This window comes from Parasteatoda tepidariorum, chromosome 9 (assembly GCF_043381705.1).
Source record: "Parasteatoda tepidariorum isolate YZ-2023 chromosome 9, CAS_Ptep_4.0, whole genome shotgun sequence".
Classification (NCBI taxonomy): Eukaryota; Metazoa; Arthropoda; class Arachnida; order Araneae; family Theridiidae; genus Parasteatoda; species Parasteatoda tepidariorum.
The window spans coordinates 82,116,709-82,188,797 of NC_092212.1; the positions used below are offsets into that span (position 1 = coordinate 82,116,709).

A 72,089-nucleotide genomic window follows, 5' to 3' on the forward strand; every position below is an offset into this window, starting at 1 on the left:
CATATTTCATACCTTGCCTAGGAATTCTATAGAATGCCGGCGTTGCATGCTTTGCCGGCATTTACATGCTTTACACATCATTTACATAATAACCTCATCAGAGCGTTTTTTTTTATTCATACTTTGCCTCAATAGCATTTGCCATTCTATAGAATGCCTAGAAAAACAATGTAATGCTGTTCAAACCTTGCCTAAAAACATCCGGCATTATATTTTTTTTATTTTATCCGCCCTTGAACAGTCGATCCAATTTTTGGTTTACAACTACTAATGTTCAACTCCGTCGTCTTGTAATTGTGAACCATTCCAGAAGACAAGGAAACTCCTGGATCAGTACCCCCAAAGGTATTGATTTATTATGGGAACATAGAAGACTTAGCGACTCGACAGATATAACGTGAATCAGTCACCATTTACTACAAGGGGAGTCTTCGACCGGCGAGGATCGAACTCTTGGACATGGGCCAGTTGCCCAACCAACCAGGCTATCCCGGCATTATATACAATGCCTAGCCATTCTAAAGAATGCCGGTATTTCATAAATTGTCGGTAACATTTATAACTCCAAAAAAAAAAGAAGTAAAGTTGCACATTTTTTCCGCTTGTTAAAATAACTCCATAAAATGCATTTCACTGTTCGTTTGGAAAGTTTCTTTTCATTCAGCTTGAGTTCCATTTTGTGTACTCTGAGAGAGATATCCTCATTCATTGAGATTGTTTGGACCGTTATATAGTTTGTCTACGGTAAGAACTCCCCCCCCCCACCACAAAGTCTGATGTCATCTGCTGCTATGGAAACAAGAATAGCGTATTTCAAGGAGGGTGGCTTCTCTTCACTCCAGGGCTAACACCTAATAAAACCATTTCTACAATCATCGCCACAGGTCCAGACGAATGGCTAGGGGAGTTCTTACTTAAGACAAACTATGCTTAGGTTGAGATTTTAAATTGCTCTTTTGTTGTGCATGTTTTGAAGGTTCTGAATCGGCTTGTTTCCCACTTCTTCAAATGTACAGTGCCCAAAGAAAAAAGGACCACACTGAATAAATTTTGATTTTTTTATGATCGGATATTCCCGTTTCAGAAATCATTCTTAATGGTTCGAGGGGATGACCTTTAGTATGCCGATTAATGTGTGCAGACGATATTTTAAGTTACGAAATTCGACACAAGAATGTAATTTCGCTGAATAAACATGCATTCTATTTCGACAGCCGCAATCTGGGAAATATGGTCTCAACAGTTTGGTCAGAAGAGCACTCCAAAATTTGTACCCTGAATTATACTTAATTATTCTGCCTAATAATACTGCTAATTTTACTTTTTGTGCATGCCTCTTTATCTTGAGCATTTCTTAAGCAAATTTTTAAAAAAAAATTGCACGCAATTATCAAATTCGCTTAGCCAAAAATATTCCAGGCAAAAAATAATTTTAGGAACTGTATATTATTTAATTTAATAATGGCAGTAAAAAATTTGAATTGTGAAGTATGCAATTTTTCGCATCATTTTAAAGAATATAATTTTACACGGCAAAATAAAAAATTGTGCAAAAGTGGTCGAGTAGTTCCTGAGAAATTCAATTTCAAACAGTCATATGTACTTAAAATTCGATTTCTCAGGAGCTATACGACCGATGAGGCTTAAATTTAGTATTTTGCTATATAAAATTACATACAAAAAATAGTGTGCCTTACTGTTCGAAAACTTTTTTGACCATTCTTAAATAAAATAATTATAAATATTCACTAAAATTTATTTTTTGCGTGATTTTGTCTTTGGATAAACAAATTTCATAGCAGTAAGCAAAGATTTTTTAATTCACTTTAAAAAGTTCATGACATATTATTAACATAATCCAAACTATAGGGAACATATTCCTCAGATTACGTCTACCGCCTATATTTTAAGGGTCCAAGTCAGTTAAAAAAAAAAAAAANAAAAAAAAAAAAAAAAAAAAAAAAAAAAAAAAAAGGTATGTTTATTGGGAGAAATTGCGTTTTTGTGTCTGATTTCGTAACTTAAAATAACGTCTGCGCTATTTAATTAGCATATTTCAGGTTATCCCTTTGAACCATTAAGATTGAGTTCAAGAACGTGAAGATCCGATTATTCGAAAAGTTTTTCTGGGTGGCTCTCCTTCCTTTTCTTTTTTTTTCCCCCTCCTTTTTTAGCGCACTTTACTTGTTATGAGATATTTGCATTACGGTTTGATTTCTTCTTTTGTTTTGATGGTTTACATTCGGCTTGTTTCTCTTCTCTTTGATTATGCTTGTATTAAGATATTTACATTCGGCTGATTTCTTCTTTTGTTTTGAAAGTATTATTTTCATTTTTAATTGCTCGCATTGTAAACGTTGTTTTTTTCTCGATGTTTATTCAGCGTTTTTTGTCAATTTGTTTCTTTTTTTTCTCTCTATATTTTATTGGACTTGTTTTCAACTGATTCCATTGTGTTACGTTTTAGTGCGTTCGCAATGGACGATTGCAGTCAATTTTTTTTATGNGACTTGTTTTCAACTGATTCCATTGTGTTGCGTTTTAGTGCGTTCGCAATTATTAGGAATCAGTTGTTTCTTGCCTTTTGTGGTTCAATTTTTTCCCAAGCCTATCTTTGTGGACGCCTACTTAACATTTATTTAACCTTTGTTGAAACATTTTTAATAATCTCGTGTATTTAAATTTTTTTATTGAATTTCTTTCTCCAAGGTCGACTAAATCAGGGATGGGCAAATTATATCCCGCCGGAAAGTTTTATGAAATCGCAATTTCATTCATCTCATTAAATATTTAAAATAAAACTTGCCCATCATTTTACTATTTTAGAACTTGTTTTTTTTCGCTCACTTTTATGTTCGATTTTTTGCCCTCGACCAAAAAAGTTAGCCCATTCCTGGAATAAATGGAACGTTCTTGATAGATAGATACTGGAAAATTGGAAACATTTATAACTGCTTCAAAGTATAGTATTAGAATTTTGAGGTTGATATCATTGAATCATTTATATATTAACAGCACCTGCGTGCACCTTATAAACTCACCAGTGTTTCCCAAACTTACGATTTTTGTGTACCCTTTCTAAATTCTTCGTAACGCTGTGTACCACCAATAAAAAAAATTTATGTATTTTTTACTTTAAAGAAATTACACAAAAGTTAAAAATCACAACTGGCTGTTGAAACCACTAATTATTAACTCTGCGAAAATTAACCAATAGAAAAATACGTAATCGTAAATTTTCATGTCTAGCTTTGTTTTTAAATAAAAGTTTTTGAAATTTTCGTTTGTTGCAAGATATTTCGCTTAAGAACGCGTACCCCCGCTAAACTGTTCCCGTACCCCGGAGGGTACGCGTACCACACTTTTATAACCGTCGTTGAACAGCCGACCCAATTTCATGGGTCCGGACCCAATTCCCAATTTCCCGGAGTTGAACGACTACTTACGTTCAACTCCGTAGCCTTGTCATTTTGAACCAATCCAGAAGACAAAGAAACTCCTGGATCAGTACCCCCAGAGGTATTGATTTGTTGTGGGAACATGGAGGACTTTGAGACCACTTTGTCACCATTTACTACACGAGGAGTCTTCGGCCGGCGAGGATCGAACCCACGACCTCTTGGATATGGGCCCAGCGCCCTACCGACCAGGCTATCCCGGCCCTGCGTACCACACTTTGGGAAACACTGAATTAAATTAAAGCGAAATTATTGGAAGAACCTGAAAAGTGACTGTTATGGTACGTAACACTTTTTTTTTCTTCGCCTAAAATGAATTCAGACCTTATTTGCATTCTGTTGATAAACTATAGCGTCTAAAAAATAGTTTTAAATGAGCAGGTACGAGTTTCATTTAAATTTTTGAATTAAAAAATAAATTTGGTGGCTCAGGGGATAGAGCGCTCACTTTCCAATGAAGTGAACCGGGTTCCAATACCAGCCATGGCTGGTCGATACAAATTTCGCATCCGGCTTGAACCGACCACAGTGATGACGTAAAATATCCTCAGTGGTAAGCGGATCATAGATTAGAGTTCCCTTGTCGTCACGGTAACCGTGAGATCTCCGTGGTTTTCCTCTCCATGTAACGCAAATGCGTGTTGGTTCCATCAAGAAATTCTACCCAAGGGCAAATTTCTCTCGATACTTGATCGAGGAGTTCCCTTGTCTTCTGGATTGGGTTCAAAATTACAGGGCTACGACGTTGAATATTGATATCGAAATCCCAAAAAATTGGGTCGGCTGTTCAACGACGGTTATAAAAAGTTATACAGCACAGGGTGATTATTTAATTTAAAAGAAGTTATCAATATAAATCGCACAGCATACAGAAGATTTTGCTTTATTGCTATTGATAACAGAGGCAACATATAATCGGCAATATATAAGGATTTTGGCATAACTCCATGGAAAAAAAAATCGGATAGATATACGAGTAGGTGGCTAAAAACAGAACATACCGTCTGCATCCCCATTTCGACTGATTCAACGGCTTTTAAGATATTGGTGTAAAGCCGTTTTGGACCTGTCAAAGAACCCATTTCCCAGGTTCGTAAGCTCTGACAGTATACTTATTAATACGAAATGCAATACGAGTTAGCGTCTGTGCTAAAATTTATCGCAACGCTCAAATACGCCATCTGGGGGGGGAAGACTGGTTCCATGACTTTAGCCCTTCCCTCTCCTCCTCTTTTCAGTTGTGTAGGAACTAGGACTGGGCTATAAATCGATATATCGCGACATATCGATTTAACGCCTGTATCGGCAGGCCGGTACAGCGACTTTCGTTCCAGGCGATGCATCAGAAATCTGATTTAAGCCGTCGAGTAAAGAAGACGAACTGTATAGCGATACAAAACACGCAAGAATCTCTTACGTTCCGATGCCAACTCGCGCTGGGGAAGACGCGATGCGAATCGTTTATTTCGTCTCTTGCTCTGTTATTTATTTTAAATTATATGTTAAAAAAAATTTTAAAAACAAAGCGGCAAAGCCGTTATGATGATCCTGAAAAAAATCATGAGTTTGCCTTAGTATATTTATGTACAGTTTCAAAAAAGTATTCCACAATAAAAAAATCGGTGACTAATTAACCTCGATTTTTATAAATTTCAATAAATATTCTCATAAAGTATATGATATAGACTTAAGAATGAGCCCATTTTCTCTTTCATAATTTCTTTTAAAGTTATTAATTAGTTTTTGAGTCTAAAAAAAAGTTAGAGTCCCATTTCCGTCACACTAGCTGCGGAATGCTTTTTGTGGTTTTCCTCTCCGTGTAACTCTAATACATGTTATTTCCATCAAAAAGTCCTCAAAGAAGGCGAATTTCTCTCAATGCCTGATCCTGGAGTATCCTTGCCTTCTGGAATGGATTTAAAATAACAATGCTACGAAGTTGAACATTGGCAGACGTAAACTCAATATTGGGTCAGCTGTTCAACGACAGTTATAAAATAAAATACAATACACCAGATACAGTAACTGGGAAATATGGGTGGTACATAGCCTGCAGCGGTTTTCAGCGTAGAATAAATCCATTCACGTGTAATTGTGTACTCAAATTACACGTAATGAGAATGGCCAATAAAAGAGCATTCTTCCTGCATGCGTAAAATTCGCATACGACTAAGGATGGTTGAATGCGTAACAAAATTCACCGTAAGATTTAATACTTGTCGTGTTTTCAATATAACACATTCTTCCAATGTAACTTTCAACGAAACAAACAAAAAATGAATTTGGAAAACTCCGTAAACTTGCTACCCTGCCCAAAATACAGCAAACGGCGCTATTTTACCCTGATATAGTCAAATAAGGGATAATACTCAAAACATGCAAACCTTACGCTTCATTTATGTTGTGTTATTGATTTTGTTAAATTTGTTTAGGCTCACGGCCTGTTAGAACTTTCAAAGTACTAAAAATTCTTATGAATGGAAAAATTATAAAACTTTCTAGAATATTAAGTCTGTTCGCACATCACCTCGTAAGCACAACATCAGCGAAGGGATGCACCGGAAACTTCCTAAATTTTTGCCAGTTTTAGGAAGCTCACCAATTAACTTCTCGATCGTAAGCGATTTTTTGTTTGAGCGAAAATAGTACCTGAGCTGAAATTAAACATACAAAAAAAATTTGTATATTTTCAGGCTCATTTTTAGTATTTTTGCTTGAAATTTTATCAGTAATGACATCTTTAAATTCTTTGGCTGCTAGCCTTTGATATTAAATTTTTCCAAAGAAAATTTCTTGGAGTAATTTTAGGGCCTATTTACACTGTATGACAGTATTTCGCGTGTGCGTATGAGAATTTGATTGGTAAACTCTATTTACTTGCTAAACCTTAGCCAATCGCGTTTTCGTTTTCAATCTTCAAACATGCACTTGAGTGAGAATGCTCCTTGCAAAGGTTTTTTTGAATGTTCCCGCGCAATGCTATTTTGAAAATTTTTTGACAAACAGAAAAGCTGTAAACCTAGAATCTGGCAAGAGTGGGTTTGGTTGATTGATGTGGTGAAGTCGTAAACTGAATTCAATTTCAAAATATACGTAATATTGATATGTGAAATCCATCAAAAAAATTTCTATTTCTCGGAAACGTGCGAAATTAGATACCATTAGAAAGCCCCTAACGAAAGTAAGTGATTTTCTTTCTTCTTTTCAAAAAAGGGGCTGCATTTTGTTGAAACTACATATTTATAAGTAGTCTTGTGCCAGTTTTATGGCTTAATCTACATCCTAAAAGTGCTATTTTGTCAATTAGGTTTTAAATTTTTTTTTCTGTGTGTGTTGTAGGAAACTCTTCGCGAAGCAATAAAATTTGCGCAAGTTATTTTCCTATTTTTGTATCCATAGAATTTTAGAGAATATGAAAATGATCCGTAACTATGTGCCACTTTTTGATAGTTTTTTGAAAGTTATTTTCTTAATTAGTTTTTTTTGGTATGATTTCCGTATCGTGACCTGTGTGTAGAACAATTGACAAGGCTTTGCAACTTCTGGACAGCCGCCCGTGAGAAGTGAAAATAAATAAAAAATCACGGAAAGGGACCAATTCTAAGGGTATAATTCGTAGCCATCCCCGGCGGTGTACATTTTTATATTTTTAAATTTGATGTGGTATTTCCACATTTTTAGGGCTCCCAAATTTCTAAACAATAAATAACATATTTATGCAGGGCTCTAATTTAAGATTAGCCGTAGGCGCTATTTTCCCTAGTTATACCTCTGGATTACGATACGATAATTTTCCTAGTACAGTCGAACTCGTTTATAACGAGCACAAAGGGACCGTAACATGTACTCGCTAAATCCGAGTGCTCGTAATAAACAGGTCCTTAAGACAGGCGTGCAACCAGAAGAGGGGGTGGGGGCTTGAGAGGTCAAATGATTGAGTTTACTCAAAATTTAATTAATACTTACTTACTTTAATTACATTAATTAATTTAATTAAATACTTCTCTTAATTTAATGACAACTAACCCCCTTCCCTCGCATTTCTTTATCATTTTGAAAAAAAGATAAGACAGAAAGACTAGAAAAAAGATTGCAAGACAGAAAAATATTGCTCTCTAAAACAGGGTCTTGCTCGTTAAAAGCGACTTCTGTTCCATAGACTTAACATTGATCCAACCAAAAATTCTCGTTTCCCTCGGTAAATCCGAGTTCTCGTTAAATCCGAGCTCGTTATAAACGAGTTTGACTGTATGACGAAATGTGATTCATAAAACGAATTTGTAGCTGCTACTTCTTTTGACTATGTTGAAATTAAAGGTTATTGTACTTTACTTCAAGTTACATATTTTATTCGCGGTTTAACTAATACAATAAAGCAACCCCTATTCTCGATTATCTGGCATATCCCTGCTTCTGTATGGTTTGCATAGTTGGGATGCTAACTAATAATAATCAGAGGTAAAGATTACGAAAATTTTGTCAGTTCATTGAATTAGTGACTAAGAGTATTACTATTCTGTATTACAGTTAATTAGTTCATTTACATGTCGCCTTGGTACCCCATTTTTAAAAATAAAAAAATATATTAAAGTAAATTTATACAAGAAATTATAATACAAGGTATATTTCCTGTCATAATTTAAGATGCAACAGATCTTACATTGGCCGAAAATGGGATATCCCGTCTGACTTTGAGGCGCCAGATGTCTGGTATCCTCCGACAGTATGTTTTTTTCTTTCTTTTAGTATTAATAGTTTTAAGTATGAGACTAAACTTGTATATTTTTTGTCCTTTTTTCTTATCTATTTCTTTTAAGTAAACTTTCTTATCTACTTCATTTAACAAGTGAACTCTTAATTTTGCGAAAAATAAAATTATTACATAAAAAAATACTGGGGAAACTTCTGTAGCATGAACTGAGGCACAATAATCGCCAGGTCTTGGCAACTTTCGAGCAGTGGCCCGCCAGAAACTTAAAAAAAAAATTGAAAGGTATAACTTGTAGCCAGGCAAAAGTTTTTTTAAAATTTTCAAGTTTAAAATCTACTTGGCTATTGTAGTTGGCGTGATGGATCACAATGCAAAATATCCCCAAAATACTTATTTGTTATTGCCATCAGAGTTAGATGAAATGAAAAACTTTTTACAGCCATTGATTAACTCTTGAAGCATTGATAAACATTTTTATCAATCATAGGGATATTTCCGTGTTGTGATCTGTCATGCCAACTACATTGGCCAAGATGCCGAATAGATTTTTTAAGTTTGCATATTTTTGTTTAAAAAAAAAACAACATATAGATGTCATTTAGCACCTTAAAAAATTACCCTCTTATACTATTTTATGTGTAGGGGGCAGGGAACTGTCCTTGCATCAGAAAGGTTCTGGGTTTGAATCCCGGGCAAGGCATGGATATTCTTTCCTTCTCTGTACTATCTGTCCTCATTGTGGGAGCGATGTTGGCCCAACTAATATGGTGCCTCTGAAAGAGAGGTCAACAAAATCGCCCTGTAAATACCTGAGTTGATGGATGTTAACACAGGTGGGCATTGGGGGGGGGGACTATTTTATGTGTATGTTTCAAAAAATTACTATCTCTCATTGCAGAATGGAATGAGAAATAATTTTTCATTTGTAAAAGTAATTTTAGGCATGCTAATAATCTCTGGGCATAAATTTTTTTTTTTTTCAAAAAGAGTGAATTAAAAGTAAATTATTAATTGCTACACAACTTGGAAAGATTTTTATATAATTAAAACTGAAAATTATAAGTAATTAAATATTTAAAATTGCATTTTTTTTATATAGAAGCATTGCATTTTAAACCATTAAAAAGTTTATTGATGCCCCCTCCCCTCAAAAAAAAAGAGGTACTTATTAAAATTTATCAAATTGAGAATAATCCTTACTCCTCGTGGCAGAATTGCAGTGACACGGCGACATTGCCGCGGAATGTTAGAGTTCTTGCAGACAGATTTTTCTTTTTGAAAAGTAACAAAAGAATTTTTTTTTCTTTTCTACACAAAATTTTCACGTAATATTTGAATCATGCATTAAGATAATTACTTTTTGATGCTCCCAATTTAAGCCGGTAGTGTCGTAAATCAATGCAATGTTTTGATTGCATTTTCCGCAGTTTTTTATATTGATTTTCACATGGATTTTAATTTTCCCGCTCTATTTCAAGCAATATGGAAAATTCGAATCATGCATTTGAGTATTTACTTTTAAAGCAATAATTCTATAAAATTTTTGGCAGTGATTGATATTGATTTCTCTATAGTTCTTAAATCCAATATTTTTTATACAATATTATTTATTATTAAGGCTGTAAACATGGATAATTTTACCAATGTTTAATTATTCTTTAAACAGTGATTTTTTTTAAAAAATATAATGTGTCTAAAGAGGTAGTATTTTTAAGCGATGTGCGGCTTATTTTTACAAAGAGTGCACATTTATAGGGATCAAAGGACAAGCAGGGCAAAGCGCCCTCCTAAAAATGTTTCAGGAGAACACTGGTTTTACTAACGATATTTCTTAATTATCTCATGTGTCCTTGTTTCTGTATGTTTTGCATAATTTGAGTTCAATTGATGATATAATTAAAGTGATTTTATCTTTTAATGTTTTTTGTTTCAGACTTGAATTATGTTTTATGCACATTTTGTCTTAGCCAAGAAGGGTCCCCTGGCTCGTATCTGGTTGGCTGCTCATTGGGATAAAAAGCTGACTAAGGCTCATGTATTTGAAACAAATATTGAAAGCAGTGTTGAACAATGTCTTCAGCCGAAGGTTGTTTTTCAATTGTATTTTTATTGCATTGTATTTCAGTTTATATATTGATCCAAATTGGCAAGGTTCAGGACAGAATGGATTAATCCACGGTTTAAACCGTCCTGTCCAAAACCCTTATATTAAAATTGTCACAATTTAAAAAAAAAAACTACACTGAAAAATAAAAGGTTAATTTTTAAACGAGAAACAAAATTAAGAAAGTTTTTGTTTTATTATAAAAGTTTATTATTTTTAATATTACATTATTTATCCTTATGCAAAAACATAATTTATCAGTATTAAAAGCATATTTATTCATATTTTAGGATAAGGTATTCAATTTTGTTGTACAATGAATTGTGGAGCTTCAGAACTTATAAATATTTTCCTATTATATTATATTATTATCCTTTAATAAGTTAAAAGCAAATTTTATAAAATATATCAAATATTTATTAATATATGTAATTATGTGTACAATTACACCTTTCAGAATTTTTACCTTTTACCAATTTTCAAGGGTTAGAACACTTTAAGACAGTTTAGGACAATTTTAGTCGGTTTAGGACAGTAAAACCCACGTGCCATGTCCAAAATCAATTTAGGACATCTAAAACCTCCACCCTGATATTGATTGTAAATTGCTGGTGCAGAGCCCGCACTAAGCATTCTCCACAATTGCCTCAAATTCCAACAAAAAAAAATTTATTGTGGAAAAATACTTATAAAAATGTTTTGCCAAGCATTTTACCGACTGAAGGTTTCTCAAATCGGCCAAATTTTCGTAACATCCCTACTTTTACAGCACTTGAAGATATTGTTTATTGATCTACAGGCATTATAGTAGGGATGTACAGTGCGTCGAAAAAAATGGATTAATCTGAATAACTTTTTATGTAATGATCGAATCTTCATCTCCAAGGACTCAATTTTAATGGTTCAAGGAGGTGACCTCAAGTATAATAGTAAGTGCAAACAATTTTTTAAGTTATAAAATCGAACACAAAAGCATACTTTCTGAATAAACATACCTTTTTTTTTCTCAACGGATTTTTTATTTCTGGCCCCCAAGGTATAAAAAGGTAGTCGCAATCTGGGAAATTAGGTGCCCATAATTTGGTGAGGGGAGCAATCCAAAATTTGGACTGCTAAATGTTAATTTTTTTTTTTTTTTTTTTTTAATTTTTTTTTGCATATCTCGAGAAAGTTTTATGAAAATTGAAAAAGTTTTGCTCACAATTATGAGATTAGTTTATCCAAAGATAATTCCATACAAAAAAAAATTTTATTAAATATTTATTATTCATTATTTTATTAAATGATAGTTGAAAAAATTATGAATTGTAAGTTGTATAAATTTTTACACCATTATAAAGTATGTGAATTAACATGGCAAAATACAAAATTGGTCGAATAGTTTCTGACATTCAATTTTAAGCATAGGACTTTTTTTAAATTTAATTTCTCAGGAACGGTTTTCACTGCAATTTTATATTTTGCCATGTAAATAATAAATCATTAACTAAAAGTTATTTTTTGCATTGAATTATCTCTGAATAAACGAATTTTATAATTGATTTTATTTTTTTATCTTCTGATATGATATTCTTTAATGACTTTTTCTGCCTCTTTTAATTGATAGTTTGTAATATCTTCTCAGACGTGGCTAACTTTTTTTTTATTATTGAGGCAGTAAAGTAGAAATAATTATTGACGAAAAGTTACTCCTCAAAGCCTAGGCTAATGTTTGGTTTTGTTGGAAGAGGAAGATGCTGCATTTAGTGTTTGATGCAGCGCTTTTACCAACGTACTTTTTTGAAAATTTATGTCATTCACAAAATCCTCCTGCTTTAAAGTTTGGCAGGTACTCATTGTTTTTAAAGATATATTAAAGAACATTTCTTTTCCAGGTGAAAATGGCTCTTCGAACATCTGGCCATCTTCTTCTCGGCATTGTCCGCATTTATTCCCGCAAAGCCAAGTATCTGCTAGCCGACTGTAACGAAGCTTTCATCAAGATTAAGATAGCTTTTCGGCCTGGTGTGGTGGATTTACCAGAAGGAAATCGAGAAGCCGCCGTAGCAGCCATTACTCTTCCAGAAGTGTTCCACGATTTTGACACAGCAATGCCCGATATTACGTGAGTTACTGCTCATTAATTCCAAGCACATAGCTGCCAACTCTACTGGATTTTGCCAATTTTTCCTGGTTTCTTTGTTTTTGCATATTTTGAAAAATTCCCAAAAGTTGAATAAGTTTCCTTAAATTCTTATTGAAATAGAATTTTTTTTTTCGTGCTTGAATATTTAAATAAGTGTCACTAATACATTATGAAGCGAGCATAATTTAAAAAATTCAGTTCTATCTTTCATAAATTAAATGCCTATTGTTATTCAAAATTATAAATAAACGTAATACATAACATTTCAAATGGAAAATATTAGTTTTTTATTTTGATGACCATAAAAATTCCCTATGCATAAAATATTTAGTATATTTTGCGACAATTATGCTCCAGAAAATGATTGTACATAGATGATTGTGCTCCAGAAAAAAATCTGGTAACCAGAATTTTCAAGAAATCATCAATCACATTTATGTATAAAAATTCTTGTATATATTATTTAAAAATATTAGAACTAGAATTTATACTTGGCATCTCTTTCGTTTGTAAATATTTTTCTGGTAAAATAATAAATATGATTAAGAGAAAAATGTAAACTTTTAATAATTATTCATTTAAATTATGCTGCATATAATTTTTTTAGTATTTCATGTTTTAAAAATATCAATGACTAAAATTATGAATAAACATAATACTTATCATTTAATGTCATCATAACTAAAAAATATTGCAGTTTTTTTTTCTTTCTATGACTTAAAAATTCCCAATGTGTAAAATATTTAGTGTATTTTGCAACAATTATCATGAAATTTATATTATTAAAATCCATGTTGGCAGCTATACAAACAGTTGAAATCTGCTTAGCAGAAAACTTAAATTTATCTGCACAATAATCAAAAATTTCTATTTATTAATGTTCTGACCCTTGGCCGACTCATGGTGCCATTGTCGCATAATGTTACAGGGTAAAGATTTTCCTATTTGCTTTCTTTGCTGTATAAATTTTTAAATTATTATTGTTATTTATTTATTTATTTATTTTTTTTTGCAGAATTATATTCAATGCTGAGTTTAGAAATGCTCGTGGCTTTTCTATTCTCATTTAAGAATTTAAAAAAAAAAAAAAAATATTTATTATGACCGACTTCCACTAGTATTTCAATTTAATAATATAAAGGGGAAAAAATTCAGAGTCATAAAAGTTTAAAAGATAGTTTGATAAATCATCTTTGTTCTTCCTTTTTTTAAAAAAAAAATTTATTTTACATTTTAACAAAATATGACTGAGTAGGGATTTGGTGGCAATTCAGATTTGTAGTAGACTAATTAATCAATGCAGCACATTTGTCCCTCTTTTTTTATTTTTTCTTATTACTGTTTTTTAATTTGGTTGAAGTAAAATCGATCCAATATTTTTTAATACACTATTCTTAATCTTAATCCATCTTAAATATGTTTAGTGTTTTAAAAATAACTTTGTGAATTAATTTACATTGTAATTTAACATGGTTATAGTAAAAAATAAAATAAAAGAATTTTTTTATACCTTTTTTTCCCCCAGTTATTTTTATAGTATCATGGAACTTGCGTTTGTTCATTTTGTGCAAATTTTGTCTTCCCTAGAGGCTAAATAAAATTATTTATTTTTTTTCAGGGAAGACTATTTTATCTTGAAAATTAAAAACTTCTGAAATATTGTTCAATAAATACATGTAAATTTTATAATAAAATCTGAATTACTTTATTGTATTTAGGATTGACATGGATGCTCAAGTCACTTTAAATCAGAGCAGAGCTGAGGACATTACACTGAAAGAAGATTATGGAAACTTAAGCCTCATAGCGGATGATGGTTTTGGTAATTTATATTTATTTTTTTAAAAAAAACCTTTAAAGCTAGCACAGCTGCCAACTCCACTGAATTTTGCTAGTTTCTCTTAGTCTTAGCTTTAATAAAAATTCTCCTGGTTTTTGTGCATTTTAGAAAATTCCCTAAAGTTTCATTAAAAAAAATCTCCATTCAAATAGTTTTTGCATGGATTATTGTTTTAATATTTAAATAAGTATTACTAATATATAATGAAGCATGCTTCATTTATAGAAATCACTTTAAAACTTATTTTTTCTTCTAAAATATGTAGTTTATTTTTATTCAGAACTCCCTTTTTAAATTAATTAAAAATCTTTTAACTATCTCACATTTCAAGCGTATTTAATGCCAATCATGACTGGAAAATAATGCAGTTTTTCTTTTCTGATGACTATAAAAATCCCTATCTGTAAAATATTGAGCACATTATGCCACAATTATCATGGAAATTTATATTTCCCAAAATCTGCTGGATTTTTAGTTATCAATGTTGGCAGCTATGAGCGAGAAAGTAATCTGATTTAAATTGTTTTTTTTTTTTATTATTAAATTTTAGATGATTTGGGCTTCGATGAGCCTGAGGGAGAGAGGCACGTGGGTTGCATCGAAGATTTCGACAGTCAGAATCTTTTGCTGGAAGGAGAGGCTGCGACTGCAGAAATCAGGAACCAGGATGAGGGTGCTGTCCAGGGAGGTAATAGCAGCATAATAGCAAAGCCATCTTTAGAGGCACCCTTGAAAGATGATGGCTTTGGTGGTACCATTGGTGAAGGATTGTTAGGTATTTAGACGTGTTTTTTACACTAGTTGTCATAGTTTAGTTGTACAAAAATATAGTAAAATTGGAAAATGTTTGTACAAAAATTTTTTTATTTTTTTTATTTTTTTTTTTTTTGAAAAACCTCAGAAGCATTGTTCTGCAAAATGAAAAACAGAAACTCTTTTTATTTAAAAAAAAAAAAAAACTAAATTATAAGATAAAAATGTACTTGAAGTTATTTTTTNTTTTTTTTTTTTTTTTTTTTTTGAAAAACCTCAGAAGCATTGTTCTGCAAAATGAAAAACAGAAACTCTTTTATTAAAAAAAAAAAAAAACCTAAATTATAAGATAAAAATGTACTTGAAGTTATTTTTTTTAACTGTATGGCTTAGGTCTAAATTTTTATTCAAATAATCTTTTACTATTTTAAAAACTAGAAATGTATTTAGCGGCACAAAAAACTTTTCAGGTACATTGTTCGAACATGTACATAATTTAGATGAGTTTGTAACTTCTACTGTTAAGTCATTTGCATAACTGCCAAGTTTCCTGTTTTTTAACAAAGACTCCTGTATTTTACGACTATCTCCTGTTTACCCATATATTCTCAAATTCCTAAATATCTGTTGAAAAAAATTTTAAAAACATTTTTTGTTTGGTTGATAATATATCCCTTGATGGTAAAAATACTTCTTATACTTCAACAGATGGTGCTATTGTCTGTATTGCAGCTTGTTGAGTGTTTATAGTTTAATTAATTATAAATAATGGTTTAAAAACCTCTTCTTTAGATTAAGATTTATATACATATTTTTTACTTCGCTAAATGTAAGTGCTTATGTTATTCCCAATTTTGAGTTTCTCTTTTTGACTTACATGCATGATGTATCAAAACTTTACTCGTAGCTTAAAAAAAGTTGCTAAAATCTCTGTTTTATTTCTCCAATGTTGGCAGGCATGGATTTGCACTGAAGAACATTACGGAATTCATATTTGTCTGATAAATAAGTCTTATGAAATTCCTTGTTTATTTTAATTTATTTTGCTTGCTAGTGAGCTTTTGAAATATTACACATCTCCTCCAAACAAAGAATACAAATACATCAAAACAGTTAACTTTGGTTAATGTCAAAATTCGCAATATAGATAAACTGGATTTTAATTATTGCATAGTGATTTGCTCCAGTCTCTTAGAATTCACTCGGGGTTCTGTCTAAGTTTTTTTAAGAGGTACCAATTTTGTGAAAATTAAAAATTTATGTTAACAAATCAACACAAAAATATGGTAAAATAAGAAAATATTTTTATTATGGACAAGTCATAATGTATATAGAAATTTACAAGTCATAATTTCCAATATGACTTGTAAATTTCTATATACATTTTTCCCATATGTTCAAAAACAATTTTGCTAATTTTGGGCATAAAATTGTATCCAAATTTAAAAATCATTGTCCACAATTAAATTTCAACTTTAATTTATTAGAAACATACATTTAACAATAATAGCACTGAAAGTTATCTTCATTATGAGAACATTTTCGACTGGGTCATATAGAAAAAAGTTTCAGAAATGTTTCATAAAAGAAAATAAAGGTCTATTAGTATAAATTTAGGATAATGTTTAAAATTTTCGGCTTCCCGGCATGAGGATAAAAAGTGCGCTTCTTACAAACCATGTAGGAAGCGAATTCTTCTACTATATCATAATAGCAAACCACGGGTGGGTTCCATTGCAAATTGAAAGACGTAATTAACTCCAGGTTTGTTTGTTTTTTCGAGGATACAACAGCAAAATTTTTAAAGATGGGGGGGGGGATTTTAGAGCTTGCTTTTTTAATAGTATTTTGTGAAGGTACCGTTAAACAGTAGTAAATTTCTCAAAAAACTGGATTATCATTTTTTTATTATATCTGTCAAATTAATACTTCTTTCTCGAATAGATGGTGAGACTGGTAATTTATTTGAACCTGCGGGGCTTTTTGATGATCCCGTATCCATTGCTCCAGAACCTGAACCTGTAGCCGAACCAACAAACAAAGAATCTCTTCCTCTTGATAAACCTATTGAAGAGCAACAGGATGACGAAAGTGATGATGATATGTATGGTAAGTCCTTTAATGTGTTCAGTGATTGGTTGCAAATGAAATGAGTCAGGGCAACATTTTGGTGTTCCCTGTTTTTTCCATTAACTAATTTTTCTTATTTTTTAAAGCCCTATTTATAACAGATTTATAATTTTGTTATATTTGTTCTGTAACTGAATGGGAAAGGAATAATTTTGAAGGACCCTAATACGTACAGCATAGTATTAAATTATGTTTTACTAATATTTGAACGCTTAAATTATATTGATAAGAAATGTGTAATATAAAATTAAATTGACGTAGAAGGGATTTGAAAGTTTTAGAACTTCTAGTATTAAGTTATGTTTTATTAATATTTAAATGCTTAAATTTTATTGATAAGAAAAGAGTTGTATAAAATTAAATTGACATAGAAAGGATTTAAAAGCTTTAGAATTTCTAGCTTGATTCTTCCTATTAGTTTATCTTCATTAAGCTTAAAATTAATATCAAATTTTTAAAATATTATACCATTTCTTGCTTAATTTTTTTCTAAAATATAATTATATTTGCAAGTTTAAGCTTACTGTTTCTATTCTTAAGCCACCACCAACAATCAATGAATTAAAGGCGCTGTTTTCAGTTTCGCCTAGGGCGCGAAAACGTCTTCCGTCGGCATGGTTGGTGTGTGATTTAATGCACTCATTTAGGTATATTGTAAAATTGCAGCTATTTTAAATTCTAAAGAAATTCATTAAAAAAATTTTTTTCAATTGCTGGTTTTCATTTTCAGTTGTTTAAAAATACTATATCAACTATCTTAAAAATTAATACTATTATAAGAACTAAATTCAACAATAAACCGTTTAATATTTCTTTTTGAAAAAGAGTTTCTTTTACTTGTGTTGAAAAAACCCTTATTTTTTTCGGGTAGTTTTTTCCATTGTTAAAGAAACTTGCCATTCCTGCTAAGGATGATACATACTTCTGAAAGTACATCAAGCATGAATTTTTTTAATTTCAGATATGGCACCAGGGTCTATCGGTGCCCCCTCTCCTCCTTCCTCTCCAGAATCTCCTGGACCGTCGCAGGCTCAGGCTCCCGCTGAAGAATTCTTGCATAACGATGGACCTTCCTCTGAAGCGTGCAATGAATTGAGAATGGCTGAACCTGAGCCCATGATCCCAGCTCAGTCTCCAGCTCGCAGCTTCACTGAAAATAGTACTCCAGAGATGCCTCCTCCTGTTCCTCCCCCTCCACCATTGGACCACACCACTTTGATCACCAATGATGCCGAAAGTTTTGCCTTAGCTCCTCTTGATACGACTATTGTTCATGGTAATTAACTAACATTGATAATTTTTAATATTGTATCCTTTATGTAGAGTTGTTATCCTTAGACTTCTGTCACACCCATTTATAGGAAGACCCATTCATTCATCCACAGATGGTAATTTTGACTTAAACCGGAGAAGAATCGGCATATGGTTAAAATTTTAAAAAAATTTACTATTTGCACACGCAATCCAAAGTTATCTGCTTGCAAATTAGTATCCTTTCATAACAGAATGATTTTATTCTAAAAGCTGCAAATTTTTTGATATTGGCTCAATTTCACTCAAGGAGCTACAATGGTCATTTTACTATTGAAAGACAGCAATGGATGTTTGCTCTTTTAACCAGGGCTCAAAATTTTTGTGATTTTCCAAATTTTTGTTGAAGTTAACAGGAAGTAAAAATTTTAAATTTCAAATTCAAAAATTAAGTCTTCATAGCGCTTCCGATATTAATCTACTTCCAGTGTTGGAGACAATTACCCTTAATTGGATGGCATAAAAGCACTTGATGTAGGAGAAATATATAAAATGCTCTTATCTCTCTACTCCCACCTTATCATTGTATCATAAGAAATACTTGGTTACGACTTCGATTTTCTGTATTTAGACAATTTTCTCCCCTTTTTGTGAGAAAAGAAAACCAAAACAGAAATTTTTGATAATTTTTTTTAAAAAATCTTTAATTTTCTTTTCACTTAAGTGCAGGGACTACTATAACTATTACCAATTTTATATCTGTGAATCCATGTTGGTATTTTACAGATTGTTCCCTTTAAAGAAGCATCCTTAAATAATCATTAAGTTTGAAGGCAATTTTATCCTTAGTTTTTATATTTTCCAGCCCTGCTTTCAACTCTGTTATTGGTTTTTGCATGTTTTTTTTTTTTTTTAATTGTATTTTAGTGTAAATGTTTAAGCAAATTTATTAACATTTTATAATCTCCACAAGTATATCCGAACATGGGGTGCATCTGTGTTATTTAACCGTCATCATTATAGTATTTTATTTTATTCATATCTTTGGTTTAACACATTGCTCCGTTATGTACATTGAGCAATGTACACATTTCACATTGTTAAATTCTCTTCTACAAGTATATCGGAACATGGTGTAGATCTATATTATCTAACTGTGATCATTATAGTTTTTTTTTTATTATTTGTGTCTTTGTATTTAACATATTGTTTCATGATGTTTTAAAGGAGTTGAGAGAACAGTGAAAACCAAAAGAAAAAGAAAACTTATAGTGGATGAAGTGAAGAGCATATCGGGTGAAGAAATGAAGACTCAACTGTCCGATACCACCGACATCGTTGCCACCCTCGACCTGGCCCCTCCCACTAAAAGGTTGATGCATTGGAAAGAAACGGGGGGTGTGGAGAAGCTTTTCGCTCTTCCTGGACATCAAATCCTTTCAAAAACTTTGTCAAGGGTAATGAAAAATTCTATACACTTTGCCACCTAAACAATTTTTTTAAGGATAATAAAAATTCAATAAATTTGAAAAATGTAGTTTTTAAAATTTTCATCGTATAGGAGCATCCTGTCTGCAAAACAAATGTAAGTCTTAATTTTTAAAAATTTTGATTATATTGCAACTTTTAGTTTTCATTTTAAGACAAAAAATTTTACAGGGTATCTGCACACCTGGAAAATCATAAATTTCAGTATTGAACAGAATTTGTCGTGAAATGTCATGATTTTAATTTTATTATTTTTTTTAAAAAATCTTGGAAAGTCATGGATTTAGGTCATCAAAAAATCTAATTTCCCCCCAATTTCATGGTGTTCCGAATATCTTTATTTATAACAAATTCCCCTCTCACAGTCATATTTTATTAAAATATAAAGTGTTTTTATCGTGTTCTTTAAAAGTTGTGTTCTTTCAGGAAATAAACGAAAAAACGTCATTTCTATAGCGAATTATCTCTTAGACTTCTGTGGTTTCAGAATTTTTATTAATATTTTTTTCTTTAATCAATTTGAAATTTTAGCTGAAGCAAGCCAGTCATTGGTGAATTTTTTTTTATTCTGAAAGGAGAACAAAAAGTCCTTACATTTTGTACTTTTTCCCTTACCGAACAAGAAAAGTATCTAGAATATAATTCTGCAGGAAAAAAATTACTTGCTTTTGTATGTTTTTCAGCTTAAATCTATAAATGTGAAGATGCAGAGTATAATAGTTTTGGTTATACCTATCATATCAATGTTGTAATAATGCTTCTTTAAATTTATTGTTGTGTTCTTGTCACAGTAAATATTAACTTCGTTAAGTTCGTGAAAAATTCTTGGAATAAGTCGTGAATTTGAAAATCTGAAATGTTGCAGATACCTTGCTTTTAGTTTTCATTTAGTCTTAATTCCTATTAAATATAAGCAGTGATGTTGTATTGCATTTCATATATATGTAAAACTATAATCTATATACTATTTCATAAATATAAAACTAAATTAAAACGATTTGTTATCTTGATGAAGGACTGTCTTCAAATATGTACAAATTATTAAGGTACCTTTTTTTTTTATTATACTTGTTTTAGGACTACCAGTAATTTTATTTTGATGGGAAAATAATTGATTGATTATGAAATTTGGTTTAAAAATAATATTAAACAAATATTAAAAAAATAAAAACAAATAATCCAACTTTGATGACTGCAGTTCAAAATGAAACATCTTTCATCAAAATGAGTTGTAAAATTTTTTAGTGGTGATATAATAGTGGTGCTAGACAGAAAGCAAGATGCTGTGCTTTTTTCTGTTCTTGTTAGAACAACGCTGATTGCTGCTTTATCCTTGGGGTAATTGTGCTCCGGATTGTGCCCAAGAAGAACTAGAATTTATACTTGGCATCTTTCATTTGTAAATATTTTTTCTGGTAGATAAATTAGAGATAATAATTATTCATTTAAGTTATGCTGTATATAATTTATTTAGAATTCAATGTTTTGAAAATATCAATGATTTAAATTTATAAAGACATTATGCGTCTTTAATGATTTTACTCAAGAAATTTTCTGGATTTTTGAGTTGAACTCAAGATTAGCCCTGTTTATTAGAAAGTTATAAAATATTTCTTTTTTTTTATCTCTGTCTCAATGCTGTCGTTTTTGATGATAAAAAGTATATATACCCCTGTGAAATTTAGATATTCCATCAACTAAAGCTGTATAAAAGTGTCCATTCTTGGTGTGACACAAAATTTTATTCTACCTTATTCAATAGTATGTTCTGACAAAGTTATTTTGTATCTCTGTAAATGTTTTGAAAGTTGATCGTTAATTTTTCCCTTCACCTTACATTAGTGATTTAATTTAATGAATTTTATCTTTAAAGGGGTATGCAAGGCATTTGACAACTAGGTCTGTGGACAATGAAGACTTCTGTGAAGAGGAGACTGGAGCTGCTGAAATCTGTCGATTGGAAGAAGGTATTTTGATATTTCTTAGCTTTTCTTAGTTTGCAGAATAAAAAAAGATTATATATTGATGTAGAATTTTGCTATTTGTGTTCCAATTAATTAATAATATCTTTGAAGATTTTAGTGTCCCAATATAACGCAGTGCCTAGTACCCATATTAATTTCCTGTGTGTACCGTATTAACTAAGTTCAATTTGACTTCCCTGTTCCTNATATTTCTTAGCTTTTCTTAGTTTGCAGAATAAAAAAAGATTATATATTGATGTAGAATTTTGCTATTTGTGTTCCAATTAATTAATAATATCTTTGAAGAGTTTAGTGTCCCAATATAACGCAGTGCCTAGTACCCATATTAATTTCCTGTGTGTACTGTATTAACTAAGTTCAATTTGACTTCCCTCACAATTAAATTAATTGTAAATATAAAAACAATTAATTATTGATTTTTGCCTCTATTTTATATACATGGAGGAGTTTTTTAGGTGGAATTTTTCTTTTTTGTTCAATTTAATAAAATAAATTATAAATTTTGCTTTTCCTGTAAAATTCCTGTTTATACCCCCCGACCGCCAAACAAAGGACTCCTATTTCTTCTATGTAAACCTGATTTCAAATTACTCATCGTGATACATATTCGCATGAATTAAAAATCTTACATCAAAATTCCTATTCACACAATTTTTTTAATAAAATTGCACATCCTTCACACTTTGCGATTTGAATCCACTCAGTTTAAAAATTACATGTCACCCGTTCATATTCCCGTTATTTAAAAACCTCACATCGGCATTCCTATTAACGAAATTTATAAATTACACATTGAAGTTTATGTATATACAGGGAATTTTATTTCTCATTTTTGACTTTTAAAAATGGTGACCAAAACGCAATCTATGGGTCATTAAATGATGATATTCCAGCTATACTACACTATTTCATTACCTCTAGCATTATTTGTTTTAAGCATGTTCAGCTGTACATTTTTTCTGTTAAGTTTTTCCAGCAATTAAAACTAATATAGCTAGACTTATAGGTCTCTCAAGAGCACAATGATTGTGTGTTTCCTTTTAATATATTGCTTACAATATGTACAGAGAAAATACGGGGAATTATTATTTATTTTTTCCCCCTCCAGATTTGAGTGACAACACTGTCAGGTCTTATTCTACTATAGTGTAAAATGTAATTATTCTTTCAATGTAACCCATTTTGGCAAACGGTTTAATAAATGATGTGACTTATATTTTTAGCTAATTTTATTTTTCTGCTGTTGTCAAGGGTTCTGAACACATCCAATATATATAAGTAATTCAATTGGATAAACATTTTCTGTTGAGAAATTTTTTAAACTATTCAATTTTTTTAACTTAAAACGGTTATTGACAAGCAAAATTTTTTGAAAATGTGTAATTATTCCTTTTGTGATTTATCATATGTTCTTATGATGGATTTAAGTTTCAAGTTAGTAGATTAAAGAAATAATAAAACAAATTTCATGAAAAAAAAACAAGCATTCAACTAAATGGTTTGTTCATTAATTTGGGAAATAGTGCGTATACGCAGCATTTTATTTCTTACATAAAATATACTTTTTCATACACAGAATTTTTAGTGTCTTAATGCAAGCGTATTTAAATGAACATATAGCCACGTTTTATAAAATCTCTATGCTAGACCTAAAATGGGTTAAAGAACTTAAATTTTTTTGCTTGGCTTAGCAACCATTGAACATTGAATAAAATTGTATTTTTCTTTTTTTAATGTGCTTGACCAGCAACATCATCCAAGCGAAGAAGAATATCTGAGGACCCTATACCTGCGGACTCATATCACCTGGAAACTTCACGTCAGTCTGCACTCTCGCATCCTCCCATTGATGCGCCAAACTATTTTGATGCCTTCTCCCCCAATGTTGACCACCAACAGCAGCAAATGATGGCCTCTCAGGATCACATGATGCAACAAATACTCCATAATGAATCACCCTATATTCCCCATATCATGGACTCAATGGTGAGTTTATTCATGTGTGCCAAACAGAATAATGACTCTCTGCAAAACGGGGCATTCTCTAAGAAGTTCACAATCTTCTCTCAAAATTTTTAGAGTAATAGCAACAAAAAAAATAAATAAAACTGAGTGTGTTGATTATATTTATTAGGAACATTTAAACATTTTCCCCCCTAACTAATCATTATACAACAGTGTTCTAATTTATTTTCTTGTCATCCTTGCTATTTTAATTGATAATTTGGTATTTTTCAATCTTCTATTATTTTATTTTTTAAAAGAAATCAATTCTCGTCTATATAGAACTTTTGATAAAATTAATACTGAATTTCTGAAACACAAATTCTTTATTATGTTCATTTATTCTTCATTTTATCTGTGCAAAAAAGTAAAGAAATGAGTTAATTTTCTGCATAATCCTGATGAATATGTTATATGTAAATTGTAGATATAAAATCGCAATAATTTACATTACAAATTCTGAAAAATGTTAAGAAGTTTCGTTCTGGAAATCTCAGATAATTAGGTTTTATCTGGAGAGTGGTAACTTTAAATAATGTTTTCTTTTAATTTTGTTCGTTATGTGTGTTTTCAAAGTAGAAAGCCTTTACAGGGGAATAGTGTTTAAAGAACACTTTGAAAACATGTGGCAGCAGGTACTGAGCAATTTTAGTTCTGTTCCTCACTACCTTCGCAAAAATTATGGACACCAAAGCGGCATCTTCATAATTCTAGAAAAATTTGCTCGTTTTTAAGTGAAGGTGTTTAACTTCCATTACATATTTGTTAGAATTTTTAGTATTTTTTATCCTTAGCGAGGTAAAGTGCAGTTTTAAAATTTTTTTTCTTGAAGATTTTAAAAGTTAAATTTCAAAATATTTCTCATCTCAGGTAATTAATAGAAGGCTTGAAAGCAAATATATTTTAGCAACTACTGAAAATCAAGGAAATGTTGTAAACTTAGGCAGGGAAAATTTTTTTATAATTTATGTAGCTACACTCCCAAAAATGTTATTTTGCTATAAAGTAGTCATATTATAGTCTTTTTTTTTATTTCCTTTCTTTTTGTAGTTCGTGAAATGTTTTGATTATTTAAATATTCGAGTATTTTAAAAAAAAGGTTTTAATTTCAGATGTCTAAGTTATTAAAGTATAATGCCTTTTTAAAGAATATTTTCCGAATTCCCAAATGAAACAATTGTTCCTTTTAATTTAAATATTTTTGTGAGCTTTTATTTTAATTGTTTACTTGTAGAATACAAATAAATCAAAGCTGTAATTAAGGGCAATATCTATTATTTTAAATGCGAAAAATTCCGAGGTAACAAAATAATTTCAGTTAATGTTGAAATTCTCCATATCCGTATAACGAATTTTTGTTATTGCGTAGCGATTGCTTCAGTCCCTAGAAATTTTCTAAAATGGGATGTATTACAGTGATTAATAAATAGTTTCTTGAATGATAAATTTTAATAATAAAGAATTTTTTATTTCAGTTTCAAACCTATCGGCATGAAAAAATAATTAATAAATTTTGTATTGCATGTTTTCTGTATTTCAGGGACAAGGTATTTCTTTAGGAGCGGTATTACCAGATGAAGTTCCTTTACCGGCTGCTATGCAACAGTCCCATTCTTTGTTAGAATCTTTCCAGGAACCTGAGAACAGGTATCAGTCTCTTTATTTCTAAACTTACCATTGTGTCTACCATTCATTGTAATAAAGAAAAAGAAAATGAAGGAAATAAAAACGAAAATATGACCACCGAAGCCGACGTCTTCAGGGGGTACCGGCCCCGGTAGCCATAAAAACAAAACCATTTTTAATTTAGGGAGAAGCAAATGCTTAAATTAACTCCCTCAGTACCCCGATGGTTTTGTATAGAAGTCCAGGAAAAAAACATGCAATATAAATAACAAATTAAGAAAAGAAACTCAAACAAAATCATCAGAAAAATAAAAACTCACATAGTCACAGGTCAGACATCAATTTCTCAAGCAAGCCGAATNAAAACAAAACCATTTTTAATTGAGGGAGAAGCAAATGCTTAAATTAACTCCCTCAGTACCCCGATGGTTTTGTATAGAAGTCCAGGAAAAAGACATGCAATATAAATAACAAATTATGAAAAGAAACTCAAACAAAATCATCGGAAAAATAAAAGCTCACATAGTCGCAGGTCAAACATCAATTTCACAAGTGACTATGTGAGTTTTTATTTTTCTGATGATTTTGTCAACACATAATATTTGAATCATGCATTTAGGTAATCATTTTTTGACGTGTTAAATTTAGGCCAATAGTATCGAACATCACTGTAATGTTTCAATTGCATTTTCGGCAGTTATTGATATTGATTTTCACTTGGTTTTTAAAAATCTCGATATATTTCAAACGATATGGGAGATTTGAATTGTGCACTTTGAGTATTTAATTTTTTGAGTCAATAATTCTATCGAATTTTATATATTTTAAATCCAATATTTTTTTATATGATATTATGTATTACAACAACCTAATCTAAATGAAACACACATTTGAGGTGTCTGATTTGCGTGATTTCTCGCCTATCTTTTTTTCGGCAATTACTACTACAAATTTCATGATATTTTAATTGTGATGATTATTTACGAAATGCAAAGAAGAAAATAATTTGTGCGATGAAAATAATTTATGAATCTTGAACTTATTTATTTCTATTTCATTTTCTTTTTATTTTATTCATATTTGTGAAATGAAAAAAATATTTTTCTGCTTTTGAAGTAGTAGTTGAATTAGTTAATGATCTAACCCAGGGATGGGCCCCCCAAACTTTTCTTTTCCGATTTTTGGCCCTTGACCAAAAAAGTTTGCCCATCCCTGATCTAATCTATTACAGGGTGTGTATTGTTTTTAAAAAATGCTTGAAGGTGCTTATTTTTGATTTGCATTTTTTAAAAGCCCTTAAAGGTGCTATTTTTTTATTCGGGGTTTATAAAAAAGTGTTTCATTTTCTATCTTTTAAAAAGATATTTTTTCTTTGCCTTGTCGATTGTCTTTCTAAATCACAAATAATTCATGATTTTTATAATTTTCTCTGCAATATTTATCAAAAACTAGTTATTTTATCATAATTATGGGAAATTTTTCAGTTTTATTAATTGTATCTTTATAAATTAAAAACTTTAAATGATAAAAAAAAAAATTTATTACTGCACAAGTCCTAATTATAATTATTATTTTGGATAGTGATTAAAAATATTTTTCTAGTGCTTATTTTTTGTTGAAAAATCTGGTTACGCATCCTGTATTACTTGTCTAACTAAGTTTTAATTTGTTGTATTTGTGACATTTTTTTCTTTTTGTTTAATTGTTTTACTTTAATAATTATCCAATACTCCACTACATGGGTGAAAATAGCATCTTAATTATTTCTTAGAGGAGACTGAAGGCTACTATTTTTTATATGTAAGCTACTATTTTCTAGAAAAACTGTGATGGTAATCTTACCTTTTCATTTTTCTTTTTTTTTCAGAACATAAATTTGTAAGCAAGTTTTAGAACTCAACAAATATGTGTAAAAACTTTTTCTAATATTGTGTAGTAAAAAAATTTGATTTTACATTATTCTGTATTAAATCTTAATCTATTCAAATTCGATACAGAATAAAAATAAAACTTGTTTGAGATACTTCTCCAAAAATGACAATTTGGTTAAAAAAAAATAGGTTGACCAAATATTTACCAAAATATCCAATAGTGGCCAAATATTTGATATATTCCCATTAAAGGTCCGTTCAGGGCAAACTTACTACCGTTTAGCGGTACCGTCACAAATTCAACTTTAGGAAAAATGGTAGTTTCACAAAATGCCTGTTAAAAAGTTCTAAGATCCCCATTTCGTAAAATTTTGTTTTTGTATCCCCATAAGAAACCAGAGTCAATTAAGCAGATACAAATAGATTGCATGTGATTGGTCAGATAGTGCGGTATGGCAGCCTAATTGGTCACTTACATCATATTATAACAAGCTTTTTTTTTTTATTAAACGACTACACACTCCCTTGGTAAACTTTACAGTTGGTTGAAATTTGAACATTGTTCTAAATTTATTCTAACATACCTTTATTTTTTTATGAAACTTTTTTTCTATATGACCCCGTGGGAAATGATCTCATAATGAAAATAACTTTTAGTGCAAGTACTGTTAAATGCATGTTGTTGTTTTTTTCTTTAAATTTCGATACAATTTTAAGCCCAAAATTTTACAATAGCAAAATTATCTTTGAAAAATGGGGACAAATATATAAACATTTACCACTCATAATTGATTTTTATTTGTAAGGGCAAGTTTTGAAAATATCTTCTTACTTTACCATATTTTGGGGTTGATTTTTTAATATAATTTTTAATTTTCACAAATTATGTCTAAATTTTAACATAATAGGTACCTCGCATAAAAACCTAGGCAGACCCCTGCCTATTTATGATGTCTAAAAAATATGGTATTTTAACTCTGAAAATAAATTCTTATAGATGTTTGGAAGATATTCCACCTCCACCATACAACAATGTGGAGAAAATCCATAACCCAATACCAGAAGATGAAACCACTCAAATTTGTCCAGAAAACCAATATCCTCAAGCTTCCTTAGAAGTTCCCTCTCCACTTCCGCCACAGGTCATGGCTCAACCGGAAGCTTCCCTCCATCCTCTTCAACCTCCACTACAGCAACCTACATTTGAACCTCCTCCTCCTGCTGCTGCAGCCATTCTTGAACCTCAAGAAAATCAAGTTGCTCCCACCAACACCCATACTTCGGAAACCAACGATTTGTTTGATTCCTTGATAGGTGATCTGCAGCAACAACAGCAGCAGCAACTGCAACAACCACAACAACAACCAGAGTCCCAAACCCAGAATCACCTTTCTGAAGATGATATGGACTATGGAGACGAGGATTATGGTGCTCCTGCTAGTGTTGGACCCGTAAGTATTTTCTCCCCACTTTTCACACTCTTGTCAAATTGAGAGTTGGATCAAAAAAAAGAGTGTCGTTATCTTAAAAAAGCTAATGTTTGCCACTTCCAAACTTCAGAGTCTGATAACTATGGGTGATAAAAATGATTTGAACACAGAAGTTAAAAAACTGTTCTTAAATGTAAAATCTCACCACTGTTAATATGTTCAAAGAATGTGTAATCAAATTATCTTCCCTTAACTTTGGGCTGTTTTTCAATGTGAAAAAGTAAAAACAGTTTTGTCAAAATAAAAATTAATATATCTTATTTTTTTATCTCCGTTTTGAATATGAATCCTGTATAATACATCTATACAAGTTTTATTAAGCAATGGAAAGTAGATATATGAGTGTATATAATGAAGCAATGAGTAGTATAACATAAACAAATTTTACTTTGAAAGCCTGGAGAGAAATTTCTTTTGCAAGATATGCATTTCTTGAAAATTTAGTATTTGCATTTTTAGTTTATTTAGTATTTCAAAAGTAAAAGTAAGATATGTCTTTTAGCTTTTTTTTTTTTTTTTTTTNTTTTTTTTTTTTGTAACTAATAAATTGTTCTAAGAGTAAATCTTTATTTAAAGTTTTTTCTTCCTAAATAAGGCAATTTTTAAAATTTTAGACTCCTTGTATTTTTTCTTTTGATCTCTGTATAAACCAGGGTTTTTAGGGGGGGAAATCTAGCCCTTGTGGGGTTTTTTAATAAATAAAAATTTTTTGACTAGAGAAAATCTATTTTTTAATGAGAATACACAGTTTTTGCCTGGATTAATGTTGGATTTTTAGAAACTAAATATATTATGTTGAATCTCTTATACTGTTTTTGCAATTTTTTAATTTTGTGACTATATATGATTGTGAACAACTTTCAACAATCGAAAGAAAAAACTTTATTGTAAATGTTCCTGAAGATATTCAAGTGCTTAAAAAAGGTGTGTATTTTTTGTTAGAAAATTTTGCTGAAAAATACTTTGGATAAATTTTTTTTTTTTACATTGTAAGAAATAATAACTAATAGTTTAATTAAAAACTGGAATAGCTTCTTTAATCAAAGTTGTTTAACACGTTGTGAGTAGCGCTTTTAAAAAGTGCTTAGAGGTCTTATTTCCGATTTTTCGTTCTTTAAAAGTGCTATTTTCATTGGGTGTTTTCAGACTTAATTTTTCACCCTCTGATATCGAACCGAAAAATCTCTCGATCATTTTATAACGGCTAATATAATCAAGAAAAGAGTTCTTTGTCAGAAACTAGTTATTTTTATTATGATCATATAAAGTCTTTGAAAGTTATTTTGTATTTTGTTGATGTATATAGTACTTAAAAATATTTGAGTGCTTAAAAAGTCCTGAAAAGGTGCTTAATTTTTGTTAAAAGATTTAGCTATGCCTTGGAACATCTAAACCTAGGCTCTGCAAAGCTACCAAACCTAACATTTTGCTAATAATTCTGTAGTGCTTGTTAAGTATTTTTTGTCATTAAAAAATTTAATAATAAGCTCCTGTTAATATTAAAATGTAGGTGGTTCCGGATGAACAGATGGCAGATGAAACATATGAACAATTTGAGGAGCGTATTTTGACAAAAAGGACTACACATCTGTTGCATTGTATTCACAACAGACTGGAAACCTTTCATCAAGTGAATTTTAATGAATTTGTCAGGAATAATAAACGCAAGCAGGTGAGATTCATAATATCAATCTATTTATCATAGCTGCCAATTCTCCCATTGGCAGAATCTCCTGAATTCCTGAAAAATGTTTTTCTGAAATGTCAAAAAAATGTATGATGATTTTTTTTTTTTTTTTTTTTTNTTTTTTTTTTTTTTTTTTTTTTGGAAGCATTGTTTTACATGTTTGCTATTTTTGTTCTGGAAATTGAAGCAAAAAAAAACTCAGAACTCTTCTTTTTCATCAACACTACAGCCTAGTGCATGCCTTATCTGCTGCCTCCTGACATAACGATTTACTGCAATGCTTCTGGCGATAATTGTTTCCAAATGTTGCCTAAATCATAAGCGGGGAATTTGGGGGGAAATCCAGGGAATTTTTATTTTCGACTTTTAAAAATTGGTGACCACTCAAAAGCCAATCTATGGGATATTTAAGGAAGATATTTCAGCTGTACTGAACTATTTCATTTACTATAGCAAGTTTTTTCAGCATTTAAAACTAGCATAGTTTACCCATGAGAGCTCATACAAGATTACAGTAATTTTTCTCTCTTAATACGTTGTGTATAATACGCACAGGAAAACACGGGGAATTTTTTTTTACCAGATTTCAGTGGCAACCCTGCTAAAGTACTTAATGTTTCTAAATAAAATGATATAAATCTATTATATAGTTATTACTAAGGCCTGGATTTTGATGACATTTGCATTTTTGGACATTTTTTGTCCTTTAGAGCATTTTTTTAGATTTATAGGGAATTTTTTCTTAAATTTTGGGGCATATTTTGCATTTTTTAAGTTTTTTGTTAATTTTTTCCAATTTTTATTATTTTTTTGGGCATTTTTATTACATGAAATGCAAGATTTGTCTTATGATTTTACATTTCATATTGTAACTCTCAATACCACCTGCATGCCATTATGTTTTTCCATTTTGTTATTGATTGATATAAAATCTTTAGAAGTAATTCTTTGTTACAGCTTTCCTTTTTTTGTTATTTTAGGACATAAAACATATTTTTCAAACTTTAATGAACGTAGAACAAGTATTGCATTGCTTTATATTTTTTTAAATAACTCATAATAATTTTAAAGAGTAAAACATTGTTTTAGTTCAATATTTTTACTTTATTTCAGTCGTGTCATAAGGCATTTTTAGCGCAATTTTTGCATTTTTAAGGGCATTTTTTGCACTTTTTAAAGTCATTATTTGAGATTTTTTAAGTCATCAAAATCCGGGCCCTAGCTATTACAAACTAAGCAACTAAAATACAATTATTAAGTAGCAAATAATTTTTCATAAAATTAATGAAAAGTTGCAATTTGTAAGTTTCCTAACACTCTAATCTATTTTTGAATTTCAGGTGGCACAAAAATTTTACACATTTTTAGTTCTGAAAAAGCAGCAAGCTGTAGAACTGGAGCAACATACGACTTACGGAGATTTAATCATCACAAAAGGACCTAAATATAATTTAGCCTACAATGGGAACTAAATAAAGGGTCTGTCATTCATTCATTCATATTTTGAAATTATATTAAAACATCCTAGTCTTCATCTTTTTATTCAAATACACTGGATGACGTCTGTAAAAAGAGAAATTATTTCTGTTGGAACATTTATGAGTAACAGGATTTAAGTATGTTGAATGCATAGGATTTTTATCTATTGAAAATTGAACACGAAATTAATAATAATTACTTATTTGAAATAATTATGTTGGATCATGTGTGTTCCTTTTTAAACTGAATATAGAAGAAAAATAATCTACGATGAATGAACTTTTTAGTTTAAATAATTATGTTGAATGCGTAAGATTTTATCTGTACTTCTTCAAATTGAATGAAAATTAAGGATAACTGATTCATTTGAAATAATTGTGTTGAATAAAATGAAAATAACTCTATTTTGAACTTAGTCAGCAATAAGAAATGACAGCTAAATTAATAAACTTGATTTTCAGTTGAAATAATTATGTTAAAATGCAAATGGTTTTATGTGTATTTCTTCCGATGGAATAAATAATAATGAAGTTAATAATAGGCTGGTTTATTTGAAATAATCAGGTTGCATGTAAAGAACAGAATTAACAAACTTTATTTATTTTTTTATTTTTACTAGTTTAAATAATTATGTGGAATACAAAAGCAGAGATGCGGACTATTTCAGATTTAAGTTCCAGCTTATAAAAAACCTAATTTCTCGATTATTAAAATAGTTTTATTTGTTGGAACATTTTTTCTTTGTGGTGCGAAATGACCCTTCATTTTAAGTTTAAAAAATTTTGATTTTAATTATTAGCTCTGTTATTAAATTTCTAGCAATTTTTTCATGTGTTTTATAAATTTCAATTTTTTGTTGTTTTCTTGATAGTTTTAAAAAAAATCTAAGTGTTTTACTTTTGTACAGTATTTTTTAAGTCTTATTTGATTGGAACATTGTTTTGTCCAGTATATTAATCCAAGATAATTCGATCGTTTTTAATTTTCAGATCTATTAATATGATATATCAATCTTCTCGCTATAAGTGAAATAACTTGAGAAAACTTGTTATTATGGAGTTTCAAATCATATACTTTTTACTTGTGACTAAATTTGTTTGCGTTTTAACAATATCATTAAGCAATAAATTTGTTTCATCAAAATAGTTATTTATTGAACTTGTTTTCATTGTTTTTTTTTTAATCCCTCGCCTTTGTTAACTTTATAAAACTAAATATGTTGCTTAGAAAAACTTAAATTGCGAATCATGATTCTGCTTCATGACAGTTATGTGACCGTTGCATTATCATGGGTCTGTCTAGGTTTTACTGAAAGGTACCTATTTTGTGAAAATTAAGACATAATTTGTGAAAAATTAAAAATTATATTAAAAAATCAATACAAAAACATAGTAAAAATATAGATTTATCGTTTCTTAAGGGATACAAAAATAAAATTTTAAGAAAAAGTATTTTGTGAAACTACCGTTTTTCCTAAAGTTGAATTTGTGACACTACCGTTTTACCTAAAATTGATTTTGTGAAGGTACCGCTAAACGGTAGTAAATTCGGCCCGGACGGACCCCTGATTATAGGCTGACAATTTTGCTGTTCAGACATTATTTCAAAACTGAAAGCGTAATTAACAAAATTGGGGGGGGAGACAAATTTCTTTTAATTGATATGTTTCATCTTGAGTGATAATTCATGCATGTTGTATTATATTTTAAAATCATGTTATCATATGTCTTGTCATCGTTGATTTTTTTTAAATCTCTTCCAACTGAACTTTCATTCCGAAATCAAATTAACGATTATTAACTGTCGTTTTTTAAATAAAATGATCGTGGCAAAAAGCTTTTTCATTATATTTTGAATTATAAATCCTATTTTTGAATTGACTATGTTTGTAATGTTTCAGTATTTCGTGTCTACTGCATTTTTATTTTTTAATAAAATTATAATCAGAAAAGAATAACTTTAAATAATGATTAATCATCTACATGGAAACTAATTTAATGAAATTTATTTATGTACTTATTATGCACATTGCTTAGAAGAAGCCACTATATGCTTCTACTTTAATTTTATGGATGATAGTTTTGTGTTTTAACTGTTTTAAATTTAACGTAAAGGCAAAGTACTTCTTAATCGTTTAATTGTAACTGTTGCTTCTTTTTTTTTTTTTTAAGTTTTCAGTTCTAATAATCCTGTATCTGTTATTAGATAACAATGATTAAAATCAGTTTTTTTTAACAAATCATTAACATTTTTAAACTTAATATAATTATACATTAATAGTGAAGATTTTTTTTTTCTTGAAGTTTCTTTTGCTTATCTATCAATTGCATTTTTAATCCATCATGTTGCTTGTTGATACTTATACATTAAATTAATTAAACTATTTTTTTATTCATACTTATTTACCATTTTCTTTATTTTTTTCTGCATGTTGTAGTAAAGCATATTTGTTTTAATATCCTGTACAATAAATTTGAATAAATATTATGTTAAATTTTGCTTGCAATTTTATATTTTATTGATGTGTTTCTCTTAAGTGCTCCTATGTGTTTGTGTGGCTTCTTTTAACATGCTGAATTATTTGCCTGCAATTACTTCCCTGCTTCTTAATATTAAATTAAAAAAATTTCATTTGATTGATTGATTGAATTCTTCATTGATTTTGATCAACCTTTGAGGCATGGCTAGAAATGCCTGGGTCCATAAGTGCTCTGGTAAAAATTAAAGGTTTTTTATTTTCATTAAGATGTAAATGAAATCAACTTTAATTTGTCTCTCTAAATATATTTAATTTAAAATAGTTTTCTTAATTAACTAGAAAACCTTATAAATTTATGTATGTTTACTTAAATGTATGATATTGTATATTTATTCTCATAATGTCGTAAAAAAAAATCTCATTAATAAAGTGGATTACACATTCGCTTAGTCATTCGTTAATTGAAATCAAAACCTTCAGGTATCGATTACATTAAGTAGCTGGCATTGTCATTGATTATTGAACTAGAAACTTCGTGTATAATTAAGTTTCCATCCATAATTAGTAACTAATAAAAAAATAATTGGGATAATTAAATTAGAGATTGTTTTAAATTTCTGCATATTTAGTGAAAAACAAGTTACTTGACATTTTTAAGACAATAAGCATGTTTGGTGAGATTTTAGTAACACTGAAATTTTTGTGGTTTAGAAAATGTTAGTATGCATGTACATAGCTGCCGACTTTACGGAATTTTTCTTTTAATCTGACATTCTCCTAGTTTTTGTATGTTTCAAAAAATTTCCAAAAATTAAGAAATTTTCTGAAAAATCTTTTTATTTTGCATTGATTGTCTAAGTATTTAAATGAGTATTTCCAGTAAATAAAAAAGCAAATCTCATTCATAGTAATTAGCAGAACTGTTATGGTACTGAAAAGCTATCAAAAAAATTTTTTGCATTAACTTTAAAGAAAATTATAAATCGTTATTTCTACTTACAAATTTAAATTAATAAATTTAATTAAAATACACGATAATAATTGAGCATGAAAATTTTTAATCGATTAAGATGTCGATGAATACTCGATGTAGATAAATAAGAATTTGTTAATTTCAGTTACAATCTTTTCTAAGATTATCAGCATTAATTGCGTTGTATTGTCAAATATTTTTTGATGTTCGTAAAATTGAAAAAGCCAATTCTTAGATCTTGAAAACTCACACCAAGATTGGCGTATTATTAACTAGAATAAGAAATTTACACTGATTCGTAAGAAGGAGAGAAAAAAAATGCATTTATCATCAATATCCTAGCTTTGGTAATTGGTTTAAACTTTTTTTTTTTATTATTAAAATGTTTCAATTTCGTTTAATTTGAACTTTCTAATTATTTGTTAAAGAATGTGTAATTTATCTAGAAATTGATTCACATTCTATTACTATTCAAACTAAGGATTTCAAAAGTAGAATAAAAAAATATTTTAGATTGACGTCAATCAAATGCCAGGCATAAATGGCAGTCAACTTAATGTAATATAGTTTTGCACTAAAAATATTGCTAAAACTCATTGTGTTAAGAATATTAATTATTTCATAGCTGCCAACTACTGGATTTTACCTGTTTCTACTGGTTTTTGAGCATTTTAGTAAATTCCCTAAATTTGAGTGAATGCTTGAATGCTAAATTTGCTTGAATGTTTTAATACATATTGAAGCTAGTCTCATTCATAGAAATCAGTTTAAATTTTTTTTTCTAAATTGTTCAGTTAATTTTTATTCTGAACTCCCTTTTTAAATTTATTAAAAATCAACTATCTTTGATAAATAAAATGCTATGCCCCATGACAGAATCGCATCGACACAGCGACATTGTCGCAGAACATTACAGAGTTCTTGCAGGAAGATTTTTCCTTTGAAGGGTAAAAAAATTTTACTTTTCTTTTCTACAGAAATTTACACATAATATTTGAACATTTAGATAAACACTTTCTGGCGCACTCAATTGACGCCAATGAAGGTAATGTTTCAGTAGTATTTTCAGCAGTTTATTGATGTTCACTTGGATTTTTAAATATCCTGTTTTATATTTAAAACAATATGGAAAAATCAAATGGTGCTTTTGAGTATTTATTTTTAGAGCAATAACTCTATCGAATTTTTTTCATTTATTGCTATTGCATGGTTTTTAGATCCGATATTTTTTATACAATATTATTTATTACAACAACCTGATCTCAAAACACGCATTTGAGGAGTCCGGTTCGCTTAATTTTGTCATCTATCTTTTTTTTTTCCCCGGCAATTATTGCTGTGGATTTCATGATTTTTAATTATTATTTTTATTGTGATGATTATTTACAAAATGCAAAGAATGAAATAATTTGCAATTTGTGCATCTCCCCCAACAAAATGCGTGAATATCATCCATAATCTAAGAATTAAAAAAAATATATCTTCAATTAGAGAATATTATATAGTTTTTGTAAACAGCACTTTTGTTATTATTAAAAGTATCTTGCAGAAAGATATTAGTGCTAGCGAGTTTTGTCGCAGATATCTCGAAAATATTCCACCACGGGGCTTCTATGTAAAATTACGAGTGAATATAATACATTTCAAGTTTGTTTAATATCAATCATAACTGGAAACTATTGCAGTTTTTCTGTTTTGATGACTATAAAATTTCCTATGTGTAAAATATTTACATTATGCAGCAATTATAATGAAATTTATATTATTTCGTAAAATCTGTTGAAACTTTTCCTATCCATGTTCGCAGCTATGCATTTTAGTTTGAAATCGCACTAAGATGTCACTTAACATGCCTCTAAATTTGTTATCACTTCACTTCTGTTACAATTAAGCTCTTTAATATTTATTTTTCTGGATAAAATTGTTGTTTTTCTTGTATAAATATTATCTGAATCATAGTTTAAGAATGAATATGAAGTTGTTTTATGTATCATGCGGATATATTATGCATCATATGATACATTTATATATCTGATATAGTATGCATCATATCAGAGGCATGCACAGGGTTAAGAAGGAATGATTGATTGATTAAATTGTAGATATGCTTAAATAAAATTATTAAAATGAATATTGAAAAGTAAATTAAAAGGCTGCTTGCATTTTTTCTTGAAAATAATAAATAAATCTCTTTATATTTTGTCAAATTTTTAAAAATTAAATCTAATATGACTATTTAAAAACTATTAGTGAAAATCAAAATACTTGAATGTGTGCGTTATTCGATTAAATGGTGTACAATTTATTGCTATTGTTTTTCCAACATTTTTAGTAAATGCATGTTAAAAACTAGGTGGAGGAGTTTGATCCTTTTCATTTTTAAACCACTTTTACTTTAAAAAAATAAAAATATCTAGAAAAAGAACAAGTTTAGAACTTTTATAAAGTGTTTAAAAACAACTTATGGAAGAAACTATATCAGATTCTTGCCTACAACTATTATTATATTGAATTCAGAATAATAATTAGGCATAAAATATTTCTGCAGTGCTTGAAGAAATATTTAGTTAGTCGGTATTAAAATAAAGATTTAAATATTTGATTTAAATTGTCAAATGCAAATTTTTATGTGTAAAGAGTGGTAGCAAAAAGCTACATTATCTCTGAAAGTGCTGAAACTATGCAGCGGTTCTGAATTATTATTTTAGCTAATGAGCCATAAATGATTGACCTTCTTTTGTTGGAACCGCAACTGCAATTTTTCAAAGGCCAAAAGAGCTGATCTCACTAACCAACATTATGGAACCTAGTTCAATATGATTCAACAATTTCATATTGGTCGTTCAACAATTCGAAACAACTTCTCTGAGTACGCAACCATTTCTACCATACATAGTTTTGAATTTCTACTATAGTACAATCCATAACCTAATAAAAATGAGCATGTTATAGGCTATAGTCATAGCTGCCAACTCTTCTGGATTTTGACCGTTTCTCCTGATTTTTATAAATCTTAGAAAATTCCCTAAAATTGAGTTATTTTCCTAAACAAATACCAATTGACATAGAATTTTTGTACAGATTATTGCTTCCTTGAATATTTAAATAAGTACATATTACTAATACATAATGAAGCAAACCTCATTTATAGAAATAAGTTCAAAACTTTTTCTTGTTATAAAATATTCAGTTTGTTTTTATTCAGAACTCTCTTTTTAAATTAATAAAAAAAAAATCTTTGTTGAATTAAATGCGTTTTAATATTTGAAATTATGAGTGTATATAATAACATAACGTTTCAAATGTGTTTAATGTCAATCATAACTGGAAAATATTGCAATTTTTGTATTTTGAAATCCCTAAAATTCCCTGTGTGTAAAATATTTAGTACTTTATACAATAATTATCATGAAATTTATGTTTCGTAAAATCTACTGGATTTTTTCCTGCTCAAGTTGGCTGCTATGGGTATAGCATACTACGAAAAAAGTTCTAACTCTTGGAAACCACTGCACGATTGTACACCATTTTGTATAATCAAGTATTTCTTGATTAGTGATTTTTAAAAGTAAGTTTTTTAGAGAGTGAAATAATACCCCTATTTAACTGTGTACGCCTGTGGTCCTACTTATAACATTGTTTTATTGTAAATATTTTATAAATTTTTCTAATATCACTTACTATGCATTTTCTCATCATTGAAATTGATTATTGACAAATGTTTATTGTTACACAGAAGAAGGTTTAATCTATTTCTCACAACTAGAGTGGATTTCATTTTATAGTATCTCTATTGTGTAAAAGGTTATTTTTATATGTCATTGTATATATTACCCATTGACATGTTAATTAAATTTTTTTTTAAAGCTGAATTACATTTTACTTTAATGCATCTATGTATAAATCAATGGTAAAGTAGTATTATGCTATGGAGATTTTATCAATATTAGAAACAATATTGTACATAACTTTTTTTTTTCTTTTCAAATAAAGTTATCTGTTTTATGAAAAGTCTTTCTTTTTTTTTTTTTCTTTCTTAATATCTTTGATTTTCTGTTCTGTGTCAAGAACTAGATTATATGTATAATTCTAGACATGATCTTTAATTCTGGAATTTGGATTAAAATTTAATAACTGCTTGTTAGGATATGAATTCTAGAATTGTGGATATTAATTCAAGAATTAGAAAGTTGTATAATTGATCAATATTTATGGCCTTTTGTTATTCCATCTGCAGAAACCTTTTTTTTAAAAACGTTAACCTGTCAAAAAGTGTGATGAAAATATTTTAAATCTATCTAAAACTCTAAATTACGTCGGAATCCGGGCTAATATCCTGATTTTAATATTAAACGTCAATTTTCGTATTTACCTGATTTAAAAGTTACACATTGTGAATCGTTATTCACGAGATTCAAATAACGTACATTGCGGTTTGTATTCACGTGATTTAAAAATCCACTATCGCATTTGCGCTATTTAAAACTCAGATCCAATATCGCGATTCATATTCACGCAATTTTTGTAAGAATTAAGTTTTTTCTTACATTAGATACTATAAATAAAGGTGTGATATTTTTCATTGGTAAGTAATTTTATTACAAATCTTAGTTCAAAAAATTTATATTAACCATGCATATTATAAAAATTGTTAGCGTGGTTTTGCCCATAAAATTTTCAGGATTGTTCGCTTTGTGTCACATTTATTTCTGAAAATAATATTACCGTACTATTCAAAATTTTTCACGGCCAGCATTAAATAAAATAATAAATATATACTAAAAGTAATAGTTTGCATTGAATTAACTTTGGATAAGCAAAGTTTAAAATTGTAAGCGAAATTTTTTTAAAAAGTTCTCGAGATATGGTGAAATACGCGAAAGTAAAATAACTAAAAGTAAACTATTGGAACCCTATATCCCAGATTGCTGCTACCCCTTAATATTTTGATAGTCAGAAATCAGAATCCATCAACAAAAAAGAAGTTACATTTATACAGAGAAGGTATGTTTTGTCTTATAACTTAAAATATCGTCTGCACTAATTAGTTAGCGTATTTGAGGTCCCCCCCCCCTTGAACCGTTAAGATATTAAAGGTGGTCTGTTTTTAATTTTGCACAGGGATTTTCTTTCCTGCTTTGGGTGACAATCTTATCTTAAAATCTAAGTACGGGGGCTATTTTATTAAATAAGGGCAGTTAGAAAATAAAAACCAAATGGAAGAAAATTTTCATGAAGAAAATTTTATTTTTAATTCTACATACGTTTCTTTTTTTTTTTTTTTCAAAATAGTTGACAATTTTGCTTTAACACTTATACCTTACAACTAGATTTGGAATACCCTCTTCATACAAACTTGCCGCCTGCTCCGATATCCAAGAGGTTCACGTCTTCGTTGTGGTTGTACTGGTTGCCGGCAAAACGGTGTTTAGAGCATCGGAAAAGATGAAAATCACTTAGCGCAAGGTCTGGACTGATGAGGGGTGGTCCAAAACTTCCCAGCCAATAAAGCTCGGGACTGAGCTGTGGAGAGAGTCATTGCATGGAGTAACGAAATTTTCTGTCAGCATGCCATCGGGGAGCTTTGTAAGCTTCGGAAATGTGTCGGTGAAATATATGCTGCAAACAGGTTTTTTGGCGACTGAAAACACATAACTGACCGTACCTCATACGCGGCGGGTAATTTGTTAAATTTAAACATTTTAAGGACACAACTGACCGCACAGGATACATACACAGTTGTTCCCAAGGAATACCGAGACACACCACTAGTACTCGTTGCGATGCAACCGTCACCGTACTCAACAAAACGGACCTTAATTAAAAAAACAGCCCTCGTAGAGTTAAAATAGGTACTAAAAGCTACGCTATTTTTAAACATATTTGGAAGGTAACATACTTTTTTTACACAAATTACGAGCCTAATTTCTATTATTTCGTCATTAAGGGTATAAGAATGCTATTGCTTCAAGGATTTTTTTTACAATAATTTGAATCCCAGAATTAAAATCCGTTGGAACGAATTATTTTAACTTTATTTGTTGATAACGGCTATTGGTATGCGTTGGAAATTTTTATTATGGATGCATTAAAACGCATAGCTTGTATAATTTTAAGCGAAGAACGCCTAAAGCATACCGTAAAATATATCTAGAATAAATTTTGGAATAAATAATAAATTTTAAAACAGGACTAGGATTTAACTTTGATTTGAAGCTAGAAGGCATTCAATTGTCTCATTCGACTTTCAAAATGTTAAATGTAAATGATTTTTTTTTTTTTTTTTTTTTTNTTTTTTTTTTTTTAGCGTCCTTCAATATGTGTTTCAAGTCTAGCACTCAAACAAAAAAAAAATTTTATTGCATCGATTTTTTTAGAAAGTTGAGACTAATTATTATTTTTTTCAATCTAAGAGCGTATGTCATTCATTTACGTAAAGCTTATTTTAATATCGCGTGAAGTAATTTAATATACTGTGTTACTCTAAATGAATAATCCCAAGAAACGGTAGCGAAAAGATAAAAACTTTATAGACTTTAAAAAATATGAAAATGATAATAAAAGTAAGAATGTTTTGAGTATTAAAAAATTCATATCAGAACTGGTGGCGAGACTTTAAAATGGACGCCTTTTTCAGAGCTCTCGAAACACGCCGACTTTTTGCACATTGATTCAAAATAAAAGTATAAAACAATTGTTGAGCCGTGATAGCTCAAGGAGTAGAGCATTCACATTGCAATGAGGAGACCGGGGTCGAATCCCAGCAATGGCTAGTCGATATGAATTCTGCATCTGGCTTATACCGACCAAAGTACTGACGTAAAATATCCTCAGTGGCGGATCATGGGTTTAGAGTCCCCATGCCGTCAGGCTAGCCGTGAGAGGTTTTTGTGGTTTTCCTCGCCATGTAACGCAAATGCTGGTTAGTTCCATCAAAAAGTCCTCCACGAAGGCAAAATTTCTCTCTATTTTGAGCCAGGAGTTTTCTTGTCTTCTGAATTGGGTTCAAAATGACAAGCCATGGAGATGAACATTAGTAGTCGTTGACCCAAAAAATTGGGCCATCTGTTTAACAGCGGTTTCAAAATAAAATAACATTTGTAGAGTCATGATGGCTCAGGGAGTAGAGTGTTCACCTTCCAATGAGTTGACCCGGGTTTGAATCCCAGCGAAGGCTAGTCGGTTCGAATTCCGCATCTATCTTGCACCGGCCACAATGCTGACTGAAAATATCCTCAGTGGTAGGCTGATTATTAGTTAGAGTCTTCTAGCCATCAGCTGAACCGTGGGAGGTTATCTTCTCGTTGTAATTCTCTATTTTTCTTTATGAAAAAATGTAACGACTTAGTAGCACAAATTAAATTTATGTACAATTAATTATGGCACGAATTTAAGTTTTAAGCCAAGATAAGCCGGCGCCTTCATGATAAATGTGTTCCAACTCATAAAGCTTTAACAAGTTGTTACATCTTAATTTAGCTCTAATATTGGCATGTAACAACTTTTCATTTGGAATAGGCTTTACTAGGCCTTTATCGCATGTAACATAACATTGCCTCAATAGGCCTTAAGGAAGTTACATTTCCAAGTTAGGCTTAGCTAAGCCTTAACGGTACTGGTACGTAGACTTCTCATTAGGCTTAACTAGGCCTCAATGAGGTAACATTTCTAGGTTAAGCTATGCCTAGTAGTGGTATGCTACATCGCTTTAATAGGCCTGGCTAAGCCTTAACGGTGCTGGTATGTAGATTTCCCATTAGGCTTAGCTAGGCCTAATGGTATGTCATTTCGCTCCCCCATTAGGCTTAGCTAAACCTTAACGGTACTGGTACGCACACTTCTCATTATGCTTAGCTGGGCCTTAATGAAGTAACATTTCCAGGTTAGGCTTAGCTATGCCTAATGGTATGTTACCTCGTTCCCTTATAAGGCTTAGCTAGGCCTAATAGTTTGTTACTTTGCCGCCTTATTAGGCTTAGCTAGGCCTAAAGGTATGTTACCTCGCTCCCTCATAAGGCTTAGCTAGGCCTAATAGTTTACTTTGCGGCCTAATGGTATGTTACTTCGCTCCCTCATAAGGCTTAGCTAGGCCAAATAGTTTGTTACTTTGCCGCCTTATTAGGCTTAGCTATGCCTAATGGTATGTTACCTCGCTCCCTCATAAGGCTTAGCTAGGCCTAATAGTTCGTTACTTTGCCGCCTTATTAGGCTTAGCTAGGACTAATGATATGTTACTTCGCTCTCTCATAAGGCTTAGCTAGGCCTAATGGTATGTTACTTCGCTTCCTCATAAGGCTTAGCTAGGCCTAATAGTTTGTTACTTTGCGGCCTTATTAGGCTTAGCTAGGCCTAATGGTATGTTACTTCACCCCCTCAATATATTTCGCTCCCTCATTAGGCTTAGCTAAGCCTTAACGGTACTCGTACGTACACTTCTCATTATGCTTAGCTATGCCTAATGGTATGTTATCTAGCTCCCTCATTAGGCTTAGCTAGGCCTAATGGTATGTTACTTCGCTCCCTCATAAGGCTTAGCTAGGCCTAATAGTTTGTTACTTTGCCGCTATATTAGGCTTTAAGGAGGTAACATTTCCAGGTTAGGCTTAGTTATGCCTAGTGGTATGCTACATTGTCTCAATAGGCTTGACTATGCCTTAACGGTACTGGTACGTAAACTTCTCATTAGGCTTAGCTAGGCCTCAATGAGGTAACATTTCCAGGTTAGGCTTAGCTATGTCTAGTGGTATGTTACATCGCCCCAATAAGCCTTAAAGGTGCTGGTATGTAGAATTCCCATTAGGCTTAGCTAGGCCTTAAGGAGGTAACATTTCCAGGTTAGGCTTAGTTATGCCTAGTGGTATGTTACATTGCTTCAATAAGATTAGCTAAGTTTTAACAGTATTGGTATATAGATTCCTCCAAAGGCTTACCTAGGCCTAACACTTCTAATTTTTTGATTAAGTGTGCCGAGAGATATGTTACATCGCCACGTTTGGAGGCGCTAGACTTTAATGAAATCTTAACCTTTCAGATTAGGCTTGGCTAGACCTTGTGATACGCTACGTTGTCACACTAGGCTTAACTAAGCCTTAATCATTTGTAACACCGTGTAAGTGGGATTCAACGAGGCTTAGCTAAGCCTTAACGGCTTAGCTGTCTTACTGAGATGTTAATCGCCACGTTAGGCTCACCTAGACCTTAATTGTATTTGAATGCAACACCGCATTAGATCTTGATATGTTACACCACCATATAAGGTTGATCTAGGTCTAAATGACATGTTCCATCAATTTATTAGCTTTTGGATTCTTAACTACAATCTCATGAAGATACTTTATTAATGAAAATCTCGTATAGTATATAATCTTCTAAAGTAGGAATGAGAATTTAGACACTAGGGACTAGTATGCGTCAGTCAGTAATATAGAATCAGCACCTCTGACCTCCTTTTCGAGGTTAACCCTCGAGAAGCATTGCCACTTATGATTGGTAAAAGTTACAACAGACTTTTAACTAAGTTTAATGCTATTTCGCTTTTCTAAACATCTTTGTTCTTTAAGCCGATGTTGCATGTTAGCAAAGTGATACAATAGAAACATGGTAAGACTAAATTGGTACGTAATACTACATCAAAAACAGATAACTGGTTTTGATGTTTTCCGTCCCGGTCTTCTGAGTACAGATTATTTAGAATCTAAGAGAACCTGCTTTTCTGTGCTTCAATATTTGTCGACCACTTATAATACCGATCAAGACAAATTCAGGCCCACAAAAGTATAAGTTTCTGAAGAGTAGTCCTAACTATAAAAAGAATCTATTGAACTTCATGATTCAAGAGAAACAATCTAAAAAATTATGAAAGCAGACAATTGAAGATAAGTTTAAACATGTAATTATTAAAGCAAAATATAAAACAATACAACAATGTTGTATGAAAATAAAAATAGTTTTGTGACCACAAACAATTGAAATCACTGATTAGCTTAATTATTTTAAAGATTGCAGCCTTCCATCTACAGCTTTACATATTTGTTAAGTTCTTGTTGACACTTATCATTTATAAGAAACTTCGCGAATATGCATTCTCGTTGCATTTCCTTAAGCCGTTGGAGTAAAAATTGCATCAATTAAAATTCAGCTGCACTTTCGAAATTGATTAGTGCAATGTTTACACGAGTTTGGTTTATCACAATATAAAGAAAATTTGAAAAAAAAAAGACTTTTTTGAGATAAACTGTTTCTTTCAGCATTCTTTTTTTTTTAAATATTGTGGACTGTTTACAAATTTTTGAGGCCCTGGTAATAGCAGCCAACATGAAAAGAAGAAAAATCATCAGAATTTACGAAATTAATTTGATGAAAACTACTGAGTCCTTATTTTAGACGAGGATAATTATACAGACTAAAACCTTTTTTATTATTATACTAATAACTACAAGCCTATATTGACTGTAGAAATTTTCGTCGGTAATTCTCTTTCTCCATCATTACTAAGTTAAAGTGTAGAAAAAGTGCGTTTCAGACAAACCTAGAGAAAGCTATGAAGTTACAAACACTGAAAAGAAAATTTTAAAATATTCAAATGAAAAAAATTTATGAAAGGATAACTTAGGATTACGCAAACGGAGAGTTTTCTAATAATTTATTTGCATTTTAATATTTTGAAGTATTTTTTTTTTCAGCAATTGTAACTTCAGGATTTACTCTAGGTTTGACTGAACATACTTTTTCTTTCTTTTAAATTAGTAATAAAGGAGAAACGGAATTTGCGACGAAAATTTTCTTCCGCGGTAAGACTCCCTCTGAAGGCCTCAGTTTGGTCCATTCTAGATTGTTCAAATGCAAGACATTTGATTAAACGAAATACTGGCTGTTCAATTATTCATTCCTTAGATAATTGAGCTTTTTTTTTTCTTCAATAAATAATAAAATTGAAGTACCTTTTACATACTAAAGGGTTCCTAATACCCAGAACTACTTGGAGTTTTGCAATACTTAATAAAGTATCTAAGAGTATCTCTGCAGAAGGTTTGATAGATACGCATACCTGCCAACATTGGAGAAATAACGGAGGTTTTACTAGCAACATTTTTTAGGCTTCGCGTAAAGTTTTGATTCATCATGCATAATGTAAGTCAAAAAGAAAAATTCAAATTAATATAAGCACCTACATTTAGCGAAGTACAAAAATGTATGTACAAAAATCTTAAGACTTTTTAAACCATTATTTATAATTACTTAAACTATAAACACTCCTCAACATACTGCAGTACTGGCATTAGCACCATCTGTTGAGGAATAAGAAAAGTATTTTTGCCATTAACAGATATTTTATCACCAAAATTTTTTTTTTTTAAATTTCTTCAACAAATACGGAGAAATTTGAGAATCAACGGGTAAAAAAGAGATAGGCATAAAATACAGGAGTCTTCGTTAAAAAACAAGAGACTTGGCAGGTATGCATACGTTTCTATAAGGCTAACACATGAATGATTAAATAAGCACTTAAATTAAATTATGAAAAATCAAAATCACTCAACACTTTCAGCAAGTTATTTTTCAAATTACAGAGGGGGGAAAAACGAGAGGGGCCAAACTGGCCAGGTTTTCTAGTATTGAGCAAAAAAAAAGCTTTTGCGGACGAGCATGAAAGAGAAAAATAAATGAGGCAAAAATCTCTTTTGACAGAACTTTTTATTGAAAATGATTAATAACGTGCAATGTGAAGAATAAGACTTACAGCCGCACGTGTAAAGAAGCTGCAAGATTTCACTCTTAGCATTTTTGTTGATGGAATGTGTGTAGTTCACATACAGTAGTAGAAGGTGAAAAGGAACGTAAAACTATCGCCACGTCTACTAGTCCTTGTCTTTTATTTTTATTTATTTTTGAGAACATGGTATAAAATTTTTACAAGCGCAACATCATATGATGAACTTCTATAATACACGAACCTTAAAATAGAAGAGGTAAAAAGATCTGAACTTCTTGAACTGCTTTTTCTTTCCTTTTACTTTGATGTCATCATTGTTACGAATTCTAAAAACAATCATTCAATTAATGGTTGCAAATAATCAAACAACAGATTTAAAAACTAATCACAAACTAAAGACATACAGGGTATCTGATACATTTTAGATTTTCAAATTCATGACTTTCCACAACTAATTCCAACAATTTTTCGTGACTTACTGAAGTTAGTATTTTCTCCGACATAAACGCAACAATAAATTTAACAATAAAAATAACATTAAATGAAATGATAGGTATAATAACCAAAACTGCTATACTCTGCATCTTCACATTTATAGATATTTAATTTAAAAAACAGAGCAAAGAAAGAGTTCAAGTAATAAAATAGCTGGAAAAAAATACAAAAGCAAAAATTTTTTTTCTTTTTCTGGAGAATTATATTCTTAAGATACTTTTCTTGTTCACCAGAAAGGAAAGAAATACTGGTCATTTTTCTGTTTTTAATTCAAAATAAGAAAAATTCACCAATGAATGGCTTGCTTTAGCTGGAATTTTAAATTTATAAAATAAAAAAATAAATAATAAAGAAAAAAAATCCAAAATCAAAGATGTTTAAAAGATAATTTGCTCTAGAAATTATGTTCTTTCTTTTATCTTTTGAAAGAACACCATAATTTTTAAAGAACATGATAAAAATCATTTGATATTTTAATAAAATATGACCGTGTGTGGGGTTTTTGTTACAAATTCAGATATTCCAAAATTTCAGAACACTGTGAAATTGGGAGAAGGGGGAAAATTCATTTTAAAAATTGGATTATTTGGTGACCTAAATCCATGTCTTTCCATGAGTTCCCCCTACCAATAAAAAAAGGCAGGGCTTTGAATTTCAAAAGCCCACTTACTTATCACTGTAAAAATGTATCAAATTGTGTAATATCATGTAATAACTGAATTTGATACTCAACAATATTTAATTTACCCTCTCATGCTATTTTATGTATATATTTCAAAAAGTAATTGTAAAGTAACATTATCCAAACCAGAGAAAAATTTGTAGACTTAAATAATTAAAGGCATGTTAAAAAAAAAAACAAAAACAATCTGAGTATAATTCTTCTTCAAAAGAAAAAAAAAATTATTGATCAACTTAGAAGCTTTTTTCTATAATTTAAACTGAAAGTTATGGGGGGAAAAAAAAGAAAAAAAAATTATTGGTGCATTTTTTTCTCAAAAAAGGTTATTTAAAATTTTTTTTTTAAACATAATCACTTAAATTTATTAATATACCAACTCCTCTGAAAACAAAGAGAAACTTTTAGGGCAGACCATCTTCAAAAATGCTTAGGGAGAAAAAAAATTTATGTTTCAGATGAAAATTCAATGGTCTTCCAGTGCTTCATGCAAATATTACAAAACAACTTATCATATTATTACAAAACTTATAATCCGTGGAAATTTAGTTTTCTATTGTTCAGGAAATTTTTTTTTCCAGCTATCAATGAAGAACATGTCTAAGTCAGATGAAGATACGTGTGCATTCACAGAAACTGCACCATAGTAGAGGATAAGGGGGGGGGGGAATAATAAAAAAAAAATTCTGTGTAGACAACATAACTTTTAAATCTAGAACACTACTGAAAACAAACTAGTGCTGGAAAAGGTCAATTCACTTGTTACAGCAGATGCGGCTGAACATTTCTCAAGCACCCTGTGGCAGAATCATGACACAGCAACGTTGTCGCAGTATGTTAAAGAGTTCTCGCAGGATTTCCCGCCGTTGGAAAATAAATAATTTTGCTTTTCTTTTCTGCAGAAATTTTCGAACGATTTTATCTTTTCCTCACAATTAGATTGAAAAGATGCCTTTCTTGCGCATCGGAGTGGAAAAAAATGCTTGTGATTTTTCTAATCTCAGTTGAGAATAATGAAAAATAAAGAATAATGAAGTAAAAAATTAGATTTTTTTCTTACTGTAAAAATTTTCTTTATATTTTTACACACAGTTTTTACTATTGATTTCAATATAGATTTTAAAATCAGATACTGTTTATTACAATAATTGAATTTTGAAGGGTCCGATTCGTGTGATTTCGCCATCTTATCTTTTTTTAGTAGTTACTGCTAAATATTTCACGGTTTTTATTTTTTTTAAAAAATGTGATGAATTACAAAATGCAAAAAAGGAAACGATTAGTGTGTTATCTAAATAAGAATTAGAGTTATCTTTCAACAAAATGCGAGAATATCGCCCAAATTAGAATTAAAAAAATCACATATTCAATTAAAAAAATTCTTTTATTTGATCCAATTTTTTCTTCTTTCTTTCTTTCAAGTTAGCGCTTTAATTACTTTAAATTAGTAAATATCTCGCAGTAAGATATTAATATTAGAGAGGTATGTTGCAGAAAGCCAGAAAAAATTCTGCCACAGGATCAAGCAAACGTCACAGTATCTGCTACATTTTAGATTTTCAAATTCATGACTTTTCATGACTAATTCCAAGAATTTTTCATGACTTAACAAAGTTGCTATTTTCTCCAACAAAAATGCAACAATAAATTTTTTAAAAAAAGCATTATAATAACATTATTCGGAATAGGTATAACCAAACTATTATACTCTTCATCTTCATATTTATAGATTTTAAACTTAAACAGAGTAAGGAAAGAGTTGAAACAATAAAATAGCTGAAAAAAATACAAAAGCAAAAAATTTCTTTTTCTGCAGTATTATATTCTAAAGATACTTTTCTTGTTCATCAGAAAGGAAAGAAATACTCCCGATTTTTCTGTTCTCATTTCGGAATAAAAAAAATTCGCCAATAAATGGTTTGCTTCAACTAGAATTTTAAATTGATAAAATTTTAAAAAAATAATAATAAAAATTCTTAAATCACAGAAGAGAGTTTAAAGGATAATTCGTCCTAGAAATGATATTTTTTCGTTCATTTTTTGAAAGAACACCATAATTTTTAAAGAACATGATAAAATCATTTCATATTCAAATAAAATATGACTGAGTGGTGATTTTGTTAGAAATTCAGATATTTGGAACAGGATGAAATTGGGGGGAGGGAGATTCCATTTTAAAAATTAGATATTTCAGAGACCTAAATCCATGACTTTCCATGATTTTTTTTTAAAAAAATAGTTAAAATCATGACATTTCATGACAAATTTTGTTCAATACCGAAATTCATGACTTTCCGTGATTTTTCATGACCGTCCAGGTGCGCGGATATCTTGAAACGTTCTTCAAACTAATTTCAACACTATAAAAGCAATTTTTTCTTCAAAGCAAACTACAACCTTTTTTTCATGCTTCCCCAAGGAAGTCAGTGTAGGAAACTCGTCACATTGGAACATTCCTCTCTTACAATGTTTTAGCAAACTACCAAAATTAAACTTACACAATCAAGAAAGAACAAACATCTTATTTACCTTCATAGTTAACTTGTCCGTCTCCATCTATGTCAGCTTCCCTGATCATTTCATCCACTTCTTCGTCTGTTAGTTTCTCACCTAGATTTGTCATCACATGACGCAGTTCAGCAGCACTAATGAAACCATTCCCGTCCTTGTCAAAGACACGGAAAGCTTCCCTGATTTCTTCTTCGCTGTCTGTGTCCTTCATCTTCCTGGCCATCATCGTGAGAAATTCAGGAAAATCTATTGTTCCATTTCCTAAAATGCAAAAAACCCTTATTGTAAACTCTTATCGCTGTTAACGCAAATAAAGTCAAATGAATAATAGTATGCATTTTATCAAAACATCGAGAAAAAAATTTAAGAAATTTCATTTAAAGGAAAACTTGTTTCATAAGAAAATAGCAATAACAAAATTATAAATTTCGTTAAGTTTCCACTCGTTAAGTTTTCATAAAATAAAAGTCTAACATATTTAAAGACTCAGGCTAAAATTGTGTATGTTCAGTTTACCGCTAAATATTCTAAGAATTTCCAGAGTTGATTTTATAATCATTGTTGAACAGCTTACCCAATTTTTAAGTTTATGACTGCTAGCATTCAACTATGTAGCTTATTAATTCTGAACAAAATTCAGAAAACAAGGGAACTCCTGGATCAAGTTTTGGGAGAAATCAGCGACAAAATAGTTGTCATTAGNCTCGTCTAGTATCTATAGAAAACCAGAAAGACTTTTAGTATGGGACATGTTTAGGTCCGACCTTACAGATAATGCAAAAAAAATTTTTTTTGAAAGAATGTAACACCGATGTGGCAGTTATTACGGGCAGATTGACACCATTAGTTCAGCCATTGGACTTCTGCTCTTAAAGCCAATTTAAAAAAACAGTGGAACACTTGGATGTTGGAGGGCGAGAAAACCTTTACGAAAGGAGGACATATGCGTCATGCAAGTTTGGAAACAGTGTGTGAATGGATATTAAAAGCATGGGATGAAATTAAGCCTGAGATGGTTAGAAAATCATTCAAAAAATGCAGCATTTCAAATAATCTGGACGGATCAGAAGATGACTGTTTATTTATGGATGAGGGTAACACAGATGATGAAGACGAAACAGATTGTGATGACGTGCCTGAAGAAATAACGGAAGACGAATATAATGAACTATTTATGTAATAACGAAAATCAATAAAGTATATAGGTATGTTACTTCTTTAAAATAAAAGTATTTTTCTATATTTAAATTTTTTTAGTCTATAATTTTTTATATTCGGCGTATACCACGCACCCGTAAATTCCAATGTTATTTTTTGCATTAAAAGTGCGCGTTATACGCCAGTATATACGGCACTTGGAGATTCTAACCCATGATTGTTTACCACTGAGGATATTTTACGTCAGCACTGTGAGCTGTGCAAGCCGGGTGCGGAATCAGCCATAAATGGCATTCAAACCCGGGTAATCTCATTGGGTGGTGAGCAATCTATACTCTGAGTCACCACAGTTCTTCAGAGTTCATTTTATTTAATAACCGTCGTTGAACAGCCGATCCAATTTTTGGGTTTGTGACTTCAAGTATGTAGCCATATAATTTTAAACCAAATGCAGAAGACAAGGGAACTCGTGGATCAAGTATTGGGAGAAGTTTACCTTTGATGAATCTAACCTGTATTTGCATTACATTGAGAAGGCAACGAGAACCTTCTGAAATAAGTTAGAGCCAGTGTTCCCAACAACCTATTTCTTTAAAAAAAAATTTGAAAAAGTACAACATGAGAATACTTTTACAAGTTCTTATAATTGTGTTAAAAGACGAAGAAACAAATAAAGGTTCGACTGATAAGAATAGTAAGTAGAAACTGTAAAGAATTTTAGCAGCAAGAACAAAAAACTTATAACATGAAAAATCTTTAAAAATTGACACTGGTGAAGTTATAAAAAAAATTGTCAATTTCATGGCTTAAATTTATATGCTTGAAAATTTAATTTTTTTTCATTTTTTATTATTTAAAAAAAAAGACTATTTTTTTCCACTTCAGCATTTCTTTACCACAAAATTAGCAGTGGTGCACAACCTATGTCCCACAAAGCTTTATTAGTTGACCTTTGAACAGATATAAATATTCATTTAAATATGAAAAGGCAGTTCAGCATTTATAAAAGTCATAATACTTTTCTAGTTTTTGTGCCTCAATATTTTTTGTGCATCCCTAAAATAAAAGAGTACAAATAGGAAAAAAATTACCATCTGCATCTACTTCATTAATCATATCTTGAAGCTCTGCTTCTGTTGGATTCTGTCCGAGGGATCTCATAACAGTTCCTAACTCTTTTGTTGTGATTGTTCCATCACCATCCTTATCAAACAGGGAAAAGGCTTCTTTGAATTCTGAAATTATATTACACATAAACAATCAGACACACCTCACAACAACATTACCTTAAAGTTAAGCTAGTCTAGACAAATTTCTGTTCAGTCCAACATTGGACTCTCAATAGCATACCTGAAAGTTAAGTCAGTCTAGACAAATTTCATAACTTCGCAAAATTAAGACTATATGGCAACTATAACTTAATCATACACGCTTGATAATGTGTTAAATGCTATAAAAAATACAGCTTAAAATACTGGGGGGGAATAAAATAAGGTTCGTTGTTTCTTGCATAGAAAAATAGCTATCTTTTGAGAATACTCTTGACAATTAAGAGAATTTGCATAGCGTATGTCTTGCCTTACGCACGTTTGTTTACAGTGCATCTAAACTGTATTGAAATAGTTCTCCCTAATGAAGAGTGACTTTACCTTTAACTTTTTGCTGCAGACTGTGGTTTTTCATCTAATATTTATTCCATACATAGAAAATGAGCACCACAATATATTTTGAAAAATTCGAACAATATAGTCAATGATCTTTCAAGTGTTCTACCATTTCCCAATATTCGGCAGTTCATTTTAACTTAATCTGTTGCATCCTGAGGTTTCCTGCCAAATCCACTCAAATCTGTTTCTTATCTCCTATGTGATATTTGTTTCCTTTGTCCCTATTGGTTAAAGCACTTTACATGTGTTTGTCTCTTTACTACTCTACTTTAATTTCACATTTAGACACTGAGGAAGGTTCTTGTTTACGGAACTGAATAAGTCAATTTAAGTTCTATCATCTGTGCTTTATTCATGTTTTTGTTTTAGTTCACATACACCTTTTCCTCTGTTGGACACTAAATAAATGCCTATACGGTCCTATTTTGACGCCACATTTTTATTTATGGTGTAAAATCTAATTATTTTACTTATGAAGTAAAATAGATCTATCTATTTCAGCAAATTTTGAAAAAACTCAGGTATTTATAAGTGGACCAACCCGAAAAAAGCTGGGCAGGCTTTTTCGGGCTGGACACACTTTGGTATATATTTCTTTAAAACAAAAAATCACTACACAAACAAATATTACAATAGAATGCATAAAGCACTTTTAATACCTGCTATTTGTTCTTCTGTCAACTGATCTGCCTGAAATATACAAAAAGCACCATTTAAAAATAACAGTTCAATTAAATATTAAAAAAGTTTATTAGGGAAACTGTACTGTCCCTCACTCAGTTATAATTAAACAATATGTATTTATTTAAATAATTGCAACTCAATTTTTAAAAAAAAAATGCTCTAAACTGTGGTTTGAATCACATTAGTTTAAACCAGTCAATCCTGGTTACCAATGTTTCGATTATACAGGGTTATTCATAATTCCCTCTGGGGTTTCGAAGCGTTATAGTAAAAAAACAAAGACGAATATGGCAAAAAAGAACATTTGAAATTATTCCAAAAGTTCTCATTTAAGCAGTTGCCGGTAGATGGCAGTAACATGTACCACTGAAGCCAGTTGTAGTAAACATAAGGTTGTAGTAAACAGAGGGAATTATGAATAACCCTGAACTTAAATGTTCATTATTGAGTTTGTTTTCAATTGAATAATAAGTACTCTTTAAAGGATGTTTTTTACTCAATATATTTCCAATTTACTTTAATAAATAACTTCCTGTGCTTCAAAAATTTACAAATAGAAAATAACAGTTGACATATTTCAAGTACTCAAAAATAGGGGTCCCGTTTTCGAAGCTTGTAAATGAGAAGAAAAATAACTTATTTGGAATATAAAACTTAAAACTGCCAACGAAAAATGTAAAATAAAGGTGAGAAACAAAATTAGAAAAACCTCAGTAGCAGAGAGAGAGAAAGAAAAATTAAAATCAGGAAAAGTAATTCAATAATTTTACTAGTACTGAGGTAAATCAGGAAAAAATGCATCTCTACATGCTACAGCGAGGTTGTGAGGAGATAATGATGCTAACAAAGAAATCAGTAGTATTCATAAGAATAAAATAAGATTCCAGAACATCAAGGTGAGCTGACGTAACTGGGATAGAAATAAGTTTGGCAGAGTCGAAACTGAATGTATGACCAAGATCCCAACAATTTGCAGCAATCGAAGCTTTGGGGATATTTCCGTATCGTGATCTGTCGCACCAACCACAATCGCCAAGGTGCCAGATAGATTTTTGTTGATTGAAGAAAACAAAAAACATTTCATAACATTTTTCATTCAATATGTCAACTATTTGTTAAAAATTGAATAAACATACATGCAAAGCAAATCACAATCCTAAAACATTCAATTTTTAGGTAAATTGAATAAAAACTTAAGTTATGGGGCCTTCCTTTGCTTCATTAATGAAGAATTGAACTTTATGGAGGTATTTAAATTTTTCACCTTATTCTACATATATAACAAGAAAATTGACTAGAGCCTAAAATAGCTATAAACTCCCTCTCCAATGGTAAGATGAAATATCGTTGTCCTTTTTATTGATTTTCTGATTCTGTTCATTAATTGATTCGATTCAGTTTTTTAATTTTTAATTGTTAGCCGATCAGAAGCCTGTATTTTTTGTAAACAAATTGCACTTTGAGATAGATAAAAACACAGGCTTTTAATTGGCCAAATGTGCCCATCGTAATTGAGAAAATTTAGCTGAATTCGGCAATAGAAAGCCATGGATGTACTAAATACAGATACGATGTACTAAATATCATACGATAGATTAAAGAAGCTAGCATAAAATTGACAGATTTTATACTGTACTGATATTTCGTTTAAAAAAAAGTTCATTAAAGGATACCTAAAATAAACTTTCAAATCAATTTGGGGCTCTGGGCAACTGCCCCGTACGCCTTTGTCAGGCTCTGGTTATGCTACTACATTCAACAAAACACTACTCTTTACTCAATTTTACACCTTTTTAAGGAGGAGCTTTCGAATTTTTGTAAAAAAGGAAGAGGTGCATGAAAGAGCAGCATCACCAACTTTAGGCAATAAAGTTATTGTTGCCTCCCATTATATAGATAGTTCAAAATACAGTCAAGGAACCGAAATTTTGGTTCATTACAACTGGGAATTCACTATAACCGTTCCGCAAACAATTTTAACTAATAGTTTCAAACTCCCCCCTTTTATTCACATTATTTAAATAAATGACCGATGAAATTAAATACAAAAATGACGAAAAAATAATACGTATTAACAAAGAATGTGTTAACTTTTAATTTTTATAACTCTTCGCCTTGCAGACGAAAAAAAGATAGTAATCTTTAGAGCTGATGAGCAATCCTCAACATCAGATATGGAAACACTTTTCCTGAATTTATGTTATTCTACTTTTTAAACCCAGCCATTCGAGCACAAAAAAATTGTCTCACCAAATCGCTTAGCAAATTCATCGTCCTTGATTCAGAGCATTTATCTAGATGGTTTTAAAAATCTAAATGTATTTATTTTGGAGTAAAAATTTCAAAATTATTGCAAAGAAAAAAAATCAGTCGAAGACAGAAAAAAGTTCTTAATATCCAACTTCCTCCCTTTTTTTGGCTCACTATATCCACAATAAATAACATACGTGTGTAGCAAGGCAAGGGAGCAAACATTTCATTCACTATATCCGGGAGTTCACAATAAAGTGATCACTATAGCGGGTTTAACTGTATATTAAAATTTTGAGTCTCATCGAGCATTTCCCCCAATGATAATCTATTTCAAGACTGCTGTAGTCAGACGTTTTAACTATCTCAAAACTACTTAGCTCAACTTTTTTTATAGCAGGGAAATAAAGATTTATGAATAAAATTAAAAATGTGTAATAATCGAATTCAAGTTCCGGTTAGAAAAAAAGTACCGGAACATCGTTCTGGCCCTACTATACACCCCATGCACAGGAACCAAACGACTATTAGTATAAACATAAAAATTACAAACTATAACAAGATAATGAAAATAATTTTTATACCATAAAATGAAGCTATTATTTTATAAAAAAAGATTCTATTACAATTCCTCACTAGCATCAATTCACGAGAATTTAAAAAGAAATCACACGTCATAAAAAAAAGCGGTGCATACACAGCTTAAATTTTATAAATAAAATATTACATAGACAAGATTTCATACACTACTTCAAAACAATAACTTACCATCTTTTCGCTATTTTGTAGGCTACAATACTTTTTAAATGTAAAATAATATACACTATAATAATTGCAGTACCAAAGCCCAAGTTGGAATGGACAACCGCTTTTAATTCGCTCTGCCGAAAGATTTGTTGGAATGATAAAATTATTTCTACTTGGGACTGCTACTAAGCTGCTCTCGCAAAATTGTATACATCCGCGGTTCGAAATTAAAATAAATACTCTTAATAATGAAATTAAATCGAAAGGAATTTATATATTAGATTTTACGAAACAAAACATCCACCAAAAGAGGTAAAAAGAGACGATTTGTAAAGGGTTAGAGGGGACTATTTTAACTTAGCGCATGCGAAATTCTTCGTCGTATTGCTTCACGTGCGGATAAAGAAGCGCGGTTTCGTTCCATGCTTCTTTATTGGTCTGTAACTACCTGCAATGCAGGGGGAGAATGTACCGCTCTTCTCAAAGCATGCTCTGGCGCGAAATGTGATGCGTCTTTTTAGCGCGAGCTCTTATGGCAGTTGTTTAACGAAATAGAACAGAGGATTGAGATTCTTTGCTGCTATTGATCTACTAATACACCCTCAAAAATCTCATTTTACTTTTTCTAAATACTGAAGTGCAATTCAAAAATTTCTTTAATGATTTTTAATATCGAATTTATTCCAAGTGATTAATAAAATTTTTTAATTTCTTCAAATTAATTTTTTTTCCCTTCATTAAGGGTGTTTTTAGGGGTTTATTTCTTGTAGACGTTTGTGATTTTCTTTCTTTCATTTTTTTCACCCTTTTTTGTTTTTTTTTATTATAAAAGTCAACTGTGATTTTAAAACTACAGTCCCTGGCCAAATTATTAGAAAATTCTATGTAAAAGTATAATTATCAGCTGATTTATTATAATTATCAGCATTATTGTTTTTATGCGCCTGAAACAGGCCTATACTTGTTTATGTTCGTGTATCAATTGGGGGGTTAACATTGTAATGCAATAAGTAAAAAATAAATACAAATAGGAAGTCTATGAAAAATCTCCAGAATATAAACGCATTGCATGTACGTTTAAATATAAAAGTATTGCCTATAAACTCGTGCAAAACATGTCATTATCATTTAGTAATCTATCAATAAGTAGTAATTCAGTATAATTTAATAGTAATAAAATTTAGTTGAATCTTCTAGTATCATTTAGTAATAATTAAAACAGGACAGTGCGTCGAATAATTTGGTCTGATTATTATAATAAACTGTTATAATAAATATTCTGTATTTATGTAATGTATCGTAAAATTTATACAATAGTCGAATTTATATTATATATCACCTATTTTAACCAATTGATACACTAACGTAAACCAGTGCAAATCTCGTAAAAACAATAAAGCTGTAATAGTATAACCTGATAATTTAGATTTTACATAGACATAGGGGACAGTAAACAGTTGATTCTTATTTAATCCATCCTAATAAAATAGAAATACTGATAGTACATCAGTATGGTATGGCACAGTATGGATTTTTGATAGTACATCAGTATTTCACAACCCTACAACAGAAAGAATTTAGCAAATATTTTTCGCTGTTATGATAAAATTAGCTTTACGAATCAAATTCAAAGATTTCCTTTAATTCAACTCAGAAGTAAGAATACTCAGGGTTGACCCGTGCCGATTTTTAAGTGAAAGCAAAAATATTCTACCTCCTTATATAATACCCCCTTACATTAAGGATAATAATAATAATAAATATGCACGGAGAAAAATAAATTTTATTCATAATTTTAAAAATAAGTCAAAAGTCTACAAATTTTATTTATTTTTATATAAAAATGAGAGCAAACTACTTATACAATGTACTTTTATTTAAATCCTACTCTAAGCAATTTCAGATGCGCAATAAAAAAATATTACATATTTTTTTTAATTACATTTTTATTTTATTTACATTATTTATTTATATTTATCTTCTCATTTATGCCTGGTATTCGCAAATGACACTTTATTTAGTTACGTCGCACTATAACAGCACAATGAGCTATTGGCGACATCCCTGAGGATGATCCGAAGACATGCCTTCGCAATTCTGATCCTTTACATGGGGATGGCTCCCCTGCTTTGGTAGTCCCACGACCTGCGCGCGAACTTGAACACGTTGCGGTAGAACAGTTTAACGAGGACAGATACCGCGCATCCTCGGCCCCTACGCAGGCTGATCAAAGTGGTTACACACCCGCTTACTGACCGCTGCCTGTGATGCTTGACTACTGTTTTCTACCGGGAATCGTGTCTTTACGATCATTCTACTGCTGGACTATTTGCAAATGAAAAGAAAGCATTGTTTGCATACAATTATTTATAAATCTTACTTTTTTTATACTTTGAAATTAAAAGATTGATGATGGAAAAAAAATGGACAATATAAAGCAAGAATCTCTAATTTAGGATGCCTGTACTATACACAGTATTTTTTAAAAAATAAAACGTGCTAATCAAACACATAACACAGAGAGAATCATTTCTGACAAAGTTTAACAAATCTGAAGAGAATCGAAACAAAATATTAATACAGACTTATTACTTACGAAAACATTATTATAAAAAATATATAAATTGCTTTGTAACAACTTTTGTTTTGATGAAATGCTTTGACATCGTGAAAAGCGAAATTTAACTTTCGATTTCTTTGTAAACAAAAAATATCGATCACCTGACAATTTAAAAATTCTCCAAGATCGGTAAAAAGAGATTCATGAAATAAGTGATCTCGGTGTGAATTTATTGAAGTTTAGATTAAAGTATACCTTTTAAAGTATGTGTGTGTAAACGCTCGATTTGGTATTCATTTGAATTACACAATTCAGAATTTTCAACATAGTGTAAAAAGAATTAAAGTGTGTGAATACATAATTAGGCCTTTGCTCAATAATTCAAATGAAAAAGTTAACATTACTATACCAATTGCAACGTTAAGGGAAGAATTAATTTAAAAATAACTTCTCTTGTTTTATTTGAATAAGTTTTTTCTCTCCAGAAAGCATGTAAAAGTATGTTACGGCAACCTAGTGTCTGAATTTTATTTTTATTGTCTCGAAACTGTTTGCACTAAAAACCTTTTTTCCAAAATAAAGCAAAACTATTGCAGTTTCAAATCTTTAACATCACGCTGGCTGATCACGTAATCTCTTTGATCAGCCTGCGTAGGAACCTAGGGTGCACGGTATCATCCTCGTTAAACTGTTCCACAGTAAAGACATCGACTTCGCGTGCAGGTCGTCAGTCTACCGAAGCGGGGGTGCCATCTCCTCTGCATAGGATCAAATTTGTGATGGCATGTCTTCGGATCATCCTCAAGGATGTTTCCCAGACCGTCGCCAATAACCCATTGTGCAGCTCTAGTGCGACGTAAATGAACTACAACAACAGCACCATTGGGGGACAAACTAATACTTACTCTGGTTTTATTTGAATAAGTTTGTTGAAAGTGTCTACAAAATCTTGAAAAAAGGAAATAACTATTATTATATTAAAAAAAAGTCTATAAATGTGATATTTAATGTTATGGTTAACAAAAATTAAACTGATTTTTCACACTAGTCGAAGGTAAAACTGGTTTCTCGACAAAAACGCTTCTGTCAAAAACTAAATTTTGAAGTTCCAATTAAGCAATACTTTAAGTGAGATTTAGGTTATAAGTTTAATAAAATTTTCTGAACTACTAAAGTTGAGAGCCTTTAAAGCATTTTTAATCGAAATTTAAATTCAAAATAATTTATTTTGCCCTTTGACTAACTTCAACTGGATACTTATCCGCATTTGAAGTATTAAATTTGTGAATATTTTGTAAACATGTTTATAATATTCTTTTACATAATACGTAAATTTAGTATATATTTGACAATATATATTATGAAAATATCGCAGTACCAAACAGGAATACATAAAAATTTATCAATATATAAAAATCTAACAGCCGAATCACCCTTTCTAATTTACTGTATTTTTAATTATTTGTATAAAAACTTTTGAGACACATTTATATTAAAAACTATTTACCGATTAATCTACAAAGCTTGAAATTGAATAAGTGAATTACTCACTTTACGTTAGTGAGTCAATAATTTAAATCATTCAAATGAATTGTTTTTTTTTTTTTTTTTTTTGCAAACCATTTAATTTAGAAACATAATTTATTATTTTCATGTAAATTAATACGCAACTCAATATGTATATTGCAGGGATAGTAGTTATCGACAATGTCAACCTGCATCTATGAAAAGGTACCCCATCATAGAATTGAGTTAACATGTCTTGTATATATACTAGTGACTTGGAATTGTATTTTTGTAGTGGTAGGCACGCTACAGTACTCCCCCACCAGAATTATATCTGTGATGGAATTCGATGAACGGATACCACTAGTTAACTCATTGCTGTTTTATGAAAAGTCAGGAGAGCTGTATTAAGATCACTGTACTTTTGCTGATCGAGAAAGATGTATTAAGATCACCGTACTTTTGCCGATCGTGAGAGCTGTATTAAATTCAGTTTCGTGATTGCTCCTGTGTTGCCATTAGCATAGAATTGAGTTGGAATGCTGGAAATATGTGTCATCTCGGTCTTAAGGGCGAAGCGCTTTTTACCGATTCATCGAAACTATGATGACATATAACTAAATTGAGTTAACATGTCTAATATACTAGTGAATAGAAATTGTTATTTTGTAGTGGTAGACACACTACATATATCAATAGCAATTTTCATAAGCAAAAATATACATAAATAAACTGATCTACACTTAGAAATTTAAATCACTTTGTGAAATGAAAAACTTAAACTAAACGAAAATATTTTAAGTATGGGTTTAGGCTAAAATTAATCAGTATTGCCAAAGTAAAAAGAGAATGTAGACGAATTGTTTAGAGTTTAAATTCATAAGATGTTTAAACGCTAGGTAAAAAGGATTTTGAATTTTGAAAATTGCTCCTGGATTCTTGCATCTAAGTTTTAAATATAATACGAATAAGAAATTTCTAGATGCAACTAAAACGTCTTATTTTTATACTTCTTAAAGATGAAACTTTATAAATCTATAATTTTCAGAGTATCTTTAAACTTTTTCGAGCAACAGAAATACAATATGCGCTCACTGTTAAAACTGATTTTTAAAAATTTGAAATTAATACTTTCTACAAGCAGACTTAAAAGGACAAAATGTCAAAGAAAATAATTTTGTAAATAGATTGTAAATGATTGCGTAGAAAAAATGATTAATGATTAGAAAAATGATTACTTAGAAAAAATGATTACTTAAAAATTATAGCGTTCACAAAAATGATTACTCAAAAAATGATTACGCAAAAAGTGATTACGTAAAAAATTGATTACAAAATGATTGCTTAAAAAATGAATGCTTAGAATTAATAATTTTGTAAATAGAAAATGATTGCAAAATGATTGCGTAGAAAAAAATGATTACATAATGATTGACGATTACTTAGAAAAAATGATTACTTAGAAAAAATTATTATTTAAATAAATGATTACTTAAAAGAATGATAACTTAAAAGAATGAGTACTTCAAAGAATTACTTTAAGAAATGATTACTTAAAAATTATTACAAAATGATTGCTTAGAAAAAATTATTACAAAATTATTGCGTACAAAAAATGATTATAAAATGATTGTTCAGAAAAATGATTGCCTAGAATTAATCATTTTTTATTTACAAATTAATTCTAAGAAAATAATTGCGTAGAAAAAATTATAACAAAATGATTGCGTAGAAAAAATGATTAATGATTGCTTCGAAAAATGATTACTTAAAAAAATGATTACTTAAAAGATGATTTCATAATAATTGATTACTTGAAAAAATTATTGCTTAAAAAATTATTACTGAAAAGAATGATAACTTTAAAGAATGATTACTTAAAAATGATAGCTTAGAAAAATGATTACCAAATGATGACTTAGAAAAAATGGTTACAAAATGATTACCAAACGATTGCTTCGAAAAAATGATTACTAAATGATTGATGCGAAAAAATGATTACCAAATGACTGCTTAAAAATGATTACAAAATGATTTCGTAGATAAAATTATAACAATTATCGTAAAATTATTGCGTAGAAAAAATGATTAATGATTAGAAAAATGATTACTTAGAAAAAAAATTATTACGCAAAGAATGATTGCGCAAGAAATTATTACCCAAAAAAGTGATTAAGCAAAAATGATTACGTAAAAAGTGATTATGCAAAAAATGATAACGTAAAAAATGATTACGCATAAAAGTACGTTCTTCAAGCAGACTGAAAAAGGACAAAATGTCATAGAAAAAATTATTACAGAATGATTGCTTAGAAAAAATGGTTGCAAAATGATTACTTAGAAAAAAGGATTACGAAATGATTGCTTCGAAAAAATGATTACAAAATTACTGATACGAAAAAATGATTTCTTAGAAAAAATTATAACAATTAATTATTTATTGCAAAATGATTGCGTAGAAAAAATGATTAATGATTAGAAAAATGATTATTTAGAAAAAATGATTACGTAAAAATGATTACTTCGAAAAAATGATTACAAAATGATTGCGTAGAAAAATGATTAATGAGGAAAATGATTGCATAGAAAAAATGATTAATGAGAAATATGATTACTTAGAAAAAAGGATCACTTAAAAAAATGCGTTCTTCAAGCAGACTTAAAAGGACAAAATGTCATAAAAAAATGATTAGAAAATGATTGCTTAGAAAAAATAATTGCAAAATGATAGAAAAATTGATTACTTGAAAAATTGATTACGTAAAGAATGATTACGTCAAAATGATTACGCAAAAAAGTGATTACGTAAAAATGATTAGGCTAAAAACTGATTGCATAAAAAATGATTACGTAAAAAGTGATTGTGTAAAAAATGATTACTCAAAAGAATGGTTACTTAGAAAAAATGATTACAAAATGATTGCTTAGAAAAAATGATTGATTAGATTTATTTTAATTTAATAATTTTTAATTTAATAATAAATTACCTATTTAATTAAATTAAATTAAATTGCCTATTCTGCAAGGTTTGTTTCTCTGTTTTTTGCAAGGACATAAAAAAAATTTGAAAAAATAAGCAGAACATCTTTTTGTAAAATTTTAGCTGGGTTATCAAAAAAGGTTAGTTCACTAAAAAGATAAAATCACTAGTCAATAGTTAGGTCCCTAGGTTAGCTTACCTTTTACTACAATTAAAAATTACTGATGGCAATAACAGAACGATAATTTTTTAAAGCCCAAGAAACGGATAAGTGGTGTTTATTGTTAATTTTATTTACATTTTATTTTAATAAATGCCACTTTTTAAATTTTTCTGGGGATTTATCGATTGGATTTGTTGCAAAAGCGTTGCACTTATTACCAATTCAATATAGTTTCTTACAGAACTGCTGAGTCTGAAGATAATTAACTCAGAGTCCGACTTAAAATCTATTAAGACTATCATAGAAAAGAGGTATAAGAAGTAAAAGTAAAGGTTACTTTTAAGTTTCAGATATCATATACGTTTTACATAGTCGAGTTTAATATTTAACTATTGCCCTGCCAAATTAAAACTATTATACGGAAAACAAATCACAATTAAAACAAACAAAAAATCATTATCTGAATTTTGATATAAAATGTGTTCAAAATTATTGTTTAGAAAAAATTATTGCTTAGAAAAAATTATTACAAAATGATTGTGTTGAAAAAATGATTAATGATTACTTAGAAAAACAAATATTTCGAAAAAATGATTACTTAAAAAGTGATTACGTAAAAATGATTTAGTAATAAATGATTACGCATTGAAAACAAATTTTATATCAAAATGGAACAAGGAAATAGCTTAATAGAAATTTATGTTATCGAATGATAAGAATATATTGACTTACCTTTTTGGGTTTCGGCGCAGGTTGCCACGAAAGAAACATTATCGCTCATCTTGGCGACAATCCAAGGGGCATCTCGAAGTATAGTCTAGTCCTATTTTTTTATATATGAGTAGATATAGTTTTTTTTTTTTAAATTTATATTTTATGTTATTGCAGAAAACATTTTTAAAAATATATTTGCTCAAAATATTAAAATGAACAGGATTTAAATATGTCACCCTCCCATGTATAAACATTTTATGACAAAACTCTATAGGGAATATTCATGGAAGCTATTACAAATTAAATGATACATTAAATTCCTTTTCTTATCTAAATTAACTTTACAACTTGACTAAATCAATTAGACTTTGAACTTAATAAAAAATTTATTTGATCACTAAAAAAGTCATGTAAATCCTTTCTATTACCCCGTCCGTTAGCTAATAAAAATCGCATAAGCGTTCCAACGTCGAACGTCGTCGAATTTTTGAATTTTTTTTTATAATTATTTTTTTTATAGTACAATGTTCGTTGATTGTTTTTGTTACGTACTACATGACAACTGTCTGAGGCATGCATGAAAAAACAATTAAGCTACTTGTAAACATGGCTGTAGCAATCTTTGCTGTATTCTTAATAATTCTATGTAAAAAGGTGGTCTAAATGTTATCGCTAATCTAGATAATCCGCAAATTAATTTATTTACTCCAGTAAAAAGTAGAATCAAAATGCCAATGAAAAATCTATGAGAAATTTGGTTTTCTTTAAGTAAATATAACTTTTCTAGTAACAATGCATTGAATAAATTATAAAAAAGATAGTCTTTAAAAAAATTGCAATAGTATTTCCTATCGCGCTTCTCAAATCAAATTAAAATAATTACATTTGTTAATAAGGAAATATGGATGGTGTTTTCTGCACTAGGGAACGCTGCAAGCTCGGGACTGCCTAAATTTCCGGGTTACTGTTTTAGTTGTATTTTAAAGCCATTTGGCATCATTGTGTTTTCTGATTCTTGCAAACAAAGTATTTGATTACTTATGTTTACAAAGCTAATAATACTTGTGTTAACAATACTAAAAGTGTTAACACTAACGTAATATGGTGCACAGCTTGCAACACGAACAAACAGTAATAAACAAATGGAAAGAGGCCAAATCAAGATTGCCAAAAAAGCGAGTTATTCAAAATCTAGAAACCATGTCACCTTTTTTAATTATAAATAACAAAATAACTGAAACAAAATTTCACTCCAAACTCCCCAGAATTACATAATAACATTAATATCTTATGAAATACGGCAGAGTTGAGCTCAGAAATTATCTAATTTATTTCTTTTATTGAAAACAAAATTATCCGTTTGAAAACATCGCCTATCAGAATAACATGTAGTAAGCAGCTGCAAACTTTTTAACTGGAACTAGAGTAGGTGCCGAGCTCGAGATTGTTTACATTTCGAATGAAAACACCATCCATAGAGAAATAAAGCAGTATTTTAATTGTTAAAATATCTACAACTGTCTTTACATACTTCGTTACTAAAGTTAGGGTCCAATAACAAGAAAAAATTGGAAAAATGATCTTTTAACAGAATTTCAACAGGTCTGACGATTCTAAGGTTGCTCAACAGTCTTTTATTCTTTTCCTCGGGCGTTAGACTTAGTTTAACGTACCTTTTGTCAGTATATCTGGAGTAGTATAGTTTGTCTGAGGTAAGAGATCCCCCCGCGACAAAGTCCGAAACCGTCTGCTGCTATGGAAACAAGAATTGCTCATTCCAGAGATGGTATACCATCTCTGAAGCTAGCTTCTAGGGCTAACACAATAGACTGAAGATTTCCTTTCTCTCGCCGAACCGATCCCTCACCCCTACTTGAAATAGTTATACCTCGTTATCATAGTCACCGCCACGAGTCTAGACGAATGGCTAGGGGAGTTCTTACTTTAGATAAACTATACTTACGACCTACGTCTGAATTTATTTACTTTTTATGTGTATTAGAATCTATTTTCCTCGAAGTTTAATTTCCAAACTTAGTAGTTTACTTAGATTTTTTGCTAGTTATTTTTTCAAAATATTATCTTCTCTGGATTTTAATTTTCTCTGTTATAACATTTATGTTAATTTTTTTCTTCTATATATTCCTCATTTTTAGATATTTTGCAAATATTTAAAAAGCATAAATTTTTTTTTAAGCTAAGGGGTACTTTTTGTTTTTATTTTCGGAATTAATTTTGTAAGCCACATTTCTTAATCAATGCTTATGAATGTAAATCCTTACCCCGAATAAAAATTTCGTAATAATTTTTGATAACATAATAAATGTTTTAGACATCATTTTTATTCGAGTCTCTTTTTATTGCATATTTCTTAGATTTTAATTGTTAGTTTTCTCTTTTTAGTTTGTTTGCTAATTTTACATCATTTTCTCAGTATGTATTGTATTAATTTCTTCAAACCAATTTTGTAACGATAATAATATAAATAAATTAAAAATTTACTCGAATTCTGAGTTTCTAAAAATCTTTGTTTTGCCGGTCACCCCGGCAACGCTACGAACCAACTCAGTGCCGGTCACCTCCATGGCATTCAAAGTGTTAATCCAATTTGTACTTGAAATTCTACGAATACTTTCGAAGTAAATAATCTGATAGCCTAATATCATTTGGCTTTTCAATAATTTAAAAAGTAAGATTACATTGTTATACGTTCTTTGACTTACATTTCCCCTTAAAATTTAAATTAATTCTACTTTGTTTTTTCTGAATATTTATATACAACAGTAAAATCAAAACCATGCCTGAATCAGGATGCAAGTCCAGAACTATGCGGAAATCAAAGTGTATTTGAAGAGAGAAAAACCATTTACGTCATTTATAGTAATATGAACATGCTGAATATAATTTTTGCAACTATAACTTTGTTTCGGATTTATAATAATAAAACGAACAAAGTTAGTGACTTTCATTTTGAATTGGCTTGCCCTCCCAGTAAAAAAAAAAAAAAAAGTTGGCATGTTACTGTTTCACAAATTTCAATTAAAAAATTTATTAATGGAAATTTTTTCATCTTTGTGTTCCATACAATGAATTACTGACTAATTGCAAAATTGAACCGCACAACTGTGATTGAAAAGTATCACCTGCTGTTTTTAAAAATATCTTTAAGAGTCATTCAAATATTTAGGGAAACATATTTTTCGAAAATTTTGAATTCCCCCACACCACTCACAAGTCATAACTCACCCCACCTGGTTTTCCCTTTAATTTTGACTTCAACTGCAGTAATTTCAGAATTAAATTAATTACGTTACGAATATTTTAACTCATTCTATATATTTTTGAAAAGAATACTTTTTAGGAACCCTTTGTCTTCTTTCTGTGTCAAAATTTATGACCTCTGAAAAAATTAATGGAAGTTTTTTTTCCAACTTATTCATTTAAATTTAAATTAGTTGAAAATTTTCTACGCTTATTTTTTTTTTCCATTTTAAAAAAAAATCGGAAGGATTTTAATGTCTATTCTCCTCGTTGGCAAAACTAAGCAAATTATAACCCTCTTTAGATGCTCACATAACATTTGAATCGCTCATTATTCATAACCAGACATTAAAAAAAATTTTTTTTTTTATTGCAATCACATTTAGTTTTCGATGGAATTTTGTTTTTAAAATAGTAGACATCTTAAATAATGCTTATATAATTCAGTTTGTGAGTTCATGTATAAAAAAAACCCCTCCTAATTTAAAAATTATAATTGAATATATATTTGTTGGTCTCTGTAGGTCTCCACTTTCATATAATGGAAATATAAATTTTTAAAAAAAGTCTCTACTCATCCTAGGTAGAGATGTATTATTTCTAAAAAACTGAGCTATTTAAATGTTTCTGCAGAACAGTAATAATTGACTTCAAAGATCATTAAAAGTAACATTAATTTTTATATGGTTGGAACAATGATTTCTGTTAGAAGTGTTTATCTAAAGGATTAAAGAGTAAAATATAAATTTCGAAGAGAAATGATAGGTCAGAAATGAGATAAAAAAAGCTATGCATAAAAAAAATCTAAGAAAAAAGAGTTTTCTGAAAATTTTAATGTCAGACACGAACTTAAAATCAAATATATTCTTCAATAAAACTATTTTGATATCCTTTTTCTACCACATACAACTTTTTTCCCCACTATAGGGTGCGTATGCTTTTCTTTTTCTTTTTAAGAACACTATTAGTTCCTTTCTGAAGGATGAATAAATGTAAATTGTTCTTGTGCTGCTGTAAAAAATATGAGTAAACAACTTAAAACTTATGTGTATTTTATTAGTAAACAATGAACTTTCATCAGCATCTGACCTTGAACCTGATTGATAAAAAGTCAATAAATTATATACAATATATTTTATTTATTTATTTTTTTTTAATGAAGCGTGCTCACACTTTGAGTAGGACTGTACAAAGGGCCAATGTACAGTTTGTACAACTGTCAACATTGTGTAGGCGTAGAAGAAGATACAATTTTTTTTTATTTCAATTTGTTCTGCACATAGAGTTATGTTTATTTATATAAATACATAAAAATGACTTTTTCTTCTTTCCTTGTTGCACAGAATTAGCACAACATATATTTTTTTTTTCTATTTTACAATCTTTGTGCAAAACAAAGAAGCACAAGTTTTTAAAATTATGATTTACATAACATTTATTCTATTATTAAATACAACAATGAACCTTTCAATTATTGAAATAATCAAATATCTTTCACTTTCTCAAATGATACAACTTGCACATAACCCCTTGACCTAAGTGAGCCTTCAAGAAAGACTTTCGCTCCACGTGCACACATAGAAATTCTTCTATTATTAAAAAAAAAACAATCTAGGGACAACCTGTAAAAAATAGTGGTCAATGGTCCATTCAAAATAGTGGTGTTAATAATAATTTAGCAGAGACAAACAGGCAGTATTAATTATTTAAAGGATTAGCGAGAATGGTTAAGACTCTAATTAATGCTTTTTCAAGATTAAGAGCCAGTACCTGTTATTCCAACAGATATGCTTTTATTATTTTAAGGTTTAAAGCAGTGACCTGAAGAGACGCTGTGCAAAATCAAGAAAATTTGTTGCTGATTCTCCGATATTAGAATCCCTTGAAAACAGGAGTGTAAGAGATATGTATTAATAGTAATCTAAATCTATATTTCACACCCAATTTTTATATAAATATAACTAGCAACCATTCTATGATTAAAAATTAATGAAATCTAAATGTCAGAAAACTTCATTATGAAATTTGTTTCAAAATTATACTTTTGATGAAATATTTGTTCCAAACAAATATTTACTTATGGTTTCATAAAAAAAGATTAATTTTTAAAGTTTAGTGCCCTTGCTCATTAATTGGATTCTTCCCTTGGCGGAATGCCTATGGCTGTTGGCCCTTCCTAGTAAAACAGTTTCTAGTAAAACGCCATTGCCTGGTCTTCCTTATACTTATAAGGCCAGATGGGTTCACGGAGACTACAGTACTTTCTTAAAAACATCACTTGAGTTGGGGACATGGCACAAGTAATGATACAAACAACAAAAGAATTAATGGTACAAATATGCTGAAGAGTAAAATGACAACATGCACTGAAGATTTTCATTCAAACTTCATTGAAATTTGGCATTTGTTTCAGATATTAATACTGATTTATTAAAAAAATAATTATACGTAAAAAATTAATGAATTATAAAAAAGAACTCGCAGCTTGAATGTCATATCTAAAAAAAAAAAAAAAAAAAAAAAAAANACTATATAGGAATCCATATTTTACATAAAAACAAATCTTAAAAAAAAATAGTCACAATAAGTTAAAAGCACATTTTAAAAAGAAGGATTAAAAAAAAATTTCCAATGAATCTGATCATTAAAAAAAAAATTTAAGAAATGTAGGAATGTGTTTATACAAGCGTGATTCTTAAAATATCAATTACGAGATAAAAAAGTATTCAGTAAATAATTTTGAAAGTACATCTTATATTACAAAGTTTTTTTTCGCCATAAAAATGCCATTCACTGTCCTGGATGTTGGTGACTTTTTTAAGGAATGAAAGGATAGACAGAATGTTAATTTCAAGTAATGAATATTTTTATGTCTTTTTGAGAGGAATACTAAAACAGAATAACAATTTTAAATCTGATTTCTTTTCTTTGATTTTTAAGTAACTTTAAAGAAGTTTCAAATTTAAATTATTATTTTATTTTAAAGTCTCTTTTGGAGAATTTTAAAAATCTGAAAGAATCTTAATGTGCAAATCCCGTTGAATTACATTCAAACAAAGTAATAAGTAAGTTTAAATAAGTAATTTTATTTTAACCATAATTTAAAAGAGATTTAAATGAGGCTTTTGTTCAATATTCATGCTTAGCTAGCCTAACATGGTGAAGAAGAATGACATTTAATTATCACTATGCCTTTAGGCTTAGCTAAGCCTAACATGGCAATAATGGTGTTAAGACTCCAACATCCAGGCTCAGGTCATAAATATATAAAAATCACAAATCAAAGCAGTTTTTTTTTATACAAATAGGCAGAAAAAGAAAAACAACACACACACCTCATCAAACAACTAGATTCTGAAACATGCACAAGCTCTTATTAAAACTGCCAGAGCAAAATAAGCTCTCTTAGGAATTTTTTTTCTTCTTTAGCTTTTAGAATTAATGAAGGTGGACAGAGTGCCATTGGAAATATGTCTCCATTGAATTATACACAAACAACACTGATGAATTTGATTATCTATAAAATATGGAACAAGAGCTGACGACC

General features: G+C 29.9%; 2 protein-coding genes across 2 annotated transcripts; one reads left to right on the forward strand and one right to left on the reverse strand.

Annotated features, from left to right (window-relative positions):
• Positions 1-5,991: 5,991 nt before the first annotated feature.
• On the forward strand, positions 5,992-34,508 carry LOC107440639 (RAD21 cohesin complex component verthandi). Its single transcript, XM_043049325.2, has 14 exons — positions 5,992-6,639; positions 10,103-10,255; positions 12,148-12,377; positions 14,117-14,220; positions 14,789-15,013; positions 16,936-17,100; positions 18,083-18,397; positions 19,600-19,829; positions 21,734-21,827; positions 23,593-23,831; positions 25,390-25,496; positions 28,344-28,797; positions 30,347-30,508; positions 31,864-34,508. Exons 2-14 carry the CDS (start codon positions 10,112-10,114, stop codon positions 31,993-31,995), a joined length of 2,601 nt encoding a protein of 866 aa, XP_042905259.1. The 5' UTR covers positions 5,992-6,639; positions 10,103-10,111; the 3' UTR covers positions 31,996-34,508.
• Positions 34,509-47,129: 12,621 nt separating this feature from the next.
• LOC107440638 (calmodulin) lies at positions 47,130-57,864 on the reverse strand. Its single transcript, XM_016053608.2, has 5 exons — positions 57,380-57,864; positions 54,337-54,367; positions 53,102-53,245; positions 50,871-51,113; positions 47,130-47,493 (listed from the first exon to the last, which is right to left on the reverse strand). Exons 1-5 carry the CDS (start codon positions 57,380-57,382, stop codon positions 47,465-47,467), a joined length of 450 nt encoding a protein of 149 aa, XP_015909094.1. The 5' UTR covers positions 57,383-57,864; the 3' UTR covers positions 47,130-47,464.
• Positions 57,865-72,089: the final 14,225 nt, after the last annotated feature.

What these genes read in the sequence shown, in the direction of transcription:
- LOC107440638 (XM_016053608.2), bottom strand. An exon ending in GACAGAAGAACAAATAGCAG is followed by an intron (nt 53,246 to 54,336) that starts GTATTAAAAGTG and finishes ATATAATTTCAG; the next exon opens with AATTCAAAGAAGCCTTTTCC. An exon ending in TAATGAAGTAGATGCAGATG is followed by an intron (nt 51,114 to 53,101) that starts GTAATTTTTTTC and finishes TTTGCATTTTAG; the next exon opens with GAAATGGAACAATAGATTTT.
- LOC107440639 (XM_043049325.2), top strand. Translation starts at nt 10,112, where the DNA reads ATGTTTTATGCACATTTTGTCTTAGCCAAGAAGGGTCCCCTGGCTCGT. An exon ending in TGATACGACTATTGTTCATG is followed by an intron (nt 18,398 to 19,599) that starts GTAATTAACTAA and finishes GATGTTTTAAAG; the next exon opens with GAGTTGAGAGAACAGTGAAA. An exon ending in AATCTGTCGATTGGAAGAAG is followed by an intron (nt 21,828 to 23,592) that starts GTATTTTGATAT and finishes GTGCTTGACCAG; the next exon opens with CAACATCATCCAAGCGAAGA.